The sequence below is a fragment of the Monodon monoceros genome, unplaced genomic scaffold (assembly GCF_005190385.1).
Source record: "Monodon monoceros isolate NGI ecotype Baffin Bay Population unplaced genomic scaffold, NGI_Narwhal_1 Super_Scaffold_1, whole genome shotgun sequence".
In the NCBI taxonomy this organism is placed as follows: domain Eukaryota; kingdom Metazoa; phylum Chordata; class Mammalia; order Artiodactyla; family Monodontidae; genus Monodon; species Monodon monoceros.
In genome coordinates this window covers 15,281,907-15,352,925 of record NW_021703765.1, presented here as the reverse complement: position 1 = coordinate 15,352,925, position 71,019 = coordinate 15,281,907, and the positions used below count along the sequence as shown (strand labels likewise).

Sequence of the window (71,019 nt, the reverse complement as noted above, 5' to 3'; positions counted from 1 at the left end):
GCCAAGTGGAGACTATGGATGTCCCAGTTCTCAGGCTTGTGTTCCTTCCTGGGTGTGTAATTTCTTCTTTTTTGGGGTGTGTGTGTAATTTCATGTTGACCGTCCCTACTTACATATGTCTAACATCACTTATAATAACGCCTTTTGTGTACTTAATAATCAAAGGATTTATTAACAACCATGGGGTTACCAGGAGCTTATTGGCACAGAATGCTCCCCATCTGTATAAGCTCTCTCTCTCTTTTTTTTTTGGCCTCTCACTGCTGTGGCCTCTCCCGTTGCGGAGCACAGGCTCCGGACGCGCAGGCCCAGCGGCCATGGCTCATGGGCCCAGCTGCTCCGCGGCATGTGGGATCTTCCCGAACCGGGGAACGAACCTGCGTCCCCTGCATCGGCAGGCGGACTCTCAACCACTGCGCCACCAGGGAAGCCCTGTATAGGCTCTCTTTGCCTTCAAGTGGATTTGCAAGGAAGACCACTGGGGTGAGGAGGGCTGCAAACCCCACATCCTTTGACAGGGCAGTTGACAGCTAATCTTATCCTTTTCCAGGCGGCCTTGGGGAACGAGCCACATCTCCCCGAGGTCTGATCTGCTCTCCTGGCAGAATCTGACCTGAGTGAGAAGCCAAGTCCCACCCGGGTGTGTTCAGTCTGTAGTAAAACGCGCACCAAGTTGGCTTTTTGGGCGACTGTGAAGTTCATTGGGTTCCTCGGGAGCCCCCTGGTGGCCGATTCGGCACCTGCACCCTCTGACTTAATTAATTAGGCCTCAGGAGAAGCTGAGGGTGGGTGACATTTACAGAAGGAACACTGCGATCCCGATGGACCCCAGTGGGAAATGACTCGCCTGCCAACATTGCTCGGCAGTCCAATTGCCAAGTGCTTCTAGTTATGAGGCAGGAAACCCGGGGCCCTTGGAAACAGCTTTCCAACAATTACCAACAAAGCCTTTGAACGTTTTTTTAATAAGAAAACAATACTCTCCCCACGATTGCAATTTCACAAAACATAAAGTAGGGATAAAGAAGTCCAGTTTTGTTCTGGCTCTTGTTTCAACCCAGAATTCCCTAGAAGTTTAAGATTTATAGAATGTGTGGACCTTATTTGGATTCTATAACAAACTGTAAAAAAGCGTATGACATTTATGGGACCACTGGAAATTTAAGCCCTGCCTGGGTATTTAATGATATTAAGGACTTATTAATCTTTTAATGTGATAGTAGTATTGTGGTTACGTGTTTTTAGAGTGCTTATCTGTTATATGCCTACTGAAATATTTATGGACAAAATGATATAAAATGTAGTATTTATCTCAAAATAATATTGGGAAGAAGTGGGATAGATGAAACAAGATTGGCCATTTAGTGATAGTTTTTGAAGCTGGTGATGGGTACATGGGACCTCATTACACTATTTTCTTTATTTTTCTGTATGTTTGAAGTGTGTATAATAACAAAGTCAAACAAGTTTATAGAGGCAGCAGGATGGGAGTATAGTGTCAATTGATGGGTGTCTCCTCTAATTCCTCCTAAATTCTGAAATCCGTGTTTCATCCCCACATACCTACCTGTGGATAAAAATAGGTCACATCAACAGTATAGGATCACCCCCAGCAGATCTAAAGGAACTCAGCCCTCCTTAAATTCCTCCTGACTGGTTTCGGGAGAGTCCAGGGACATCTTGCTTGTTTTGAGAACACCTGGGCTCTGCTATTTCCTTTTTTAATGAGCAGACTCTCCTCAGCTGCACCACCCCTCCCCTCCCTGCCATCAGAGCTGCTGCTGAGAGCTGCTGACGGTGGCCAGAGCCTCCTACACCTGCTGATGTCCCCACGCCACTCTCCAAAGCATGCCGCCTCCTCCTGCGACTTGTCTGTGCAGGATGTGGGCTGAGTTGCCTCGGTGCTCAGGGCCACCGTGTCCATTCCGAGCACAAACGATCTCCACAAATGCCACACGCAGATAAATCCCTGTGCCCCGACTTGAGCTTTCTCATTCAGGCTTTGACGCAGGGCTGCTGGGCGCTCATCATGTTTTTATAGAAACCGCTCTTGCAATTTCCCTCTTTCTAATATACGTCTGTCTCCCTTGGATGCCCTAAGTCTATGGCCACTGGTATGGAGGCGACCTGTGTGGCAATCACTTCCTCTTTACATTTGTCCTGTTCACCAGTACATCTCTACCTCACCACCATGACTGGCACACAGTTGGTGTTAAAGAAGTGTCAGTTGACACAGTGATGGAATCAACCCTTTCTTCCTTTAGGTGAGTTTTTTTGTGTTTTTTTTTGCAGGAGGCTTCTTTTACAGATAGGCAGGCTCTCTCAATGAGGTTTCAGGTATGTTCAATTTTATAGGAATCTTCCCCCCAAATGACCCGACCAGACCCCTTCCAGGGAAGCTCAAAGTTGAGAAGCCCCAGGGCATTTGAAGGGGTGAGAAGCCTTTATAACTTTAGTCCCTTGACCCCGAGTGGAATTTAAATCAACGCTGTGCTGATATAGGCTGAGAGGCAGCCACTTTTGGTAACCTACCCACATTCGTGTCCCCTCCTCTCTTGCAAAACAAACTCTGAAGTTGTTCTAGTATCAATGTGCCCAGACAGAGGGAAAGTTTCATATTTAGTATAAGACAATTTCATCTTCCCGTGTGCCTTTGCCGATGGTTGGGCCAAGTGTGGTCCTGTGACTCAGCTCTGACCAATGAGGTGTAAGGAGAAGTGTGCTGGAGATTTCTAGGAAAGATTGTCTTCCCTGAGTATGGAGGAGGGTGGAGCTTCAAGGAGACAGTCCTTTCTGTCCTCACCTCTATTAAACTTGTGAGAGTACAGTGTTATTTAGAGTTGTTCCTGTCACTATTAGGTACTATTTTTTCATTTTTCTTTTTTTTAAAATTAAGATATAATTTGCATAGAGTAAAATTCAAGCATAAAAGTATATGTTTCTGTGAGTTCTGACAAATGCATACAGTTATGTAATCACCAGCAAAAGCAAGATATAGAAGAATTCCATCACCCCTCAAAATTTCTGGAGTTCTTTTATAGTCAACCTCTGTTCCCATCCCCAACCTTTAGCAACTATCCACTTCTCATTTCTGTAGTTTTGTTTTTTCCAGATGTATTTATTTTTAAATGTTTATTTTTTTAAAATATAAAATATTCAAACAAGCTAAAAAATGAAACAATGGGTACCCCACATAGCCATCACGCCTAATAAACGTAGGTTAACATTTTGCCACTTTTCCTTTGGATGTGTTTCTTTTTGTTTAAAAAATAAAACATTGTGAGCACAATGATAGATCTCCCTGCATCCCATTTGCTTCTCCCTTCTCATCCAAGTTTCATCCACATTTTTTTTTTAGATTTTTTTTTTTGATATGGAACATTTTTAAAGTCTTTTTTGAATTTTGTTACAATACTGTGTCTGTTTTAAGTTTTGGTTCTTTGGTCATGAGGCATGTGGGATCTTAGCTCCCCGGCCAGGGATCGAACACACACCCCCTGCATTGGAAGGCAAAGTCTTAACCACTGGACCACCAGGGAAGTCCCCACATTTTTATATTTTTACTAATAACATGCATGTGTCTATCAATGGTATATAGTACTTTGTTTTTAAACACTATATAATTTGATCCATACCATAATATCCTTTTGAAATATGATTTTCCCCTTTAAACACCTAGCTAGCCCATTCACTTTGAATGCGAATGGTGTTTTATTGTGTGCATGTGTGCCTTAAATGTTTATCAGTTCATCAGTTGGTAGGTAGATATTGGTTTGTTTTCAGTTTTTTGTTATTGCAAACATGTTTGTAACCAACTCCTTGTATGTGTTTCCTCATGGAGATACATTCGTTTTCCAGGGTATATAGTCAGGAGGGTCATTGCAGAGTTATAGGGTGTATGTATACTCAACCTTACCTGATAATGATACACAGTTTCCTAAAGTGATTTTCCAAATTTACACCTTCACTAGTGGTGATTGGGGATAGATACTGTGACTCAGAGATCCTCCCCAACACTTGGTACTATTGACCTGTTAAGTTACTGTTAAATCCCAGATGAGTCTAAAGTAGCATCTCATCACTTCATTTTGCATGACCCTGTCTACCAATGGGCTTGAGCATTTTCCATGTGTGTTTTGGCCATTTAGAGTTTCCCCTTCTCAGGCTGCCTGACTATCCTTTTCCTATTCTGCTATTGGGTGTTTGTCTTTTTTTTTTTTTTTTTTTCGGTACGCGGGCCTCTCACTGCTGTGGCCTCTCCCGTTGCGGAGCACAGGCTCCGGACGTGCAGTCTCAACGGCCATGGCTCACGGGCCCAGCCGCTCCGCGGCATGTGGTATTTTCCCGGACCGGGGCAGGAACCCGTGTCCCGTGCATCGGCAGGCGGACTCTCAACCACTGCGCCACCAGGGAAGCCCGGGTGTTTGTCTTTTTATTATTGATTCTGAGATGTCCTTTAAGTATTCTGAAGACTAATCCTTTATCGATTGTGCTGCAAATACGTTCTCCCAGGCTGTGGAAACTTCCTATAGGATATGAATGCTTTACCTTTTAATGCACGCAAAATTATCAATCCTTTCTTTTTGGCTTGCACTTTTCGGATCTTGTTCATGAAATCCATAGAAATGTTCTTTTGTATTTTTTCCATGGGGGGAGAAAAGCTTCCGTGTAAGTTCCTGATCTCATGCTGCTGCGAGTTCTTTGAGCTCTTTGTAAGGTGGATTTGTAAGGTTAGAGCAGTTCTCGATAGGGGAGGGTGGTCGTTTTGTCTCTCCAGGGAAGATTTGGCAATGTCTGCAGACATCTGTGTTGTCTTTTAGTGGGTAGAAGCCATGGATGCTGTTAAACATCTTACAATGCACAGGATAGCCACCTCCCAACCCCAATCGCAGAAATATCCAATAAAAAAATGTCCGTAGTGCCCAGGTTGAGAAACTCTGAGTTAGAGAACAACAGTGATGATTGCTGGGTTCACACAAACCAGGACCCTCACATTCAAAGCTCCTGTGTGGGGAGGACTGAGGTCGTGTCTGGGGCTGTCAGCACTTAGACAAGTAACACTGGGTCATTCTGTGTTGAACTTGGTAAATATGCCCAAGCCAAGTGCGTTAAATCTACACAGGAGGGAACTTGACCGAATCTGCCAAACAACCTAATATTTGCTCTAATCACAGTAGGAGGGGAGGCGGTGCTGCCAGAGCTCTTTAATCAGGCCTTACTGCCATGCTAATGAGCCCTAAAATGTATTATGTGCTGTTTCTGGAAAGGCACAGCATGTATCATATTTTCTGGTCCCAAACAAGTTATCGGTTCACTTCGTTGTTCATTAAAAAAATCGTGCTCTCCATCCTGATGTAGTGTCAGCATGCCTCTGTTTCTTTCTCTGAAAAATGATGGAATTTGACAAGATTCATGGTTCTCAGATGCTGGTCTGTGTAGGCCACTTGCAGCAGAGTCACCTGAGGTGCTTTTAAAAAATACAGGATAGGGCTTCCCTGGTGGCGCAGTGGTTGAGAGTCCGCCTGCCGATGCAGGGGACACGGGTTCGTGCCCCGGTCCGGGAAGATCCCACATGCCGCAGAGCAGCTGGGCCCTTGAGCCATGGCCGCTGAGCCTGCGCGTCCGGAGCCTGTGCTCCGCAACGGGAGAGGCCACAACAGTGAGAGGCTCGCGTACCGCAAAAAAAAACAGGATAAATTCCTGGAGATTGACAGCCTGGGTGGGACTCAGTAATCTGGACTTTCCTCAAAACTTCCTGAAGCTTTCTAATGAGTAATGGTGTTTTGTTTTGTTTTGCTTTGCTTTTTTGCCTCGCCGTGCGGCATGCGGGATCTTAGCTCCCCGGCCAGGGATCGAACCTGCACCCCCTGCAGTGGAAGCGCGGAGTCTTAACCACTAGACCACCAGGGAAATCCTACTAATGGTGGTTTTGAACCACTGGACTCAATAAGTGGTAGGACTGGTTCTACATCATAGAGTCTGGATTTCTGACATTCATGAGTGAATAGCAACTTCTCCAAGACATGAACAGTCTTTGATTCAAAGTGAGCTTTCTTGTGCCTGAAGAGGGTCCTTTAAAGGTTTTCCTCGGGAACCATCCTCAGCCTTTCAACCCCTGGACATCCTTTGGCCAAAGGTCTCTGCCATTGTGAGTTTATGAAGGGATTTGGGGACGCCGGCTCCGTGCAGCAGCCTCCATTTGTTCACGGACACAGGTGGGCATTCATTCACCCACTCCTCTGTACATTCATCAAGTGTTTATTAGCCCCTGCTCTGTGCCAGGCACTGAGTGAAGTACCAGGGATACACCGTTGACAAGCACGGGTGCAATTTCTGCTCTCCTTGCTCTTACAGTGTCCTGCGGTGAGGGTGATAATAAACCACGCCCCAGGTACCTAATGACAATGACCTGAGAACTCTGAAAGCCTGATCCTAAGTGGGAGGCTGGAGATAGAATTTCTGGGAAACTAGCCTTAAACTGGGATTTGAAAAACAATAATAAGCAATATTTGTTGAGGGCTCATGACATGCCGAGTACTGTTCTAAGCACTTGACAGAAACCAAGGCTGATTTAATACCAACACAGACTCTGAAATAAGTACCACTCTCATCCTCATTTGCACATGGAGACACTGAGCCATGGAGATACGTCGCATACCCGAGGCCACAGCCAGGTGGGGGAACCGGATATAAGTCCGGGCAGTTTGAGTCCGGAGCCCACCCTTGTGGCCACGGTGTTCTGGTGGCTTTCAGATGGGTAGAGTTAACCTCTCGGGGGGTTTATGAAAAATTCTCTCCAGAAGTTTGCCTGCGGCAGTGTGAGATGGGCTTTGAAGGTGGGAATGATTTAGCACGTTTGTAGTCCTTGAGGATTTTGAGAGGAATTTTGTGTTTTCTCAACACTTGAAGGAGAAAGAGGACCAAGGAAGCTTAAGGGAAGGTCTTAACCATGAGACCTGGGAAGGCAGGGCTCCTCTGAATGTGCTGCCTCCTCCATAGCTTTGCTCAGTCTCCCCTCATCCCCCCAGGAGGCCCCTCGCTCCCTCCCGGTTCTGCAGACATGCTCAGGGTCTTCACGGCTCTGGGCCAGAAAACGCAGAGGACCTTTGAAGAGGTTAGCACCCTGTGGTTTCCAGATCTGTGCTGGGAATGGGATGCACCTGTGACTAGACAGCTGGTAATTCTTCCTCTGGCATCAAATGAGGCTCATGGCCTCAGAAAGCCTTCTCAGATATGGAGGAGCCCCATCCTAGGAAATGTCTTATTTTACAGAGACTGGACCTGAGGCAGATGTGCTTCAGGACGCACAGCAAATCGGTGTCCGACATGAGCAATCAACCAAGTTCAGTGAAGGAGTGTCTTTTATTCTAACTAGATCTGCACTGGAAGGGCGATCATACCCCATGATCTCACTTTATAAAATCCTAGGAGGGGGCTTCCCTGGTGGTGCAGTGGTTAAGAATCCTCCTGCCAATGCAGGGGACACAGGTTCGAGCCCTGGAACAGGAAGACCCCACATGCCGCGGAGCAACTCAGCCCGAGCGTCACAACTGCTGAGCCTGCGCTCTAGAGCCTGCGAGCCACAGCTACTGAGGCCACGTGCCACAACTACTGAAGCCCGTGCACCTAGAGCCCGTGCTCTGCAACAAGAGAAGCCACCGCAATGAGAAGCCCGCGCACCGCAACGAAGAGTAGCCTCCGCTTGCCGCAACTAGAGAAAGCCCGCGTGCAGCAACGAAGACCCAACGCAGCCAAAAATAAATAAATAAAATGAATGAATGAATGAATAAATAAATAAACAAATAAATAAAAGTCCTAGGAGGGATTTTATAAGGGTCTGTCTTATAAGGGTCAGGAGCCTGTTAACTGTCTAGATCTACCCTTCAGTGCCTGTTGGGAGTGTTAGAAAAACACTATTTAGCCAATCATCAAATGTTAAGGATCCAAAATATTGTGTTCCAGCGTGGTCTGACCTGTAGACATTTGGTTGGGGAAGTAATCATTCCCAGCTCCAGACATTTGATTTGTCAGTTACTATTCGGTACAGAGAAATGAGGCAGGTTGCAATGACCCTGCCGAAGAGGATAACAAGGTTGAGGGTGTCTAGGTTTAAGCAAGTATCATCAGGACTTCATCAAGGAGTAGGTGGGGAGCTGGTGGCAGAGGGACACAATGGGAATGCGAGTAGCAGTGTCTGCCTGAGTGGCTGCAGAAAACTATACACTGGAGGGAACAGGAGAACGCTTTCTGTACTTTGCAATGGATTTGCAGGGAGAGCTCCTCTCTCCCCAGACTGTGCCGTCCCAGCTGGGAATCTAGGGGTTGTGTCTCCTTTGAGCATGGCCTGAATCTCAACCCTGTCTCAGAGAGGAGTGGCTGGTTAGCAGAGATCTCCAGCATTTTTTCCCCAGCTGCCTGACTTCCGTGTCATGATGCTGGTTCCTGCGATGGCAAAGAGGGTGCTTTAGGGCTCAACCCACTCTGTTCCTGGATGGGAATATTTCTCACGGGAACATCGAGGCTACGCCAACCTGGCAGATGGTTCTCCTGAAGTGTAAGGCTCCACCTTGGTGCTGGGGGGCTCCTGCCCCTAAGAAGAGATTATTCCTGGGGCCAGTTACTAGGGAAGAGGAAGTCCTAAGACTGGAAAACAGAACTAAGAAGGCAGAATATAGTTAAGAGAGAGAGAGAGAGACCTCAAATGCTTTCCTTTGTTCAAGGCTACATTGTCACAAAGTTTAGTGAAGGTAAGAATTACCTGGGGATTTTGATAAAAATCAGGTTCCTGATTCCTGCTTGTTTGCAAGCATAAAGCACGTGATTCTGATGACCACACTTTAGGAAACACTGATATTGACACTAAGGGGCGGGATGTTCCAAAACGTGGTCCTAGGGGTATAGGATGTTAAATCAGCACCCACCACGTTGACAGGGATGAGAAGAAGGAAAGCGCTAGCATCAGGAGGCTTCCGCCGCCGGGCACCTCCCCCGACGATGCTGTTACCAGAGCAACAGGAGCTGCAAAATCTCGATGCCTCGCTTGCTTCCACCTCTTTCTCCAGAAACTCAGTGTTTGCTCCTGAAAAAGCTCATCAACAAGGTGACCTGTTGGCTGCACAGGGAGAGACTGGCTGACATCCAATGTGCCAGACATCTTTGCTCTCCTGATTATTAAGGACCTCATATGCAGTGGTGCTCTTTGGTGACAGTCACATGGGATATAATTATTGTCACACGTGGGGCTCATTCTGTGAGGATTTTACATGTAACTTTCCCACACATGGTGTCGATACTTCCTCTAGTCTTGCTGCTTCCAATCTTCCAATCATCCAGCCAGATGGTCAGTTGCTGCCCAGGAATTAGTGAAGAACCCTATCTCTGACCATCTCTCCTTTAAGGAAGTTGAAGTTCTGCTCATTGCAAGGATTTTTTTGTCCTGCAGGGCTACCCCTGACTGGGGCTATAATACCACATCAGTCTTCCGCCTTGTTTCAGAATCAACCTCTTCTTCTTAGTTATCTGGTCCTGAGGAACCACCTATGAAAAGCCATGGCCAGGAAGCTGCCACAGAGAACCAAGCAGGTCCAAGAGGTTTTCCAGCAGATACTACAGAAGCAGCAGAGTTTTTGTGTTTATCTCACTTCTGCCTTCCAAATCTCTCCTCGAATATTAAATCAGTGCCCAGGACACGTGTGCAAACTGAGATTCGGGAATAACCCCACAGTCCCACGGCTCCTCTATGCCAGTGGTTCTTAAACTTTTGATCTCATGACCTCCTAACACCTTCAGAATTATCTGGCGTCCCATAGAGCCTTTGTTTATTATGAGGGTTATAGCTATTGCTATTACTGTATTAGAAACTAAAACTGAAAATATTTAATATTAATTTATTTAAAGACAACAATAAATTTATTACATGCTAACGTAACATATTTTTATGAAAAAGTACCTATATTTTCAAAACCAAGAATTAGTGAGAAGAATGCCATTGTGTCATAGTTTTGCAAATCTCTGTAATGTCCAGTTTAATGGAAGATATACCTGCTTCTTCTATCGTCTACTACTTTCAGTCTATTGCAATATCACACATCGTGTAGATTCTGGAAAGCTCCAGCGTATACTCACGAGTGAATGGGAGGATAAAAAAGGACGTAATGTCTTAGTATTATTATGCAAATAGTTTTGACCTTGTGGATCCCCTGGAAGGCTCTCGGGGACTCTGGGTTGTGGGGTGATGGGAGGGTACCAAGATCACATTTTGAGAATCACTGCTCTAAATAATATGCAAATTAAAGCAATAAATGACTCTGGTCATAAATATATCCTGCCTAACAGAGGGTCTCTGTGATAAAGCCCAACACAACAGCTACTGAGCAGGAATTTATAATTTGCAAAAATGAAGGACATGGTAAGTTACATGCAGATACTCATATACATACAACATAGATATATGATATAACAGACATATATATTCATATACGTAAACATGTTTTCTTTCTTACCTTCCAAATTTTCTCTTAACATAGCCTAGAAAAATCACTATTACCTGCCTCGATGATTTCTCTTACCTCCTCTGCTCGCAAAACATTATGAAACGAGCACAACAACAGTTTCAGACCTGTGGATCTGTGTCATGGCAGACTTTCATCATCTTTCCTCCCTTTGGTGGGAGAAGTCAATTCCTGGGCTCTGCTTGCTTTGATTTGAAGAAATAGACGTGCAGAATCCAAGAGAAAGCCTTAGTTGCAGGTGTTCAGGTGGCCACGAGAGGGCAGCACCTGAGGGAGCAGGGCAGGGCTCCATTGCCTTTTGAAACTCACCAGAAGCTTCCTAGAAAGACTGCAGACTTGAACTGTGAATTAGAAGCATCAGAGGATTCATGGTTTCCAGCCTACTGGGAAATTTTGATTGTCGTGAGGACCAAAATAAGGTTTCTACTTAATCCTTTTGGAAATATATCTATGATTTCTAACCTAATATATCCGATATTTTCCAACTGAAAACAGCTTATGTCTTTTCAGTGATTTCCACTGCCTTCTTCCTGAGGAAGTTGAAATGAAACTAATGTTTCATTTTTTGTTTTCAATCGTTAATATGAGGACTGCCTGTCTGACTTGACCTCAAAGTTCCTGCATCTTTTAATACCCATTGCATCAGACAAATGCCCGGATGTGCCCTCCCCACCTCCACCCCCACCCGAGCTGAGGGATGATGCTGGCTGGACCTCCATTCTTGGTGACGGAGACGAGACGTCGTGGAGGGCACTGGTGCTCCTGGTGAGAGGACGGCTTGGGGAACTGCTCAGCTCCAGGCTGCTCTGGGTGTTCCAGGACCTCTGATCAAAGCCGACCATGGGGGTCAGCTCAGAGATATCACATACCCAAGGAAACATGGAACCCACACCCACTTGAGGAGTGAGGAAAGGTTCAAGTGCCTCTGGGACCACTCGGGACCAGATGCTCAAGACTTGGTGCCCTCTGGTGTTGCCCAGCCCTCAGCCTGATTTCCACAGTCCCCCTTAAAATCTTCGTTGGTACACCTTTGGGTCTTGAATGGAGTCCTGCAACATTGACGATGAAGCTGTCCTTGGTATCACAATGACACAAAAGTGCAGAGTGACACTGGCTAAGGCAGAGCTTCGTCTAAGCAAGCACTTCTTTCTAGCCTGGTCCCTGTAGCAGCAGCATCACCTGGGAACATGCTCGAAATGCAAATTCTCAGTTTCCACCCCAGACCACCTGCATCAGGAACTCTGGGGATGGAGCCCAGCAATCAGTGCTTCCACAGCCCCTCGGGATAATTCTGATGCACACTCAAGTCTAAGAACTAGCAAAGCAATATTTAAGTGGTTTGTTCATGGTTGCAAAGCCAGATGAAGCTGGAAGTAAATGACAGAGAAAACGAAAGTGAGAATATAAAAAAAGAGTAAAAACAGAGAAGAGAAACATTTTCAAGCAAGTGTAGAGGAAGAGAGCTCCCTGCCTGGGTGTGTGAGAAACGATAAGTTGCACCTGCTCTAGAACATTGTCAGCAGTTGAATATCTATCCAGAGCTTTCCACCCTGCTATGGCAAATTTATCTGGCTAAAAACAACTCTTGGGTTAGTGACCTTTTATTCAGCTAATATTAGTCCTCTCATGGCCTCCAAAGCACACAGAGAAATTGGAGAACTGATGAAAATCTTTAAAGTCTACTAAATACCAAAGCCTTCCCAAACACTGTGTGCTTTTCAGGGTGAGTTGCTTTTTATTGGGATTTCAGATTATTGAAAGGTTATCTGCCTCCTGTTCCTATAGGGATTTAAATAAAACAAAAGAGAGGAGACCATGCTGTGATATGTGATGTGTGCTTTCTTCCCTCCACTGGCCGGGCCTGGCCTGGCTGACTGCCGCTGTGGACAGTCAGGGGGAAGATTCCGAAGCGCTTCCCGATCAGCAGCTCACCGCACCTGGAATGAGAACATTCACCGGCGTGAAGTGATACCTTCCAGGTCTTTGCAGCTCTCGCTGCCAGAGGGGCGTGTGGCTGCCTTGTGCCTCAGTTTCTTTTTCTGGAAAGTGACCACTTTGGGGTGTTCCTACCCCAGACAGCCACTGTGCCCCTTCTGTTCATCTTTATTCCTTTTCTCTCCTCTCATTACTATCTGGCTCTTTTCTGTTTGACAGCTATCCCTACTCCTTGAATTTCTCTCTTGGATCCAGCAAATGGAGTTTTTTCTTCCACTTGTAATTTCCTCTTTTTCTCCATTCTCATTTCTATCTCACTCTAATTCCTGCCTCATTCTTCTCACTGATCTTGTCACCTTTTCCATCTTTGTGAGAGAGACTGTGCTGTTTTGTTTTGTTTTTTGTTTTGTTTTTTGCGGTACGCGGGCCTCTCACTGTTGTGGCCTCTCCCGTTGCGGAGCACAGGCTCCAGACGCGCAGGCTCAGCGGCCATGGCTCACGGGCCCAGCCGCTCCATGGCATGTGGGATCTTCCTGGACCGGGGCACGAACCCGTGTCCCCTGCATCGGCAGGCGGACTCTCAACCACTGCGCCACCAGGGAAGCCCTATGTCCTACTTTTTAAATCTGTTCCTTTGTTCCCCAAGGTCTGTCCTTGTCCCATTATAGACAGCCAAAGATGAGTTACCCACTTTGGGGGATAAGAGACTGAGGTGAGTTAGTTTCAAAATCTGAGACTAAGGTCGTGAATTCTTGACTTCTAAGATCAAAGTTACCATTCCAATGTAAAACCAAAAAGTTATGAAGGGGGATGCTATCTAGCGTAATCAATTTTTCTTTGAATCCCCTTCAGAATTCTAAGTGAGAGAATGGAGAGGAAAGTTTAGAGGAGAATCAGTAGAGATTACAAAGGGCTGTCATTGCATCTACCCCCTTCCATCTGAGTCCTGAAGGTGGAGCAACGTTAGATATATGCTTTTTCTAAGATGGAGAATTCCAGAGCAGCAGTGCATCACCTGGATACCCACTTGGGCGTCAGAAGCACTCAGGAAGTTAGCCAAGAAAGACCAAAAGAGAGAGAACTGTGGACGCAAAGAAGCCTGGGGCTTGAGGTGACGCACGTGTATATGAAGCCCGGAGGCCGTGACGGGCACTTCAGTGGGAGCAGTGAGGACAGAAGCCAATGACTCAGCAGTGGAAGAGGTCACATCTAAGGGCTGGATGAGACAGACTACATTTCCAAAGATGCTAGAACAGGTGTGAGACAGATCAAGAGGGAGAAGCAGATGCAAACAACGGCTCCTGAAACTCAGGGTATGCGTCCCTTACCTCAGTTGCCATCTGGGGAAGCAGTGAAGGGGGTGGGAGAGAATGTTTCAAAAATCTCAAAGTGACCTAGTTTTAAAACTCAAAGTGCCTACATTAAGTTTCTGCAAACCAGGAAGAAAGGGGCTTTAATATAACTTTTCTAAGTTATAGGAATATAGATTTTTATTCCCCGGCAGCCATGACTGTGAGACTTAACACTTGCCATAGAACATTGGAGGTCACGACTTTGTTTCTATAGATGAGGAAACTGTGTCCCAAGGAGAAAGATGGGTGACTCATAGTGACACTGCTATGTGTGGGCACAGCCAGGATGACAGCCCAGAACTCCTGAGTCTTATTCCAGGGTACCCAGCATCACAGAGGGTTGCTTCCTGTGTCTATCAAACTCTTGCAGAACGTATCAGCCTCACAGATGTAGCAAATGTAAGAAAACATCTCTCTAGCTTTTTAAAAAAAAAAAAATAGAACATACAGTTAAGCTTAGAAGCCAAATTTCACTGTCTCATGATGGTCAAGTAACAGGGGACATAAATCAAAATGAGCATTTTTGGCTAATGAATGTCATCTTCCTCCCTCCCTCCCTCCCTCTTTCTCTCCCTCTTGCTCTCTCTCTCTCTCCCTCCCCCTCCCCACCCTCTCTCCTTCCTACTCCTGACACATTTCTTAGCATACAATTCCTCAAGGCTGGCTGTAACAACCTTAAATCACAGGGAGGCGTTCAGAAGACTCAGCTGGGATACAAGAGGGTGGCAGTTTGAGAAGTGGTGTATTTTGACAGGAGCGCTTAAGCATCCGAGGGGGAGAGAGGTTGAGGAGGGGGGATAGGCAGCCCAAATTTCCACCTCCTGATGATGACATCCCTGGGCAGCAGTGCAGCCCTTCTGAGCCATATCCTTCCACAGATGCAGAAGACAATGAAGGCAGAGTGCAGCTCAGAAAGCTGGTGTCTGGTACCATGAACCAGGTGCAGCTGACTCAGATCTGAGATGATGAGACTCATTCCTACCCAGCCAGGCTCCAGTGTTCCTGCCGGGGTTGACCAGATTCCAAGTCATCTGTCAGATGTCTTCCTGTTTGTCTTCCACTTGAGTCCTATTTCTCTCCGTGAAGCACAAGTAGAGCCGAGATTCCTCAGTGTTCGTGATGCAGGGCTGACACTGGTTTCCAACACCATTGGTCTGTAGGTGGCAACTTGAACTTACGAACTGAAAGTTGAAACTCCCACCTGGAACTATGTCTGCTCATGCAGTCCTGGGGGGTTTCAAAGGGCAGAAAAGAGCAGAGGACAGGCTGCACCACCCGGAGTACCTGTTTGGATTTGTCAGACCTAGAGAATTTAGGAGCTGTTCAATAATGTTTCAATAGAGGCTTGATGGTTGTCCAGTCTTTCGGAGGGGATGCCCCCTGTGGGTTGAAATTTGACCCAGATGGATTCTGAATCCCTTTGAAGTATTAGAGGTTGTGATTCTAAATGGAGCAGCTGGTCAATAGCTGGGTGATTCAGGCTTCAAAATAATGCATGGCTGAAGCACACAGAGTATTTTGTTTGAAACGTAGGCCTGTTCTGTGACTGTAGAGTGTCACACCAAGAATTGCCTCAGGGCTCCACTTTACTTTGGGTTGACAAGATTTCAATAACTGACCATTATGTTAAATATAATTCCTTAAAGCCCAGTACAACAATTTAAGTGTTTTGCCCCCTCCAAGTTTAGCTAATAGTGTGACACTGAAAAGTCATCTCTCTCTCTGAGCCTTATGCTCACCATCGAAAAGGCAAAAGGCTTTCAAGCGTGTGATTTCTATGGTCTCTTCCAAACTTGACAGCCCACGACTGTCTAAAATCTCTATTGTATGGAATTAGAAATCAGCCTTTCTGGAACGAATTCAAAATTTTAAATGTTCATACTTTTTGGCTCAGTAATTCAGTTTCTAGGCGTTTTATCTTATAGAACTAGCAAGACACACACATATACATATACACTCACTGCAGCATAAATTAAAAACAAATGAACAAGGGAGAAGAGACTGGGGTTGGAAGACTACACTTCAAGCTCAGGGCAGGAAACTTCTCCCATCTTGTTAGTTTCCATTCCCACTTGAGAATCTATTGCTGCTGCACCTATCTATCCTTGTAGTTTGGGTGGGTCATAAAATACCTAGGACATGATGGAAAATTCGGGCTGCATGGTCGACTGATGTACCCCAGTTGGGCTTTCAGGATCTTCGGAGGACCAATACAGAAGTTGTTTCTCAAGAGGAGAGTAGGTATCTATGGGAGTTCCCTGACTGTCCAGTGGTTAGGACTTGGCGCTTTCACTGACGTGGCTGGGCTTCAGTCCCTGGTTGAGGAACACACAAGCCGAGGGGCATTGCCAAAATAATAATAAGAAGAAGAATAGGTGTCTACAGAGGAGGGCATACATTAACTCCAAAATCCTAAAAGTCTGCTCTGTGATGCTCTTTTGGTGCGTTCTGGAGTCTTCAAAGAGCATTCTTATTTGCCACAACACTTTGATGTTGTGTTATAACCCTTTATTATTGTATCTGTTGGCTCATACAATCTAAGTGGTAGAGCAGCTTACACTGGAGCTGAATTTGCTGCAGAATCTTCTTTTGTCATGGTTCCCTCTTAAAACTGACAGCCTTATCGTCACTTTGTAGGTGGGTCAATATAACACACTCAAAGTGGTCTGCGTTGACTCCAAATTCTAAAAATACCCCCCAGTGTTGTTCTCTTTATTCATGGTAGTTGTTTAGAGGTGCAGCAACTGGTCTTTCACCTTGAAAGGGATATCTCAACACGATCCAGACTACTGAACTTCCAGAAACTTCACTAAGATGGCAAAAGTGAAAAATTTTTTTCTCACTCCCTCTAGTTTGCATGTTTCTGAGGCAACATGCAAGGCACCAAAAGTACTTACTGCTTCCTCGGAGTTCCCTGGTGGTCCCGTGGTTAGGATTCTGGGCTTTCGCTACCATGGCCCAGGGCCTGGGTTCAATCCCTGGTCGGGGAACTGAGATCCCACAACCTGCATGGTGCAGCCAAAAAAAAAAAGGAACTTACTACTACATGTTCATCAGCTCCAGCCAGTATAATTTTATCAATGTAATGGAACAATGTGATGTTTTTCAGAGTGTCATGGTGTGTCAAGAGTGTCAAGATCTCTGGAAACAACATTATGGCAGAGAGCAGGAAAGTTGACATAATTCCAAGGCAAGACTATGAAGGTATACTGATGGCCTTGCCAGGTAAAAGCAAACTGCGTATGGTGGTCCTTACAAATTTGCACGGAAAAAAGACTTACTTAGGACAATAGCTGCATACCAAGTGCCAGGGGCTGTGTTGATTTGCTCATGGAAAAAGTGTGGGATATCGGCTACAATTGGAGTCACCACCTGGTTAAGTTTACAGTAGTCCATAGCCGTTCTCCAAGATCCATGCAACTTCTTTTTTTTTTTTCTTTTCTTTTCTTTTTTCTTAAAAAAAATTTTTTTTTCTTGTTCTGCATGTAACTTCTGCACAGGCTGAACATGTGAGTTAATGGAGATGTGATGGATATCACCATCCCTGCATCTCTTAATCCTTTAATGGTGGCCTGGATCACTGTAACTCCCCCAGGGATGAGATTTTGCTTCTGGTTTAGTATTTTGGTAGGGAAGGGACATTCTTTTGGCTTTTACTTAGCTCTTCCTACGATAATGGCTCTTACTGGATCAGAGAGAGAACGTGGGGATTCTGAGAGTGGGCAAGTATATCTATTCCAAATACACATCCAAGAACTGAGGAAATGGACCACAGGTGAGTCCATACACCAACAAGTTCCACTGTGAGTCAAATTTGAGCTAAGACTTAGTCTATCACCTGATCACTATAAGCTCCTACTTTGACTTGTGGGCACAGTCACATTTTAGGTCTCTAGGAATATAAAGTCAATTCAGAGACAATGTAGAGTGATCTCCCAAAGACCTGGGTATTTCCTCTTCCTCAGTGTGCAGTCACTCCTGTATATAGCCATAGGTCCTAGGCAAAGAGTTAAGATATATGCCACCTGATTGTGGAGAAGTTCTCTGAGGTGTGACAGACTGGGGCTGGGAAGGAGGAAGCTAGTATTGAGGAGACTCCCTGGGAAGCTACACCCTGGAGTGCTACTTACACGTGCTAGGGAACCATCCTTTGTGGTGCTGAGGAGACTTGTTGGAGGCTGAGGATCACTGGGTGTCTCACATGCCACTGGAACAAATGTATAATGGCATGTGTCCACCAGTATAGCATCAGACAAAGTAGTTTCACTGCCCTCTGTGCTCTGCCTATTCATTGTCCCCACTAACCCCTGGCAACCATCGATCTTTTTCCTCTCTCCATAGTTTTGACTTTTCCAGAATGTCATATAGTGGGAATCATATCATATGTAGCCTTTTCAAATTGGCTTCTTTCACTTAGTAGAATGCATTTAAGTTTCCTTCATATCTTTTCATGTCTTGATAGCTCATCTCTTTTTAGCATTGAATAATATTCCACTGCCTGGAGGTATCACAGTTTGTTTATCCATTTGACCACTGAAGGATATCTTGGTTGCTTCTTAGTTTTGACAATTATGAGTAAAGCTGCTATAAACATTCATGGGCAGGTTTTGTGTGGACATAGGTTTTCAACTCTTTTGGGTAAATACCAAGGAGCATGATTGCTGGATCTTATAGTTAAGACTATGTAAGAAATTAACAAACTGTCTTCCAAAGTGACTGTAACCAATGTAGTTTTTAGTTTATGGATAAGGAAAAGGGTTCATGGAAGTTAATCAACTAGTCCAAGGTTGGAAGGTACCTGGGGATTTCCACTCAATGTCGTTCTGCTTTGCTCCTTACCCAGTGCTCAACATATGCAGGAGCATGGAGGTAAAGTCTGAAGGATGTGCCCTAAGGATATTGGATGGGTAAAACCTGGGCGCCACGTTTGTTGGTCACAGAGATGTGAATTCTCACCCTTCTCCCGCAAACCTGCTCTGCCTATAGCTTTCCTTGCCTCAGTTGAGGGCAACTCTATCCTTCCAGTTCCTCAGGCTAAAAACCTTGGAGTCAGCATTAACTTCTTTTCTTCTCTCATACTCTGTATCTATTCTTTCAAAAAATCCTGAGGACTCTACCTTCAAAATATATCCAGAATCTGAACACATCTAAATACTTTCATTTCTACCATCTTGGTTCCAGCAACTGTTAGTGCTGGTTTTAATGATCACCCTATCTTCCTGATTGACTGATGACAATTGTATATTATACATCTGATGTTTGGAAAATTTTTGTGCAGATTAGCTTCTGGCTCCATACCTCTCAAACCTTGTTTCTTTTCTATTATCCACATACTTCCAAGGCCAGGTGCTGTAGGAGACCCTCATATCAGGATACCACCTCTAATGCAACTTCCTGCCACGATGTCAGGTGAATTGGTACAGTGGGTGGTAGTATTCCTAGAAGCCATTCCTACAAAAGGATGACAGGAAATAGCCATGAACCACAGAAATATATCTACTAAACCCAAACTAAATGCATCTCCAACTCAACCTCTCCTTAGCTGGATCCTCAAAATGTTCCTTGTCCCTCCAGCATGAAGGGAAGTATGATGGAGGGGAAGTTGGAATGCAAAGAAATGGGAATCAACCAATAGCAATTCAAATATCTTGCTTTTTTAATATTTAAAAAAATATTTATTTATTTATTTGGCTGCACCAGGTCTTGGTTGTGGCACATGGGATCTTCGTTGCCATGTGCAGGACCTTTAGTTGCAGCATGTGGGACCTAGTTCCCAGATCAGGGATCAAACCCGGGCCCCCTGCACTAGGAGCGTGGAGCCTTAACCACTGGACCACCAGGGAAGTCCCAAATATATTGCTTTTTAAACTCTTACAAAACCATATGACCATTTTTCTTCAAGGCTTCGGAAGGGGCCTCTGCAAGTGAAGTGTCCCGAAGTGTACGTTTCAGTAGCTTCCTGGTAAGTCAACTTGTGGGTTATTTTAAATTGCCACCTGCTCCCTTCCCGCAGAGCTTCTCCTCTCTCTTATCTGCTTTTCCTACTTCCATAGCACCACCGCTCCTTAGGTACTGTATAATTTACTTATTTATTATGTTTCCCGCTGCTAGATGTTCATTGTTTCTTGTGTCTAGAATAGGGCCAGGTGCATAGTAGATGCTCCAAAATTTTTGCGAATAAATGAATGAAATAAATAATGCATAAATGAGTGAGTGAATAAACTAAATATAATCTAGGATCAGGATTACCATAATCCAGTATTTGGAAATTTAAAAATTTGAGTTCTATTCCAGACTCTGCCACTTTACCTTGACCATGTCATTTAACCTTTCTGGGCTTCTGTTTCCTCGTGCATAAAATTAATTGGCTCTTTTTTCATTCAATTAACATCCGTTGCGACACAGCTATGATCAGAGGATACATCATTGTATTCTCTTGTTTCCTTGCTTTCAAATCCTGTTACTCTTGCAGAGCCCGGAACTCGGAGGCTTCAAAATTCCCGCCTCTTCCAGGCCCCGCCCACCCGCCAAGCCCATGTTTAGACTCCTCCCCTAGTTCCGCACAGCCTGCCCCAGTGCAGAAGCCCCGCCTTCCCTAGTCGCAGTCATCCAATGGCCTAGATACACGGCTAGGTGAATACCTAGGGCTTTAGGTGTCCTCTTGGCGCCTGACCAGAGTCTTGGGGAATTCGATTGCTCTTGAGTAGTCACTTCCCCGAGCTGGGCGAGCCATATGCAGCATCACCAGCTCCCCGAGGTTCCCTCGCAAGGGTCAGACGAGGCTCCCGAGCCCGGTCGCCCCAGTCTCTGGGAGTCCTGGGTCTTCACTGGACGAGGCTCTCGGCCCGCGGAATTCTGGGAGTGGTAGTTTTCTTCCTCCTGGTTCCTTCCAGGTACACTGTGGCTAAGACTCGTAGGACTACGATTCCCAGACGCCCGAGCGAGTCTCAGGTCACGTGGCCGGCAAGGCCGTTGGGCGGGGGCCTGGCCGGTGCTCCGCAGCTGTCTGTGACGCCCGGAGCCCGCGGGCCGCTTCGGCCCCCAGAGAGCCCGGCATGGTACGCGCGGGCGCCGTGGGGTCGCATCTCCCTGCGTCCGGCTTGGACATCTTTGGGGATCTGAGGAAGATGAACAAGCGCCAGGTAACGGAGTCCCGCGTGGGGGGCGCGTCCGGAAGCCGCGACCGGCTGAGACAGCGGGGAGTCGGAGCTCCCGGATGGGGCTCCCGCAAGGACAGCGCCCCGCGACTGGGGCCGGTGGCGACCCGAGGCTCCCGCCCTGGGCTCTCGGAGGCCCTGGGTTCAAATCCGCACAGACCCACGTGTGGGCACTTTCTTGCACAGACAAAAGCGTAGTTAGGGGAGCGTGGCCCGGAAGGGGAAGAGAATAGGAACCCCGTCCTTTGGAGGTCGTGTGGTTGAGAAAGCGGGGAGAGATGACTCTACCGCGAGTGACAGCCTTCTGCAGGTATTTGAAGGGCCGTCCCGTGGAAAAGGGAACAGATTTCTCGGGGCGGTTTCTGAGGCCTGAGGTCCTGAAGGAGGCTGCCCGCGGATGGAAGTGGCAGAAAAGCAGGCAAAAGGGGAGAACTTCCTAGCGATGGGAGCTGTCCAGTAATGCTTCCCGACGCAGTTTCTTCCCATCCCTGGGAGTGTTTTCCCGGCCAGGCGTTGGGACTAAATAAAACTTCTCGTGCGGGAGAGCTCACTGGTGGTGCTCCATCATTGTGGACTGAATCAGTGTTCCAAAAGGGATTCCAGATGTCTTCTCTAACTTCATTCTTGGATTCCGTGGTCTGGCAGCACCTTGAATATCGGAGGCAGCTGGCGTGGGGTCTTTGGGCGACTGGAGTTGATTTCTCACCCCTCTGGGAGAGGGCCTCGGAAGAAGACTTCCTTTATGCCTCTCCTTAGCCCGACCCCGTCCCCCTCTCTCTTTTTTTTCCGAGTAGAATTTCAGACTAGTGCAGTAGCGTGGGGGAATTTGGCGACTTGAATCTCATGAACTGTGTTGAGAACCTGGTTGCTTCTAGGTGTGCATGTCAGTTGAGCTCCTGGGAATTTCTGTGATTAAGATGAGTTGTGGCAGAGATTATCACTAGCTGGAAAAACCAACAGCTAATGCCCTGAACATTGATGTGGTTTACAAGAAAATCCTCCAGGAAGTAGAGCTTTACTTAAAAAATCTAGACTTAATTGGGTAGGTTTTAAAAATGTCTCTAAAATTGGTACCGATTACCGACTGCAGACTATCAGTGAACGCCTTCTGGTGAATCTGTCAATCGCTAAGCCAGTTTGCCTTTTGAAAGCTCTGTATATTCCCACTCTCAGCGATAAGGCCCGTTAGTAGCTGGTTGCATTGTCTGTATTTTGCTAGTCTTCTAATTAAAATTCAGAAGCTCAAATCTGCTGCCTCCTTGTCCTTTTTTTTTTTTTTAAAGCTTTGTCCTTTTGCTTTTTTCTTTTTCCCTCCACAATAGCATCCTGTGACACCTTGTCAGGCATGCTCGCTCCACCAGTCTTGGAAGAGGGGCCTCCTTTTTCTGCTGCCCTTGCTTACAGTTAATTAAGGAAAGAGCCACATGCAAAAACAAGGACTCTTTGTTTCTGCAGTGAGAAAGAGAGGAAGAAAAACAGCCACTGGCATTTCTGCTGCTCTGTCAGCCACAATATCTGGTCTGAAACGTTTGTTTAAAACCCGTAGACATTGGCTATTTTATCTTTGCTTGACAAAGACTGTGAGCTTGCTTCTAAACTCTGCAGGGATGATTAAGTGCCAAGCATACAGAGTTGGTAGGCAAAGATGAACAATAAGAAAAGGCACCAGTGAAATGTGGGGTGTATGTTTCCAATCAGCTTGTCAGTAGTTCCATCAAAATTACATTTTCTAGATTCCAGGATTTCAGTCCTAGACTTAGATACTAGGTCCCTTAAAGATAGGGTGCTGGAAGGGTGATGTGTGGTTTTGCAGTTAGCTTGATTGTTAGGTTTCTATATAATTGGCTATCTCTTGAGCAAATGTCTTGCTCAGAGAAGCTTTTTTTTTAGGAATTGATTTTATTTCCTCTCAATGAATTTTTCAAGCATAGAAAATCATACTGGAAAATATATTCTCAGTACGTGGTCTTTATTAGATAAGTGGCAATATTGTATAATTTTCTTTTCTCAGGGTGGAGCCCGATGGTTTGAAAACGTGTATAAAGATGGCAGTCTCTACAGAAAACCATGCCTTGGGGCTTTCCTAATCAGAGCTGCAGTTCATAATGGAACAACAGTTCTTTACTCAATCCTTTAGGTCAAGCAGAGCAGGTGGTGAAGTTTTTGAACGTGAACACCAGTGAACAACTTCTGCTTCAGGCTGATGTGGCTAGCAAGGCTGATTTTACCTTAAGCAACCGTTTAACATATTATAGCCCAACACTTGAACAATGTCTGTTTAGCACTCCAGTTTCCTTTTTTGCTCTCCTGGGAATTTAATTTAATTTGATAATTTGCTATTGACACTTAAGCCAAGGAGTTAAAAAAATGGTATGTAACTTTAATTTTGAATTACATTTATTATCCTATTTTCATTTATTACATCGAAATAAGTTATTTTAATGCACCTTTTGTCCCCACTTTTGTAACCTTCACGATTACCTCAAATTACATACTTGCACACAGTTGTAATTTTAGCAAGAGACAGTTTTGAGCTTTGCTTTTCTTTCCTTCCTATCATATCAGAATGTTTTCATGTTTTGTCACACTCTTCAAAATGATTATTTTAACGGCCTCTATCTTGTCAAATTGCTCTTCCTTTAAATACTTCCCTACCCCCTCCCAGATTTTGAAATTAATCTATGCTCATCATAGGAATTTTAAAGAATAGAGAGTACTTTAAAGTAGTTTAAATAAGACAGTCCCATCATTCATAATTCCACCATGCTAAGATAGACTCTTAGCATCTTGGGGGATCTCCTTGTGTTTGCTTTATAAACTGTTAAACAGTTTGTGGAGATCCTACTGCAGCCTACATTTTTCACTCAATATGTCTTGAGTGTTTGGTCCTGCCATTAAAGTTCTTTATTCATTGTTTCCAATAGTGCAGTAATTTGCCGTTATTTACTCAGTCATTTCTCTGTTGTTGCTCATTTATTTCCCTTTCCCTTTAAAAATAAGACTGTGATAAGTATCTTTGGGCCATAATTCCCTATCTGCCTTTAGGTTTAAACTGAATTCCTAGAAGTAGGGTTACTGGGCCAAGAGCAACCTCTTGATACTAATGCTTGACACTAAATTGCTTTCAGAATGGTTATATCAACTAGCATCCCCACCACTTGAATATATGCTTGCCACGCTCTGAGTATTAGCATTAAAACACACACACACACACACACACACACACACACACACACACACACCCCTTTACATTTACTAGGCCGAAAAGGGGCAAGGGGGAGGCAGGATTTGGTTTAAACACTTTGTGTTTATTCGCCACTTGTGTTTCTTCTTTGGAATATTAATAGTTTTAAGCTTGTACTTCTTTTTTGTTGTTGCGATTTTAGTGTTTTTCTTACTACTAGTTTATATGTGCCCACCGTGTATTTCTCACTATTTATTTAACAAACTGAATACTTACTTTTTCCCAGGCCTGTGTTGAACACTGGGGACACAGCTGTGAACAAGGCTGAAATGATCCTTGCCTTTGTGGAACTTACAGTTTAGTGTGAAAGATGCATTAAATAATTATATGCATAATTATCAAGGTGATGGATGGTATAAAGAAATACAGGATGCAGTGAGAATATATAGCAGGAGGACACAGGCTGGTCTATAGCAGAGGTTGGCAAACTCCAGCCCACTGCCCGTTTTTATAAATAAAGTTTTATTGGAATTCGGCCATGTTCATTCTTTTACGTATTGTCTGTAGCTGCCTTCCCACTACAATGGTAGAGTTGAGTCATTTCAACAGAGATGATAAGGCCCATAAACCTAAAATATGTATTACCTGGCCCTTTACAGAAAAAGTTTGCTAACTCCTGGTCTAATAGGTCAGGGAGGGCTTCCCTTGGGAACTGATGTTTAAAGTAGGACTTAAAGGTGAGTGAGTGTTAGGTGTGCTAAGGAGAGCCTCCTGGGCCGCGACAGTAGCCGGTGAAGGTCCTGGAGTGGAAAGGAGCGTGTGCTTTCTGAATCACTGACAGAGCCCGCCAGTGGAGCTGGAGTGCAGTGAGCTTTACTAGCTGACACTGGAGAGGAGAAGCCATATATCAGACAGGGACTTAGAGATCATATTCACACATGGAGTGTGGGATGCAATCAAAGAGCCTTATGCAGGGCATAGAGATGACCCGATGACCAGAGGTGCATTTGAAAACCAGTGCTGAGTGTAGCGTGGAGCACGCGTCGGAAGATGCACGCGTGGACATCGGGAGCCTGGTTAGGAGGCTCTCGCAGTGTCCGACGGGCTGTGCTGGTGACTTAGATGAGCGTGGTGGCAATGGGAATAGAAGGAACTGAACAAATGCCAGACATATTTAGAAGATAGAGAGGACAGAACGAATGGGTGGGGGGTGACTGCAGACGGCTGGGTGGATGGGAATGCCATGTATTGAGATGAGATCACGAGCACTGAAGCGTTTTTGCAGAAGATAAGTTCAGTTTTGACCGTGTTGGTTGGAGCTGCCTTTACAGACATCCGAGTGAGACTGTCAGGGAGGCAGTTGGAAATCTCAGTATTGGGAGCAGTTAGCATGATGGTGCCAGTGCCGGCATTTGAAGGTCCAGTTAGAGGAGGAGGAACTGGCAGGAAGATTAGAAAGAAAGTGGTCGGAGGGTGGACAGTGTGCCATCCAGGAAGCCAGGGGCGGAGAGCTTGTAGAAGTGATCATCTGTGTTGACAGCTGCCAAAAGGTCAGCAAGGTGAGGACTGACAGTTGTCCGTTGGGTTTAGTGAGCATGTGACTGGGTGTGTAGGCTGAGGGGTGACTGTAGATGGAGAGGAAGGGGAGAAGCCTGGGGTAGAAGTTCCTGAGGTTTGGCTGTGAAGAGAGAGTGTAGAAGCCTTACGGAGGATGTGAGGTGGAAAGAGGACTGGAGGTGGGAGAGACTGAAGCCCAGGGGAGGGAGAAGGTATAGAACAGTGGTCCTGCCTCTGTGCATCAGGACCACCTGCGAGCCGTTTGAGAAACAGGGATGCCAGCACCCCTCCCCTCCCATTGGTTCCATCGGTCTTGGATGGAGACCAGATATACCGTGTTCCAAAGGCTCCGCAGGTGATTCTAATGTGCAGCCAAGGTTGAGAACCAATGGTAGAGAACAGCGGTTCTCAAACTGTGGTCCCTGGACCAGCAGCTTCAGGACCACCTGGGAACTTGTTTGAAATGCAAATTCTCAGGCCCCACGTGGGGATGCTAGTGCACACTGAAGTTTGAGAACAGCTGCTGTAAAGGCTGGTCTACACTTTCAGAAGTCAGAACCGTGTAAATCCACCTGCCACATGACTCCTGGGCCTGAGTGTCTTCAGCCCCCATTTCTCCAGGCCTTGTGCATTTTTAAGACTATTTAAAACTATATTTAAACTGTGCTTAACACTGTATTTTAAACTGTATTCGATCCTCAAGAAGAGTCCATAACCCTGCATTCTGTCTCAGTTAAAATGGATATTTGAGGAAAACAGTACTGTCCAGAGCCATGTGATCTGAGTCCTAGCTCCTAACTCACTTCCAGAGGATATTCTGGAAAGCTGGCAGGTAGTTAAGATGGGATCTAACCTACCTAAACTCACTTGCTCTGAAACACCACTAAAACTATATGTAGTAAAGGGATTTTAAAAAGTCATCAGTTACTCCAAGATAGGAAGCCCAGAAAGGGAAACAAGAGCAATCAAATACTAGAAGCTGGAAAACAGAAGAGTGGCAGCTGACAGCTGGAAGCAGCAGTGGGGGGACGCGGGGGGACGTGGAGGGATACGTCTCCACTGCTTACACTGCAGGCGCCTCCAGGACTCAAGGGCTGGCAGTTCCAGGTGTCTCCAGAATGCGCGGGAGGGGTGAAGGGGAGGTGGGGCTAAAATGAATGAGATGGGCGGAAATGCTGAGAAGCAGTTAGAGCCCAAGCTGTCCTCTCCGACTCTACTCAGAGGTTTCCCCTCGCGGGTGGAGGTCTGGAAGCTTCTTCTCTGGAGGGGTAGACAGAAGGTCTTGGAGTAAGGCGGCTGCCAGGCCTCATGGGGGCTGCACGCTGCATGCCGAGGGTGGAGAGACGGAAGTGGGTGGTGGAGGCCCCTGGAAGGCCAGAGTCCGGCCGTGTAGGTGAACACACAGGCCAGAAGAGCAGGCTCACGTGCCTGGGTGGAGGGGCTACTTGAGCTAGAGACGTGGTGGGGGATTGAGTAGTTTCAGGGCCAGGTATGCTGCTGAGAGCGGACGGTTCAGGTGGAGGGAGAGGGTCATTGGAGGCGAGGAGGCCCAGGAATTGAGACACCAGAGTGTTGGGTGGGCCATCCACGCTCTTCAGATCACCCAGAGCAAGTGCAGGAGGCAGGCCGAGGCAGGTGCCACAGTCGGAGCTGTCCTGGGGCACAGTGAGGGCGGGCAGCCCTGTGGGCCCTCCGTGGTCTCCAGTGGAGCGAGGGCGGCTTAGAACTAGATGCGGACTCGGGTGGCCTTCCTGCCGTGTTCTTAACCAAATGTTTGATGCTCATTTAAAACATTTATGAAAACCCTAAACATCTAGGTGTTTACAGTTTCTGTTCACTTTTGAATTGTAATTTCCGATGCAGAATAACCTTGTGTAGGACAGAGCGCTGTAAGACTAGGATTCTGCACCCTCATTTGGGACCCTTCTGGCCGTGGGGCTGAGGAGTTCTGGGTGAGCTGTGGGCATGTCGGGGCTCTCAGGTTAGACCTCTGCCCTCTGCACTAGAGCGGGAGGCCAAGCCATAGAACCTGAGTGGTGGGTCCCCTCAGGGTTGAAGGTTCTGGGGGATTCTGGAGAGGTAAGAAGAGTCATACAGAGGCCTTAACAAAGCAGGTCCCACAGATTACTGTGGTTTTTAATTTTTTTCCTTTTCTCTCATGGAAGGAGAGAAGATACATGGGCATTCCATGGTCAGAAGTTGAAATTCTACCTAATTTTGTAGCTTGTGTGAACTAGTTTCATGTCCTAAAATAACAGCTTTTTTTTTTTTTTTAAACAAGCTTTGGGTTAGTGAATATTCTGTCACCGGTTCTTACTTTTGGTTTGGCCTTTTTCATTCCAGCTCTATTACCAGGTCTTAAACTTCGCCATGATTGTGTCTTCTGCGCTCATGATCTGGAAAGGCCTGATCGTCCTCACTGGCAGCGAGAGTCCCATCGTGGTGGTGCTGAGGTGGGTCCTGCCAGCCGTCCTACTGCTGCCCAGGACCCAGGAGCAGCATGGACAACCCAAACTCGGTGTTTTAATTGGATAAAGTTTTAGAGTTTTCTTTCTTGATATCTGTTTTGAGAAGGTTCCTTTTTTTTTTTGGCTTTTGTTGAAAAATCTTTTTCAATAGACAGTTGAGGCCTTTCGTCATGTTGATGCTTGTGGTCCAGTGCAGTGTGATTCACTTTCATGTTTTAATGTTTTAATCCATGTTAAATGACATTTTAATAAGATAGTAATAATGCATTATTTGTGTACACATTGATTTTTAAACATAACTAATTTAAAGCTCTTACTTGGTTCTCTTTGTCCCGCGTGGGCAGGGAGTCTGTGCCCAGCATGGTGTCTGGTGTTTGCTTAGGTTTCTTCAGCAGCGCTGTGGTAGCTGACGCCTCTCTTCTCAAGACTCTCAAGACTTTTACTCTTAGAAAGCACAGCGTATTCATCTTAGAACAGTTTATACTTTAACTTCCCAGAGCCATGAAGTCATCCAAGGGGAAAAACTTAACAATCAACTTGAAATTAAATAGCGTGTTTGTGAGCCCTTAGGTGCTTGGAGATGCTCTGCTCACGGTGCCTTAGATCGCTGAGTCTCCCTGCAGGGGGAGTGGAGCCCTGTTGTTCCACAGGGGGAGCAGCGGGCTGGAGCAGTGACGCGGGCAGGGTCACCGCTGGCCAGAGCAGGAGAACCAGCACGCAGGCTTCTTGGCCCCCAAGCCAGTGCCCTTTCCCTCCTCTGGGCCCCGCTGTCACGTGATGGGGCAACAGCTCTGGCCTGGGCTTCACCAGGCCACCCTTCTGTGGCTGGCCAAGGGGCCTGCTTCTAGAGATGCAGCATTTTCATAAACTTAGGAGCCTGAGGATGGCATGGTTCACACACAGAGCTGAGGGGGCCTCTAGTTCACTGGTGTTTACACTGTGCTCCAGGGGTGCCCTAGGGTCCAGGTGGATGGGTTAGGAGGGAAAAGGTGACCAAGCTCACGGACTATAGACACCTTAGCCTTGCTTCGGTTGTGACAGCTCCACTTTTATGTACTTTATGTGACTATATTTTACCTGGTAAGATTTCATTTGAAGGAAGGATTTTAAGACTTTTGAAAAAAAGAAAAAGTTAAGCCCCTCAAATTGAGATGGGCCCAACAAATATGGAAGCTGAGGTCCAACAAGGCCAAGTCGCCCGCATCTCACAGTTACTTTCGGCAGAGCCAGAACTCGGTCCGAGGTGTTCCAGCCCTTCTTCAATCACACAGACACACTTGCGTGCAGAGATTATTGTGAAATTGCAGTACATGGGGACTTTTTTTTTTTTTTAAAGCATCCTTTACAATTCTAAAGCAATTTGGTTTGTCAGCATAAACTGTTGACATCACGAGGGATGTGTGACCTTGGGGAACACTGACCTTGGGGGAATCCCTGGCCCTTGAGGAAAGCAAGTGTAAGTTGTTATTAGTGAAACATTTCAAAGGACTGCCTTCCTAATGGGGCACGATAGTGACTCTTGCTGCCAAACTTCAGTGTACTCATCCTGCCTCTGAGACTTGTTCAGGGAGTTTTTTTTTAAACTGCTGTCCTTGTTATCACAGCCTGAGATGGTTTTCTAGAAACTTCTTCCCACTGCGTGTCTTCAGGAATTTTGTCAAAGGAGTAAAAATGAAGCAGTAGATGAAGAAATTATCCTAAGCATTTTAGCCATCATTGGCTTTTACTTCAAAGAGTCCACATTTTTCTTAGTTCTTTTTCTACCTAATACAAACTGCAGAGCGACCCGCTAGTGCCCTTTTCATACTCAAATCCAAGAAGAAATCGTTCCCTTTCTCACCATTATCACCTTGAGCCGTCAGAAGGAAATTGCTGTGGTTTGTTTTATATCAGAGACCTGCTTGACTGTTGATGAAAACGGATATTCTAAGTGGTATGTTTGTTGTATTCTTTATGGGTTGAAATATTCACCTGGTGTGAACATAATTCTGATGTGACTTTGTGTTTCTTTCCAGTGGCAGCATGGAGCCAGCCTTTCACAGGGGCGACCTTCTGTTCCTAACAAATTTCCGAGAAGACCCGATTAGAGCTGGTGAAATCGTTGTTTTTAAAGTCGAAGGCCGAGACATTCCAATAGTTCACAGAGTAATCAAAGTTCATGAAAAGTAAAGAGGCTTTACTTCTCTTTGGTTTTGTTTTGTAGACACAACTGTGGACAGTTTGAATGGTTGATTAGAAAGTAGCAGAAACACTGGATTATGTTCCTAGTTTTGCCATTTAGTAATTGGGTGACTTTGAACCTGCTACTTAACTGAGTCTGTAAGATGGGAATAATACTTTACCCACAGTAACTCACAGGGTGATTATGTGAATGAAATGAACTGATGTTTACTAAAGCACTTGAAAAACTTGAATTGCTGCACAATGTACGCGGGAATGTATTCTCGCAGAATATTAGTTATTTGAAGGAGTCTCAAAGAAAATCAAATCTCATGGTAATTGAGGATAATTTTCGTAAGAGAATTATCTTCTGAAATGCAGAAAGCTACCTGTTTCTCAGTGTCACTTTGGACAAACTGGCATTCTCAGCAGTAATATTAGCCCTGGATGAATAAAAATTCCTTTCCCCATCTCTTCCCATGATTTGATCATTGCATATCCTGCGTTAATTCTCCCCACCACAAATGGCTTTGCCTTTTCCTTAAATGACAGTGACGACTTATTAAAACACTTCTTGGGAACCAGAAACAATGACTTCTAGCTCAAACGTATTAAGTTTCCATGAGAGAGTACAGTCATGTGATTAGTGAAAACGTTACGTATGTGGTTATTCATTTACCTTTATGCAGCTTAGTATAGCATTTTACCTGCATGAGTTATGGGATTAAAGTTAGGTATATATATTTGTATTTTTTAAATAATGGAGCATTGCTCATCCTCTGTGTGTGTGTGTGTTTGTGTCTGTGTGTCTAACTATTTGTACATTTCTGGTATGAGATTCTCATTCCATTCACTGCTTCCAGGTATTCCCCAAAGATGTTTGATACTAAAAATATTCACTTCATTTTACTCTAAACATTAGAATGATGTTTCAGTTTGTGTTGCACTGGTATTGCACTAACATTACCTTGTTAGTAGTACTTGTTAACTTACTGATGAAGAAATATGCTCAGTCATGATGCGACAGAACTCTCACCTGATTTTATAACAATGTCCAAAGATGGGAAATTGTGCATTTCCTGTAGAGCTGCACTAGCCAATGAGTTTGCCACCAGCAATATATGGTTACTGAGCACTTTAAATGTAACTAGTGTGAAATATACACAAGGTTTCAAAGACTTAGTACCAAAAAATGACAGAGAATATCTCAATAATAATTTTAGATTGATTATATGTTGAAGGAATACTTTTGATATATTGAGTTAAATAAAATATATTATTAAAATAAAAAAACAAAGATGAGAAATTGTTCAAAGTTAAGGAAATAATGATGCTTTGCTGTAATTTTCGTGAATTGTGAGAGATGGCCCGTGTTTTTCTACTCTTAATTTATTTTATAACCATGGCTGCAAATCTGCTCGCTCTTTTGGGCGTGGTTTCAAATCTTTGTGGGCTTTTAATATTTTATCAAATTATTTAGTGCATTTTCTCATTTGTCTTATTGAAAAAAGACCCTCTTTATAGCTCTATAAGGCTATAATATTGTGTTTCTAGTATCAAGGCTGTGTAAGCACGACTTTACAATGTTTAAAATGAATCCCCCCTGTCTCTTTAACACAGTGGTTTTATGCCGTTTGTAATTCCTGTTTGTTTGCAAACTGGATTGTAATCCACTTTGCTCAGTGGTGAAGGAAATAAGGCACTATTTCCTTATAACACATCCCACATTTGGTAAGGAAAAATAAGCTTGAGGAGAGCTAAGAGCACATTTGTGTTTGAATTACCTTGTGCTCAAATCTGTGTAATCTGAGACCAAGTTCATGTGTCGAGTGAAGAGGAATATAATCTGTGTTAACCAGTTGGTCCGTGGGGATGAAGAATGGATGGAAACAGATGCTGGAGCTAAGCATTGCCTTCCTGGTGCCCTTGTGCTTCGCCATACTTTTTGGTTATCAGGGTAACTTAAGTGTTTTAGAATTTAAGTCTACAAAATTGTCATTAGATTTGTGCTTTAGTTGAATGGTTGTCTGCCAGCAAGCATCTTAGACCAAGAAAGATCAAGTTATCTTTGACTGCTTTTCTCAATGCCCATATCTGCCTGTGAAGTGTTGGCCAAGCTGATACTTTTCTAACGATGCTGTGCTGAAAATAATTTTTGAAAGGATATTGTTTTGCTTTCCAGAGATAATGGAGACATCAAATTTCTGACTAAAGGAGATAATAATGAAGTTGACGATAGAGGCTTGTACAAAGAAGGCCAGAACTGGCTCGAAAAGAAGGATGTGGTGGGGAGAGCCAGAGGGTGAGTGAGGATTAACTTTTAAGTTATACAGAAGATTCAGAAACCAGAAAAATATTTAGAAACAAAGAAACCAAGGTTAATAGAATTATACATTACAAAGATTATACGTCAGGAGAGTTGTAAGCAGTTATACTTTGTACTGTAAAGACTAAACAAAATTCAGAACTTCCTAAGGACCTGAAATCAAAAGCTGAATGCAAGTATGCTATCTATATCATGGGTTTAATTCTATGTTTGAAATAAATCCTCACCTAGAGATTATTTATAGATTTTAAATAACAATTATAAGAAATCCTTTCAGAAATAACTACTGTGTAACACTGTGATGAATATTCTAGGTATTCCTTGTACCTATATAGATGTGTGTATGCATATATAATTTTACATAGAAGAGTTTTATTTTTTCACCCAACAGAAAGTTGCAAATAGCTTTCTGTGTCAAATCTACACCTATATCTTTTTTTTTTTTTTTTTGGAGGTACGCGGGCCTCTCACCGTTGTGGCCTCTCCTGTTGTGGAGCACAGGCTCCGGACGCACAGGCTCAGCGGCCATGGCTCACGGGTCCAGCCGCTCCGCGGCACGTGGGATCTTCCCGGACCGGGGCACGAACCCGTGTCCCCTGCCTCGGCAGGCAGACTCTCAACCACTGTGCCACCAGGGAAGCCCTACACCTATATCTTTTTAAACGACTGCGTAGTATTCCTCTGAGAATCATAACTGATTTCACTAGTCCTCTTTTGGTCAACATTTAGATTATCTCCTGGTTTTTACTACTAAGAAAAGTTCTGTGATAAAATTTTTAATACCCACCTTTGCATAATTGTTCCAGCCATGAGTTCTGCTTCTGATTGACACAGCAGAGAGTCTGTCCTGTTATTAAATACCAAAACAGGAGATTCTCCCCATCCCTTGGTGACCCTTTTTATATTTAACCCTTTCTAGAAATGTCTCCTTTTATTGAAATCCTACCAGCTGTGTAAGGCTGGAGAACACTGGTGACCATTTTCTAAGATGCAGCTTTGTTCATCAGCTCGTAGTTTAAGGCCTCTTTCGACCCCTTTCCTCCCTCTGCTCACCTTTTAACCATTTCTCCTCTATTGCAATAATCCCACCTGGATAGCTGCAGGGAGATGACAGAGACCTGCAGCTGGTCAGTCCTGTATTTCTAGACACTCTGGTGAGAGGCTGTGTATAAGTGAGAGGTTGATGCTACTGATTTTAAAGCAGACTGGAGGGTACTAAGGGGGTGTTACCTTGTTTCCTATCAGTGACATGATTGACACTTGGGTCAAACTGATTCCATATTGACATTAATTTTGTCAGCATGATCATTGGCTGGTTTATCCTGGCTTATCCTCTCTGGGATCATAATCGTGTTTGGGTATAAATTACGGGATTCACATTTGTGTCCACTGCCCAACCGACTTCCTTGTTACATCTGAAAAGTGCTGTGCAACGAAAACGATGAGGATTCCTTCAGTTACAAACCATTGGGTTGCCAAAAAGTTTGTTCGGGTTTTCCCGTAAGATCTAAACCCGAACGAACTTTTTGGCCAATCCAGTAATTATTCAAGTGCTTTCAAAGCTCTCTCGCACAGCAGTTTATATATAGGCTATCTGAATCTTACATCTCTACTAAGAAAAATTAAGAACTCGATTTGCCCCTTCTGTTGTACAAGTGGCTCAACTAATTATTTTCATTCTGTTAGGGTGAAATGCAGCAAGTGAAGACAAGTAGCATCTCTAGATCCTAATTTGCCTTCTTAAAAAGTTGTCCTGGCTGTTAGCGCTAATGCTTTTTACTAATAAAACCTTCTGAGACAGGAGTGAATATTGTTTTATGGCCCCAATCAGTGTTGTTCCCAAGGAAGACTTTTTCCTATGCTGATTTATAGTGTTTTCAAGTATTGCTATCATTATATTACAAACACTTTTTACACTTCTGGCTTTTTATCCCACAATTTAGGTTTTTACCATATGTTGGTATGGTCACCATAATAATGAACGACTATCCAAAATTCAAGGTAGGAATTTATGTGTACGTCTTTACTTTTTAAGAAAATATTGGCGCTTTTACACATGCAACTGTAAAGATGCAGTCTGTTAAGAATGTTTTGCTAGCTAATTCTTCTGCAGAGTATTTGTAGTTAATGACAAATTAATATACTCATTTAAATTATCAGTTTTAAATTATTGAAATTAATTATTGAAAGTAAGTACTTCCACCTTTTATGTTTATATAGTGTGTTCTAAAATGGCACCTATATATTTTTTGCTTTTTATTATGGAAATCTTTAAACATACGAAAAAAGTCATACAATAAGCCCAGTAATGCTTATCTCCCAACTTCAACAAAAATAGTATCCATAAGTATATATATATATATATTTTTTTTGCGGTACGCGGGCCTCTCACTGTTGTGGCCTCTCCCGTTGCGGAGCACAGGCTCTGGATGCACAGGCTCAGCGGCCGTGGCTCACAGGCCCAGCTGCTCCACGGCATGTGGGATCTTCCTGGACCGGGGCACGAACCCGTGTCCCCTGCATCGGCAGGCGGACTCTCAACCGCTGCGCCACCAGGGAAGCCCCCATATTTTTTTTTAAACACTTGAAACACAGTAGGAAACCTACACATGAATGAGTAGTACATTAGCAGTGTTTGTTGGGTGTGTGATCCTTGGTCCATCAATATATTTGGGGGTTTTAACTGTTATGTGTTATTGAACAGCTCATTTTGAGAACAAAGCATGTGGAAGAGGTCATCTTTTGATCCTGTCCTCAGTCCAGTATTGGCCAGACTTTATCTGAATACATTTATAGACCAAATTTATTTGTAGTCCTCACAGTAATTTTCCACTGTGTTTTCTTTGCAGTACGCTCTTTTGGCTGTAATGGGTGCATATGTGTTACTAAAACGTGAATCCTAAAATGAAAGGCAATTCCTGGGACCAGACAGAAATAAATTCTGTTGAAAAAGAGAAAAGCTAATATATTTGCAATGTTCCACTTTCTGTATAAAAGGAAACAATGTGGAGACGTTTTTGTCTTGTTTGAATAAACGATTCATCAGTGAAGATTGTTTTCTTTTGTGGACTCTGATTTGAATGTGCTCAATCTCTCTGCTTCTCGTGGTAATCATTCTAAACCAAGCTTGAGGGTCTGCAGCACTTCAAGAATCAGGCAGGCCGTCTGTGGACCTGGCCTGCTAGTGGGATAATGTATAGTCCAAACGTGATATAGTTGTGACACCTGAGTTTCAAAAATAAAATTCTTCTCATAGCATTTCCACGGGAAACAGACAGGCCCTTAAAAGAAAATGATTTCTTATTTATTGAAGTGTAGTCTGATAAACGAATAAAACCTAAAACCTTTTTAGAAAGAAAGGTGTAATCTGCTTTGTTCTTGTGGCCTGGTGTATCTTGAGATGGTTGGATAAATTATTTGAAAAGTGTCTGATAAATTATGACAACAGTGCGTACTCCTTTGACAAACTGCACGAAGCACAGAAGGGTAGAAGGGCTGTGTCCTTTGTCCCCTCAGTCTCCCTCTCCATTTCCCAGGGATCTCCACTGTTACAGTTTAGTTTCGCTATCTTTGCACTGTACGCAGTCCTGAATATAAACTAGTCCCTCGTTAAACCATCTTTCAGGCCCTTGTGTCCCAGCTGCTGCCTTAGGTGCTAGGGATACTGAGTCCCAGCCTGGATGGGGGTTCCAGTGTAGTAGAAGGAACAGGTGATCAACTGACGTGTGATTTCAGGAGGGACAGTTGCTGTGGGAAAGAAGCAGATAGAGGGTGCTTTTCACATGGGTCAGGGAAGACCTCTGAGGAGGGGACGTAGAGCAGAGTTAAAAGAAACGAGAGGAGGGGGCTTTCCTGGTGGTCCAGTGGTTAAGACTGTGCTTCCACTACAGGGGGCAAGGGTGGGACAAGGGTTTGGCAAGGGTTCAATCCCTGGTTGGGGAACTAAGGGCCAAAGAAAAAAGAAAAAAATAGAAACACTCCCAGGGAACACTGGTGCTGCTGGTGCCCGGACCACACTGCAAAGTGTTAAGGGAATAAAAAGGAGGCCAGTGGTATTTTCAGATACTCTCTTCAGTTTTGCCAAAACATTCTTCACCGAACAATATGATGTTGACGTCCTTTTCAGTCAGAACTTAGAAATCTACCTCATTCTTTCAGGTTTGTTCAATTCTGATCTAACAATTTAGAATCCTGCCTGGTCGCTTAACCACCCATGGGCCTTGAGCATAACTTCCCTCAACCTCAACTGGAAGATGAGAACTGCTCTCACCTCCCTGTGTGTCCCCAGGAATTAGTAGATGATTCCTTAGCCCAATGCTGCCCATGTACGCAGTTTGCACTCAGTACATGTCACCCGTGGTTACGTGTGTTTTCCTCTTCGGCATAACCTGTGCCTTCACACACCTGTACAGTCACTTTGTGACTGAGCTGTGATTTGGGGAAGACCAGCAGGTGTGATCCGTGGCAGGCAGCCTGCCCTTTAATCCTTAGTCTCTGCTAAAATAGGCTATTGCAACAACAATGAACCTCACCCTGTTGACATCAGTGAAGTGAAAGAAAAATGTACAGGATGCTTTCTAAAAACATTATTCTCTGGTGCCCTTTAATAAACTCTTTAAGAAAAGTAGGTTTTTCGTCCCTGAACTAAAGGTGGAATTTCAAAATGTTGGGTCAAAACTTTATTATTTTATCATCTTTCTGGGGTTCTGTAGTTGGTTAATCTAAACGTTAAAAAGCTCCGTAATGTGGCTAAGCTTTTCGGTAATCCTTTGAACATGCCTGACATTCTGAAATAAACTTTACAAAGACAGGTAAGAACCCAGACACAGTTCAGCCAGTGCCATTTGATTGTGGCTTGTTAGAAAAAGTATGATCTCTTTTGGCCTTTTAGAGGCTACTGGTCTTTATCAAATGGAAATGATGGAAGTTAATGCTGGATCGATGTTCTTTTATCTGGAGTCTCAGTTGCAGCCTCGATGTCTGGAACGAGAACCAGGCCTGTATCTGGGCAGACAAAACTAGCACTGCGGTGTGGCAGTGGATTCACTGAGTAGAACCTCTTGCTGGGAGCTTCTGTATGCTTCTGGGACATACATTTCTCACGTGGTTGAGCAACTGCTTTTCCATTTCACGACAGCTTAGAAACCTCAAGGTGAAGGTGTCTGGTGGACACTGGCCAAGCAAGGATACCCACCGAGAAGGGAGAAGACCAAGTATAAAAAACAGTGGAAGGGGCTTCCCTGGTGGCGCAGTGGTTGAGAGTCTGCCTGCCGATGCAGGGGACACGGGTTCGTGCCCCGGTCCGGGAGGATCCCATATGCCGCGGAGCGGCTGGGCCCGTGAGCCATGGCCGCTGGGCCTGCGCGTCCGGAGCCTGTGCTCCGCAACGGGAGAGGCCACAGCAGTGAGAGGCCCGCGTACCGCAAAAGCAAACAAAAAACAGTGGAAGGATTTCAAGACACCACCTAGTGGAGGGACAGACAGCCCATGTCTCAGCTCACAAAGGACTCAGAGATACACAAAGACACTTACACAGAAGCTAAATGGTGTTTGCTATTCTGTATTTTAGGATCGATTTAGGTTTCTATCAGAAACTGGAAATTTTCTACTGTGGAATTAAGCTTCAGTTTTTTAAAAAGGTTAGTGGTGGAACCTCTGATTTCCCAACCCACAGGTCTCAGTCCTGCCTTTTTCCCTTTGACAATGAATGTGTCAGTCCTATGCAGATGCTAGACACACACACACCCTGAAACGACCAGATAGTGGGCTCTAAACTCCTCTATAAAATTTTTGCCACTGTCCCCAGCAAGCAAGCCTGGGCAGATGAAAGATTCTTGCGAAGTGGAAGAGGTCTGACTTTTAAGTAAGCCAGGTAGAAGAATCTTTAAATAAAGAAGCAAGCCTGGCGTCTGCTCTATTGAAAACTGCCCAGGTGACTCATGCGGCCAGGGTTGAAGACCACTGAGAAACGTCCGCACAGATTAGTCAGGAGCAAATGTGATGAGGGTGCTTGATTGTTCACATCTTCCATTTCGTCTTCATGAAGTCATTTGCAGATTGCATGGTAGGAAAAAGCCAGACACGCACCGTTTCTATGTGCTACCCTCTCCCCTCCATTTCCCACACCCAACTGATGCTAGCCATCTTGATTAACGGTCTCCTGGTTTCTGCTTCAGTACCTCGTCTTACTAAGTAGTCTTTGGCCCAGCGCACGGGTCGGTCTTCTTAGTCTCATCCTGAAAATCCAGGCGGAGATCCATCCATCCCCACTCTGTGGGCTCGGCAGTTCCCTTAGTTTCCAATGAGAGGCGGCGGGGGGGGGTGTGTGTGTGCAGTGGAAAGAGGCTCTGGAGTCACCGTGGTTTAAGCCTTGCCTCCACCTACTAGATACGTAGCTTGTAACTGATGAGACTCAGTTTCCTTATGTCCAGAATGAGTGTCCAGGTGGGTGAAGGATTTGTTAGATGCTTGGTTTTCATCAAACAGGACTTTACGCTTTCTTCCTCAAGATCACTGGAGTTTGACCACTTAGAATTGTTTATTTTTTAAGCTCCCAAATCCTCGTGAACATTCTTCCCTATCATTTTTGGCCGCGAATTCTACCTACGTTTTCTCTGGATTTTAAATCTGCTTCCCTGCATTGTTGCAGATATATCAATGACAGGGACATTTGCCCCCAGAGCCTTTGCTTTTAGCCACATGAAGCTTCAGGAAGATGTAGGAGAGGGGAAGGCCCTTTGCCACGTGATCTTGGTGGCGAAGGCTTCTGTTGTAGAGTTTTCTCTGGGCTTCTTCCCCTTCAGTCCTCACCCAAACACTATCCACTACATGCCTCTTGTCAGGTGTAATCGTCTCCCTACAGGTGTTTAGCTTTTGCCATATGGCAGGAATTTTTTGGAACAATTTAGAGCAGTTTTAGGTCCACAGCAAAATTGAATAGAAAGTACTAGATGTTCCTCCCTGCCCCACAAACGCACAACCTCCCCTACTATCAAAGCCCCTACTATCAAAGCCAGCATGGTAGTATATTTGTTACATTTATGAACCTACATTACACGAAGCTATCACCCAAATTCCATAGTTTACATCAGGGCTCACTGTTTTGGGGGTTTTTTGAATTTTATTTATTTTTTTATACAGCAGGTTCTTATTAGTTATCCATTTTATACATATTAGTGTATACATGTCAATCCCAATCTCCCAATTCATCCCACCACCACCTCCCGCCCTCCACTTTCCCCCTTTGGTGTCCATACGTTTGTTCTCCACATCTGTGTCTCTAAAGGGCTCACTCTTGGAGTTGTACATCTTATGAGTGTTGACAAATGTGTCATGACATGTATTCACCATTTTGGTGTCATACAGAATAGTTTTACTGCCCTAAAAACCTTCCGCCTATTCATCCATCCCTCCCTCCCCGCACCTCTAGCAACAACTGATCTTGGTCCTGTCTCCATAGTTTTGCCTTTTACAGAATGTAAAACAAGCAACACCGCAAAACAGAAAAGAAAATCCTCTGGACACCCTGTCTACTCCACTCAACGTTCTTTGGTTCTCTCAGGTGTTCTGGGGCCCCAGGTGGCCTCTCTGGGATCTCATGCCTTGAGGACATAGCTCCTAAACGAATATGCAAACAGTAGTAACTAATAGGGGCTTATTGTCTACCTCTCAGGAGTATTTACATTTTAGTCATGAATTTGTGAAAAAGCTCAAGGCCTTACATGTGGGGTCATTATGGATGCCCAAGTAGCTGAGATAGAAAAATCAGAGGTTTGGAGGAGTGGGAGTTCCCCAAGTCTCTGGAATCACGCTTTTGCTTTGGTTACATGGCAGGGATTATGTCTGAGCTGATGCAGCCCTTGCACAGCTGCTCATAACCACGACCTGCTGAAAACGGATTTATGCAAAACGCCTGCCACCAACCCACCCTGCTGCCACACACACGCCCACATGTGTGCAGGTAAGTGGCTCTTGATGGATTAGCTAGTTTAAAATTTCGGTCTGAAATTGGTTAAATAAAAAAAATCAAAATAACGAGTTTGTATCACTCAGGCAAGTGATACGAACTTACAAAATGGGAATCCCAGTGGGACTGTGACAGCTAAAATGTAAAAGGGAGGTTAAGGGCTTTAAGAGGAAACTTAAAAAACAAATAGCCGAAGATAGAAAGATCCAGGAGAATCGGTGTGGGAGTGGAGTGCCACACAGCTGCTATAGTTCTTCCCTGCTCTAAGCTGGGCGCCCTGGGTCCGCAGGAGCCGCGCCAGGTCCCCTCCAGGGCCCTGCTTGGTTTTCCCATCAGAAAGGCCTCTCACTTGAACCCAGGCCCTGTGGCCACAACAGATGTGACAGGATGTCTGCCACCAGGACCTAAGCGCTTGGAGCCTCCGCTGCACTTCGGAGCCACATTCTCCTTCCTTCCGTCACTATTTCCAGTTTTTGCCAAGTGGGGAGTTAGGAAGAGGAGGAAGGAGAGGCCAGCAGTGCAAATGAAGCAGCTAGAGTAGGCCCAGGCTTTTGCATTTCTAACTTGAGTTTCTATATTAATTTTTCCGAGTTTGCCTTCCTCAGTGGTTTTCGGTCCTGGCCACCCATTAGAACCACATGGGCACTTTGAAGAATCAGGGTTTCCAGGTCCTGTCCCACACCGTTTGAAAGAGAGTCCTTGCAGGTGGGACCCGATGCTGCAGTTTTAAAGCTCCCAGGTGACTCCAGTGGGCAGCCGGGGCCTCGCTGGCTTGAGAGCAGCTTCCTTACCCTGCATGGGACAGGGTGTCCACGAAGCCGGTCAAGAGTTCCTCTTGCGGAGGAGATTTCTAGGGCAGGAGATCCCCGCATCCCAGCCCTCTCAGCTGCCAGAACGTCTGGAACCTGATTTACCCACCTGGCCTTTACCATGGGGCAAATGCTTTTCCTGGAGAGCAGCCTCCTTCACCCACCTCCCCCTTGGAGCAATCTCACCAAATTCCTCCCTGCCTACAGCAGTCAACATCTGGGAGGGGTACTTGGGGCAGTGAATGGAGAAACTGGGGGCCGGGGTGGGGGGCGGGAGGTGGGCACTTTGTTCCCTACCTGTGTAGGTGTCCCTAAGTCAGTGCTTCCCAAACCTTGACTCTGCATAGGAATCGCCTGGGCGTCTTGTTGGAATGCAGATTCTGATTCAGGAGGCGGGGGCAGGGCCTGAAACTCTGCATTTCTAACAAGCTCCTGGGCGGTGCTGATGCTGCCAGCTGGAACAGCAAGGCTCTAGGATGCTACTTCCCTCCACCCCTTTCTTGGAAGTTTTTGGAGTTTGGACCAACTGGGTTAGGTGGCTTCAATAGTTAGGGGACCAGGAATGAGGGGGCCTGGCATCCTTACTCAGGGTAGGAAGAGACTATATCGATTCGGCTCAGACGCGGCTGCAGGCGTGATGCTGCTCTCGACTAGAGCCCAGGTGAGGTGTGTCCTCTCCGGGCCTGGTGACAGAGCTGTGACCTCATCCACAGAAAATCAACCTTGACCTCCAGGCAACATGCAAAGATAATACAAAGTTCCCTTGGTGGTTTTAGTGGCACCTTGGGAATTAATAAAGGATCAGCACTCAATAGGATTCAATGCTGGTCCCTGCAGTATGTGAAAGTGAGACCTCTTTGTGGAATTTAAATATATTTTCACTTGCTGAGGGGTTTATTAAATGACTTGTAGTAAACACCAAAGCTCTTGCTTTCTTGAGAAAAAAATGAATATCCTTGTCAAAATGTCTAAATAGGGGCTTCCCTGGTGGCTCAGTGGTTAAGAGCCCACCTGCCAATGCAGGGGACACGGGTTTGAGCCCTGGTCTGGGAAGATCTCACATGCCGTGAGATCTAAGCCTGTGAGCCACAACTACTGAGCCTGCGCTCTAGAGCCTGCGAGCCACAACTATTGAAGCCCGTGCGCCTAGAGCCTGTACTCTGCAACAAGAGAAGCCACCGCAATGAGAAGCCCGCGCACCGCAGTAAAGAGTAGCCCCTGCTCTGCAACTAGAGAAAGCCGGCGTGCAGCAACGAAGATCCAATGCAGCCAAAACGAAAAACAATAAACAAAAAGTCTAAATAGGACATTAATAAATGTACTCCTTTAATTTCATAGTGTTGGACAAAGGCTAATGTTGTTAGCTATGACAAGTTTCAGTAGCTAAAATCAAATATAGACATAAAATTAAAAAATAAATACAACAAAATAGCAACTCAGATATCTGTGGAGTATTACAATGAAGACATCAGAGATTCTGTCTCACTGACCTTGGATTTGGTCCTTAAGAACGGTTTCCACCATCTTGGAACCAGAGACAGCTACAAATATGAAATCACACTTGTGACTCCTCCTTCCCTTACGTATAATTTTTCACAGCTGCCGTGTGAGTGGAATTAGGGAAGTCTAGTTAACTTTTGCATAGAGAAGATCAGGGTTCCAGCAGAGTGATATTGAAGAAGGGCATATTTTGTTGGCGGGAAGGGAAGACCCGTAATGAAGTGCCATTTGGAACTGCTGATGCGATCTGAGAGCCTGGGGAGAATCTGCCAAAATGGGAAGAGGGTTGGACTTTGGTGGCACTGATTGTTCAGGATTTGAAGACTTTCCTCTCATTACCAGCACCTCTGCACCAAACACAAGTCGTGCTGGCCTGCTGGGCTCTTGGCCATAAGTAGACAGTGCTGGTCTGGGGTACAGTTCCCCAGGGACCACAGGGATAGAGAGTGCTATATGTTAGGGAAATGGAAACAAGGTCTCTGCCTAAAAGCAGAGTTTCTCCCATGTGAAAAACAAAAGGCTGGAAAAAGCTGCCACAACAGGTGACAAGGTTTCTGTTTTCTCATAGCTGATGTCCGGGGAGGAAGGTGGGAAGACATAGACACATCCTTTTAAGAGGACCTGAGCTGAGCTGTTGCCTGATTCTGAAATATCCCTGAGGTCTTTGTAGGACCCGGTTCTGAATTGTTTGCTATGGAGATGTGGGGAGCCAGGAAAGACAGTAGCAGAACTAGGAGAGGCAGAGAGAAATTTCCCACAAAACAGGAGCCTAGAAAACGAAATTGGAAACTTGAACTCTAGGCAGAAAAATAAAATTCTGTGCAAATTTTATCAGGAAGATCAATTTCATCGTTCATTCAATTTGAAATTAAAATAATATAACTAAATAAAAGAATTTTTAAACTCATTATGTTGAGGATCTTTAAAGGCCCAGGAAGAAAAATCATTCATAGACATTAACAATAACCAACCATAAATGAATGAAGAACCAGAGTATATGAAAAATAAGCAATTGGAAATCTGAAAAATAAAAAATACATGGTGATTATAATTGAAAAACTCAACGGATAGGGTAAAATCTAGACTAGAAACAGGCAGAGTAAATGAAGATAATACTGTACAACAGAATGAAGGCCAGAGAAACAGAGACTGAGAAAGAAACAGATAGACAGAAGCTAGATGGAGAGGCTCTAACATGCACCAATAGAAATCCAAGAAAGCATGAAAGAGGAAATTCCAGAGCAGCATTATTTGAAGAACTTATAGGTAAGAAGAATAAAAGAAGAGTATTCTAGAACTGAATAAAGCTGTGGACTTCATATTAAAGGTATTCTCTATGTACTGCGAAAAATAAATAAGATTCAATCCACACATACACACGTCTTGGTGAAACTGAAGATCATCAATGATAAACAGAAAATCTTTGGCCTTATCAGAGAGAAATGACCTATTACCTATAAAGGAACACTTAGGTCGAAAGCCTGCTTCTCCTGAGCAGCAGTTGATTTTAGCAGTTAATGGGCAACGTGCTGGGGAAATATCTCTTAGCCTGGAATTCTACTCAGCTTTAGTGTTGTACAAGTGTGGAGACAGATGCCTGACCTTTGTAGACAAAGACTAAGCTCACTACCCGTCGAGCCTCACAGAAGAGCCACTTAGCAAGAAGAAATCCAGACAGAAAAACAAATGGAATCAAGAAACAGCAGCAAACACAGAAATAAACAAGCAACTGGTAGAAATCGGCTAACTCAATTAACTACTGATGACTAGAAGAAGAAAAATAAGCAAACTTTTGTGCATTTTATTCTTTTAAAGATGAAGTTCTGGATAATAATAAGAGGAAATAGGCATGAGTATATATCAGTTTCCCACTAGAATATCAGCACCCAAGAGACAGGATTTTGCTTTGCCTTCTGCTGTACCTCCAAACGTTAGCACAGTGCCTGTCACACAGGAGGTGTTCAGTAAGTGTTTGTTGACTGACTGACTGACTGAATGAATGAGGTAGGGTAGAAGCAGACATTCAATGGGCAAGTATACTCAGGTTTTTGCCTTGTTCTCGAGGGGACAAGAGATACTGATAAAAATAAGGTGAATGCTTAAAGGATAGAGATGCCATCAAGAGTATCAGAAAAAAGAGAAGAAAACAAGGAGAATATAGAAAATTGTATTAGCCCAACAGAAGGTAGAGGAGAAGAAGAAAGAGAAGAAAAGTAAAAGCTGATAAAGAGAAACCAGAAAGTAGAAATAAGTTCAAATGTATTAGCACTAATCACAATAACTATAAATTGAATCAACCTACCTGTTAAAGGACAGAGACCATCAAAATGGATTAAACCAAATGAACAACAAACCAAAGCCAGAAATTTTCTAGAACAGTGAAAGGTTAAGAAGAAAAGTCTGGGAAATGATATTCAAGGCATATATTAATTGGATGGAGCTTTTACAGTATTAATGACAAATAAAATAGAATTTAATTTTTTAAAAAGTTACTCAGGATAAAGAAAGACATTGCATCATGCTAAAAAACAATCCACAAGGTACAGTAAGCATAATCTTGTATGCACGTAACATAAAACCCTGGCATATATAAAGTAAAAATTAAAAGAATCAGAAATTAACTAAAGCACAGTCAGCCTGGAAGATTTTTTTTTTTTTTTTGCGGTATGCGGGCCTCTCACTGTTGTGGCCCCTCCCGTTGCGGAGCACAGGCTCCGGACGCGCAGGCTCAGCGGCCATGGCCCATGGGCCCAGCCGCTCTGCGGCATGTGGGATCTTCCTGGACCGGGGCACGAACCCGTGTCCCCTGCATCGGCAGGCGGATTCTCAATCACTGTGCCACCAGGGAAGCCCAGCATGGAAGATTTTTAACACATCTTTATTAGAAAGTGCCAGATCAAGTAAACAATGATTAGATAGTGTATGGAAGATTTGTTCAACATGATGAAAAAAATTTTGACATAAGAAATACAGATATAGAGGTCTGCTTCCAGTAAAAACAGATAATATGTATCCTTTAAAGAACACATGAAAAATTAAGAAAAGAATCACACATAAGGACCCAGTTTTCAAACAGATTTCAATTTTTAAAAGCAATTAAATGAAAAATCAACTGAAAAATTTAACATACTTGGAAACTAAAGCAGGCACTCTTAAAGAACTCATGGTTTAAAGATAATTCCATGATGGAAGTGGTAAGATAGTTAGAATTGGATCTCAATAATAGAATCATACACTGATGATATAAAAATTAATGAATTTTCAAATTTAAGATTCTTAAAAGACAGCAGAGAAAACCCAAAGAACAGAGAAGAAAATCATAAAATCAAGGGAAAATTAATAAAATAGAAAACGAAGAAATAGTAGTTTTGTTTAAAGGTCTAAAGCAAATATGACACAAGTGAAGATTTGTTAAATCTGTCTGGTATATACATGAAGTATATATTATATTATTCTGTACTTTTCTATGTGATTGAAAGAGTAAAGTAAAATACTGGGCACGAGGGGGCTGGAACGCTTTTGCCTAGATCACAATTTTGCCAACGTTAAGTTTACTCCAGATTCTCAGGGGCAGAGTCTGATTTTGGCCATTGGCTCTTCACTTGACCTGCCTGGGCTTTAGCTTTTTGGCGAAGACATCAGGTTGCTGTTTTTATTACAGAGAATGTGGCAGAAGAATGTCCCTAAATTACTGCACCCATCCTCCTGTAAGTAGAGCTGAGGGAGTTTCTTTGCTAAAGCCATATGTACACTGAAGTAGCTGTCATAAGCCTCTACGGGATTGCCTTCACGGGTTTTATCTCTGTGCGTGAAAACATACGAGGGAATTAAAGGAAAATGATGTTAGGATTTTAAGGTGGAAAGGGACCTCCTGTCTGTCCTCTCTCCCATGGCAGGGAGGCCTTTCACAGTGTCATGGAGCAGTGTGTTCTGTGGAACAACGGAGAAAGCTCAACGCTTATTGAACAGAAGTCCCTGGGACTCTCACCCACTGCTTTTAGCTTCTAAAGCAACACATCAAAAGTTTACTCACTTCCAAATGACAACCCTTCAAGTGTTGGAAAACAACAATCTGGTCCCTCTTCAGACTTCCCTCCTCCTGGCAACACGTCCTCAGTTCCTTCAGAATGGAAAGAATTGAGCAATTCTTGACTACCTGTTATACATGCCAAGTGCCTTAGATAGAGGGTGTGATCATCTTCAAATTCCCTGTGAGTATCTGCATTGCAGATAGGGAAACTGTGGCTCAGGGAATTGAAGTAACTTAGCCTAAGACCCTAAGGTTAATAAAGCAAGTTTGACTAAGCCCCTGGGCTTTCTGCTCCTCCATGCTGTTCGCGAGGTGTGTGGTCTTCGGGGGACCCTGCAGCCCACCCTGCCTTATGCTCCCTGCGTGCTCAAACATGCACCCGGGATGTGCTACTGAGAACTGGATGTGACATCATGACTTCCAATAGCCCGTTAGAATATTTTACCTTACTCGATCCTCTCTCCAAACCACCGAATATGTAAGAAAGGCATGAGCGCTCCCATATTACAGATCAGGAAACTGAGGCTCAGTACATGGATGCCCCCCCCTCCAGATCAACCATCTTTAAGTGGAAGAATTGGGATGCAAACCCGAATCTTCACATTCAGCATGTCTTAACCGTTGCTCAAGATGCCCACCCATGATCCAGAATCTCACCAGCATTAAGAACTGATCCACCCTAGTTAATCTGGACTTAAGTACCATAATTGTTAATACATGGCCCCAAATGGCCTTAGCTCCTTTGGCAGCCTATAGGACACTACTGCCTTATGCAGATTCTGTTAGGAAGTAGTCCCCCAAATCTCTTGTTTTACAAAAACTGCTGTGACATCACAGCTTCTCTTTGTGCCACTGAGTTTACATTGATCTTTGCGAAACTGCTTCCTTCCTCCATTCCAGTGGACTCTATTCCAAGCTCCTGCCCAGAAGAGTATTTTAGATTATCCCTGTGTCTTCCAATGCGGTAGATCCAATGTAGTTAGAACTGGGTAACCGGCACCCTTGACACGCCTCTGTTTGCTCTCACGGTGGATCTGTTGATGACACTGGGGAAAGCACACCACTGAGGACTGAGCCTGAGGGTGTGAGTTCCAAAAGCTCAGGGTCCTGAGGAAACACAGTTGCAGAGAAGGGAAATCAGTGTGTATTCAGGTGCCACCACTGCACCATGACTGGGATAACTGTGGGTGTGTGCTGGGGGGAGCAGCCCCCTGGAGATATATTCTCTCTCTACAGTGGGGGCAAGTTGATGGATGTGGGGGGAATGAGACACACGTGAAGACATTCCCCCATATCCTCTTGACATAAAATCTTTCCCCTAGATAATTACAGACTGTGCTTAAGGTCACAGTGAAGGTCATTCAGTACCAGTGTTTTTCTCTGCCTTTGCCTCATTGGGGGAATTCAAGTTGCTTGGAAATATCCCATCGCAGCTGCCTGCCTTTGGAGCTTGCTCTTAACTGAAGGAGACCCCCTTTTCCAGCTCCACCCCACACTCAGCTTGCCTCTCTCTAATTGCTTAGCACTCTTTCCTTTTCCTGTCACCACGCTCTCCCAAACAGATGGTGTTTATAGACAGGAAAGAAGCGGAAGTTATTCAGCTGCAAGGCTGGTAATCGATACCCAGAAACCGACCCTCTGAAGATGACAGTCAGAGGAGGGTCCTCATGGACGCAGCCACTAAAACAGCTCAGAGCAGAGACCGCTGAGCCTGGCCTGGGCTGTGTCCCGGGGATAGGATGACAGCCTCTTGTGCTTGTAGCCAGTTAAGTGGGATAAACATATGTGTTTCCTGCTGGCTTTTCCCTACTTCTCCCTGGACTTTATGGCTGTGTGTGTGAAAGTTTTATGTTCGTGAAGCCAGAGGCAGAGACCCGCCTCTTCCTGAGCTGGTGGGCAATCACCCCACTAGGGGGTGTTTGTTGAACTCCTGCGTGATTGTACTCTGCTTCCCACGTGTTGTTGTGGAGACTCGAGAAAAATCTTCAGCTGCTCTTCAGTTGCTGAGAGGAGGCTGTGCTGTCAGGACAGCGGCCCTCTGAGAACTGGCCCAGGCGAAGGTAGAAGTAAGACGAGAGGCAGAGAGGGAGTGAGGCGGGTAGTATATTAGTGTCGATATATGGGAACTACGGAATATCGTTACATGTGGAATCTCACACACACACACACACACACACACACACACGTATATTTGATGCCAGGAATCTTGGGTTCAGATGAAAGGGGGGTTTGGGTTTAAGATGAAAGAGGGCACTGATTTTGAACCAGCTGCCAGGAGGGTTAGAATGGAGGGAACCAGCAGTGCTTAGGGAGTGTGGGGTGGCATGGGGGCCCCAGGTGCTGAGGGAGATCATGGAAAAGGATATAGGTTCCCCTATAACCCCAGGATGGTGGGTTACTAGGACAGACAGGTTTCCTAGTGGGTCAGGGCCCTGTGTGTAAAAAGGGTCTGGCAAAGCATGGGATTCGGGGGCAGCCTCCAAATCTTAGCCAATTACAATTTCAGGGATCTCTCTGTGTCCCCCTCTGCTTCCCCATAAAAAGGTAATTTCTCTTTTGGTCAATGCCTAAAATGTCTGTAGCAGAGAAATGCTTTTATACGGCAATTTGAGATAAGGCTTAAAACGCAGCAGGGCCCACAAAGGGAGATGACACCACACAGAGGTTGAAGTACAGGCTTTGGATTCTATGAGGCCTGGGATCCAACCCAGCTCTGACATTTGCTTCTAAGGTGATTTCTATCACTTTTTGAGCCTCATCTTCTTAATCTTTAAATTGAGGACTACAGTTTACACCTTCCTTGTAGGGATCAAAGGAGCCAATGCATTTTTTGTGCAGTCACGTTTGTAAACCATCAACAAATAGCAACTAGTATGAGTCCATCCATGCAAATGAGTGTAAAAGATTCACTCAACACATAAATGGCAGAATTTATATAAGAGAACAAGAAAAGAGAACTCAGAGGAGATTGAGGGGCTTAGAGGCAGAGAAGGAGAAAGAGGAGAAAAGGAAAGGAACAAAGCAGCCAAGGCTGGCAAATGAACACACAGGGATGCGCAGACTCAGGGCCCTGCCCAGAGGCACTTCTGGGTCCCATGAGCGGGTCCAGGGCGGTGACCAACCTCAGTGAAGGATGATCCTGCTGCCAGTTACGGAAGCAGGTGGCTCAGCTTCCAATCATATCTGTGGATTTTTGTCTTGAGTAAAGGAACCTCATTTCCAGGCCAAATAATAATTAAATAGATTCCAGGTTGAGACTGGTCTCTGCCCTCAAGCCATATACTGTCAGGGTGGGGAGATTAAGTACCAGCAAACAATGAGAAGATGGTGGCAGGTTGAACTGGCAGGTCCTGTGGACTAACGGTGCTTTGGTAGCAGGGACCCCAGGGCTGGGGCAGCCAGAGCAAGTGGAGAGGGCATTCCTGACAGCAGAACAGCAGGAATAAAACAGGGAGCCTGGATCACTCAGTGGGGGAGACCTGTTCCCCTGAATTAGGTGCTTGTGTGTGGCGAGGGATGGGTCAGTCCCAGCCGAGGCCATACCTTGGGAAGGTTCTCACAGGGTGAAATTCAGAGTTGGGCTCCCAGGAGTGGTGAAAGACATGTTGATTTCTCAGGGGGTGGGGAAGGAATGAAGGGCATGGAAGGGCAGGAATGTCAAGGCAGCTTGTCCAGGAGGAGGGCGACACCTCAGAAAGGATAAGCAGGACATGCTTGGGTGGGGTCTTGTCAGGTCAAAGCCCACACCTGAGTTAGGAAAACTGGGGTCTCACCAAGTGGATAGGAGTTTTCCTGCTTGGTCATTCCTTGTTTAAAGGGCTAAAGAATTCTACTGCTAATAAAAATATAACTTAACCTAGCTCTCCATAAAGATTACAAACTTTTGGGCTTCCCTGGTGGCGCAGTGGTTAAGAATCCTCCTGCCAATGCAACGGACATGGGTTCGAGCCGGGGGCTGGGAAGATCCCACATGCCACGGAGCAATGAAGCCCGTGCACCACAGCTACGGAGCCTCCTGCGTTCTAGAGCCCGTGAGCCACAACTACTGAAGCCTGTGTGCCTAGAGCCCGTGCTCTGCAACGAGAAGCCACCGCAATGAGAAGCCCGCACACCACAACAAAGAGTAGCCCCAGCTCGCCACAAGTAGAGAAAGCCCAGGCGCAGCAACAGAGACCCAACTCAGCCAAAAATAAATAAATTAAAAAAAAAAAAAGGTTACAAACTTTTGAGAAATCAGGTAATAAATCCACATATTAAAAAAAAAAGACTTTGAGCTGGCGTGCTTTCTGACTCCATTTTCTATCTATTTCCCTTCATTGCATCAAGCATGCGTGGACAGTCATGTCCTTTGGTGTCGGATCCTAGTATATTCAGATCTTATCAGCCCTGTCCTTTGGAAGTCACGGTAGCCACCATGTTGAGAGCTGAATGATGACAAATATGTGACAGTTTTCATCTTTCATTTTTTGTCATTTCCATACCTACTACTTTAATGGCAAAGCAATGAGATTACTGGCATTAAGCCACAAACGTCTTCCTATCCCCAAGCTCATTCCTGGATAATTTTGCCTGAGGTTGAAAAAAAACCCCAAACAGTAAAGCATCTGCTTTAAATTAGGAGGATATTCCTTGGTATTCATATTCTTAAAGTAAATTAAAATTGGTTTATCTGTCTTCTTTAGAATACACAGGAAACTCAAACGGTCATGGATTTGGGGCTTGAATTAAAGAATTTCCTCATGGTCAACTCTGCTGTTAATTCAACCTGTTTTCTTAGGATATTTAAGCCTCAGATCAAAAGTAAAACTCAACACCAAGGGAGAAAGAGAGTCTGAGTTGCAATTAAATTTATGCCACTATTCAGGAATTATGGAAGGTGATTGGGATCCCCTCTAGGCAAGCTGAAGCCAGGTTTGTAATCCCCACTCCATTCAGAAGGATTAACAGTTCATTTTAATTCAAAATCAATATAAACAGGCACTCTAGAGAGTCTCCCCGGGTACACTGGGCCTGGCACACCAATTTACTGACAGCAAACCAGCTGTTTTACCTGTGAAGTCCATGGTGAAAGGCCAAATATTTCAGACAAAAGTGAAACGAGGCATCATCAGGTCCCAGTGACACAGCACTATTTTAAAGGTGTCCTCTGGGCAATTTGGAAATGATCAGGAAATTCTAAATGTGCGTGTATTTAGACACAGAAATTCCATTCCTAGGACTCTACCTTAGAGATACAAATTCGTACAAAGATCATGCACAAGGATGTTTATCACCATGTCACTTGCAATAACAAGAAGCGGGCAGTGACTTAAGTAACAATCAATGATAGTACCTTCACACAAAGGGATAATATTTCTTCAGGAGAAGGTAGATTTCTATGTAGTGACAGGAAAACATCCTTGGCATATTTTTTGGTGAATAAAGCAAGCTTCGGACTAGAATGTGATCCCAGTGGAAAATCAGGAAAAAGAAAAGCATCAACGCATGCTGTTGTGTGGAAGAGTATACACCCTGTGGTCAGATTGCCTGCGCTCTAACTCCTGCTCTACTGCGCACCAGCTGGTCAGCATGAGCACGTGGAGGAGGCCTCGGTTTTCTCATCTGTAAAATGGAAACGGTAAGACTACCTGCCTCATAGACACATGATAGGCTTTCAGATAAAGTATCAGACAAACTATTAATATTGATCAACTCTAGGGAGCTAGACTTGGGGGAGAGGAGAACTTTCTTTTTTTTTTTTTAACCGTATTCACTTCCAAATTTTTTTTCTTTGCATGAATGTTTAAACTGATTTTTTTTAAAAAATGTTCTCTCTGAACTAGAAGCCGTCTATCAACAGATGGTGACTCGGTTGCACCCCTGGTTGACTGAGGATTAGTGAAAGGTGAAGATATTTATCAGCTCAATCGGGACCCCAAGACACCCTGAGACTCTCCTCCTAGGAGAGAAAGTTCTTGGTCCACAGCACCCAAAAGGTCCACTGAGAACCACAAAAATCTTACCACAAATGACTCTGTCCAGCTCCCCACACTAAGTGAGCTGACCAAACTCAAGCATGGTCTTCTATCAGCTCAAGACCACGGGGCTTGGATGACCCCAGCCCCTTAAAATGCCTAAGAAACCACACTGTCAAAGGGATTTATTGTTTTTTCAAGCTAAAACCTGACTATAGGTTCCTGACAGCTTTTTTCTCAGAGCGGTCACTTTAGAAAACTTGCAATTATAAATCCTTTCTCTGCTCCTTTGAGATGTAAACCTTCTACCACCCAGAAATGTCTCCTCAAGGATCTGGGAGCCATCTCTTTGAAATGCAAACATCCAGGGAGATAAGTCCCCATGTCTCCTGGTCTTGTGGGAGGGGAGGGGCCTCACTTGGTGGATGCCTTGCTCCAATTTGCAAACTACCTCCTGTCATAAAGATGTGAGAAGTCTGTTTCTCCTCTGGATAAGTGCCAATAAGCAAACACAGATGGCCTAATCACATTGACCACCTCCCCCCTTATATATCCTCTAGTACTTTTCTTTTAGCACAATCCAGTGTTTAGAAAGTCTCCCACCTCTTATTTTAGTGGTGTTGGGCTCAGTGTTTTACTGAAGTCTCTCCCCTACTGCAGTAGTCTCAATAAAATGTGTCTTGTCACCTTTAATTGCTATACACCTCTGTTTCTCTTTGACACCACTGTTGAGGGAGGACTTCATCAAAGGGAAAGCCATGACCATGGGGAAGGGAGGCCTTGGCATTTACCCTCGTGGTAATTACTTAACCTCTGCCTCCCAGTAAATACCAGAGGGAAAACTGGGTAGTTGTGGCTCACTACGCCAAAGACAGCTGAAATGTGAGTGAGGATTTCCCACCCATATGAACATAAGCCCTTAAGTGAGTGCTTTACAAAGTACTGAGAAATGTGCTAAACTCTCAATATACAGCAACTCATTAAATCCTTACAGTAACTGTATGAGATAGGTGTTGTTATTTTCTTAAACTCTAAGCATCAGAAAGGTTAAGAAATTTGCTCAAGGTCACATAGCTCATAAGTAGCAAAGCCAGGTGTCAAATCCTAGTGTCTGTCTCCATAAGCTTTTGCATGGCCTAGATAAAAATCATGGTACAGACGTAGAGAATGGACTTGAGGACACGGGGAGGGGGAAGGGTAAGCTGCGACAAAGTAAGAGAGTGGCATGGACATATATACCATGCCAAATGTAAAACCGATAGCTAGTGGGAAGCAGCCGCATAGCACAGGGAGATCAGCTCGGTGCTTTGTGACCACCTAGAGGGCTGGGTTAGGGAGGGTGGGAGGGAGATGCAAGAGGGAGGAGATATGAGGATATAGGTATATGTATATAGCTGATTCACTTTGTTATAAAGCAGAAACTAACACACCATTGCAAAGCAATTATACTCCAATAAAGATGTTAAAAAAAATCATGGTAGGTCTGCAGATGAAGTATAGCTTAAATTCATGTTTAAGCTGGAAAGTTTCTTCTCCATGGAAAATAACTATGTCTTAGTGCATGTAATCAAAAAATAGCTGTACTCTAGCAATAACAACAACAGACACCTCTGTAATAAAACACTTAGCCTTTTTCCTCAAAACTGGATAAAATAAAAAGAAGAATGTATATATATGTATAATGGAGTCACTTTGCTGTACAGCAGAAATTAACACAATATTGTAAATCAACTATACTTGAATATAAAAAAAAAAACTGGCTTTCAGGCCAGTGAAATAGGGTGGTCATGGTACAGATCTCAGAAGCCTGCCCTTTTTTCTTCATTCTCTTTCTTAATGGTCTTTGAAATGCCTTCTCTTGAGTATTGTCTCACTCCCCAACTAGAACATCAGCTCCCACTGGGTAGGGATTTCAACTGTTTTGTTAACATCTGTATCCACAGTGTCTGTGGAAGTGCATGGCCCATGGTTGGTATCCAATAAGCACTTGTTCAAGGAAGGAAGAAAGGAGGATGGGAAGAAGGGAGGGAGGGAGGGAGAGAACTGAAGTGAGATTTAGAAGTATGCTATCTCTAATTCAATCCCCCTCCCAACCAAACTTAACGCGGCCGTCCAGAGAGGTAAGTGACCAGCCAGGGGGAACAGGTCTTTTCACTCTTCAACTAGGTTAACTACTCCATCCTTCTTGGGTGGTGGTGAGGGGGGAGGAGAGGGGCAGATTTGAGAATAGCTTAGATTTTATGAGGTTTCTCAGTCTCAGCACTATTGACATTTTGGGCCAGAAAACACTTAGAGCACACTCTAAGATGATTAGCCACATTCCTGGCTTCTACCCCCTCAATGTCAGTAGCCTCCACCACCCACCTCTGAGTTGTGACAACTGAAAATGTCTCTAGGCATTGCCAGTGTCTGGGGACAGAGGGATGGCGGTGGGCAACAGGGCAAAACTGGCCAAGGTCAAGAACCACTGGATTAGAAGATAATGTAACGACGAGTCACTAACTAGATAAGGAGTCCTTAAACTCCAGTGCTTAAACAGAACTGGGGGACATTTCAGGCTTTCGGGGGTACCCAAAACCATCGCATATACTGTGGAGAGAACCAGAATCTTGGGATCTGGGAAGGTTCCAAACTCCAGAAGCAGAGGAATATTCATCAACATGATGACTCAGGAAATGAGTATTCTCATGGTCTGCCTGCCATTCCAGGTAAGAATTCAAGAAATTTAATAAGAAAATTGATCTGTCTGTGCATGGTGGAAGAGAATCTAATGAACAACAACCCAGGCAAATTCAAAAGCCTCAAATTATTCTCCCTAATACCGGCACAGCCATTTTTGAACACAATTATGGACTTGAAACCCCACAGGGGAATTCAGTGGAAATAATTTAAACATTTATTTGATGTGAAATATCTGACCCAAGCAATTCATAGAGCAATTAAAGAAGTAGGGTCTGGGAGATTTGACGGTAACATAGTTTTGGGTTTTGTTGACAAATGGTCAGTAGAGGTAAAAATTAGTGGCATCTTGAATTAGATCTGAATGTGAATAAGAATGAAGGATCCCAGAGGGCTCAGTACAGGAAACTGTATTATCCAATAGACAGTGCTCATTAACAACCTAGAGGGGAAAGTAAATTTGACCTAGATTAAATTTGCAGATAATACAAAATGAGTGACAAATAGCAAATGCAGAAGATAAAGTTAAAATTACCAAAGACCTGGACGTTAGAGAATCTTGATCAGAACTGAATAAGATGGAATTTAATGAGAAAAGGGAGGCTATTACATGGTCAGGTTTGATCACACTTGACGGTCTGTGTAATCGGATAACACACAGGAGGGAGAGGTCGGGATGGTGGTGGATAAACTAAAGGGAAACTTGGTATTCCTCTAACACACCTTGGAAGATTGGCTTAATAACTTAGCATATTGTGTCTGAAGGAGATTTTGCAGCATAGGAAGTGGGATGTAGCAGATATGAACCTGCTGCCCCTGCAGTCTTAGTTCAGGGGTATAGAGTTTTGCTATAGGAAAATGGAAACCTGGTGACGTTGATACTCTAGTAATGGTTGCAAGGTGATTCAGTGCATTGCAGACTATCATCATCGTCATCGTCATCGCCTACTGAGTTCCTACAGATATAGCCCAGATTCTGTCATAAGGACTTTATTTTGTTAAAAAAAATTTAAAACAAAGGCTGGTGAACATTACTTTGTTACTTAATCATATACATGTATATCGAAGAACAGAACACTCCTAACAAAATATATAAGAGGAAGATAAAGAGCAGCGTAATGGGGCTTTCCTGGTGGCGCAGTGGTTGAGAGTCCGCCTGCCGATGCAGGGGACACGGGTTCGTGCCCCGGTCCGGGAAGATCCCACATGCCGCGGAGCGGCTGGTCCCGCTGAGCCATGGCCGCTGAGCCATGGCCGCTGAGCCTGCGCGTCTGGAGCCTGTGCTCCACAACGGGAGGGGCCACAGCAGTGAGAGGCCCGCGTACCGCAAAACAAAACAAAACAAAGACCAGTGTAATGCAGAAGACTTCTTTCCCTGATAACACAGAATAATATAAAAGCAGTTTAAAATACTTCAGTTTTTTTCTAGCTTTTACAAAATATCCTGGGCTTCCCTGGTGGCGCAGTGGTTGAGAATCTGCCCACCAATGCAGGACACATGGGTTCAAGCCCTGCTCCGGGAAGATCCCACATGCCGCGGAGCAACTAAGCCCGTGTGCCACAACTACTGAGCCCGTGTGTCACAACTACTGAAGTCTGCGTACCTAGAGCCTGTGCTCCGCAACAAAGAGAAGTCACCACAATGAGAAGCCTGCGCACCACAAGGAAGAGTAGCCCCCGCTCACCACAACTAGAGAAAGCCCACACGCAGCAACGAAGACCCAATGAAACCAAAAATAAATAAAATTATTTTAAAAAAATTAAATTAAAAATATCCTTACGATTTCCATGTTTTACAAGTGAGGAAACTGAGGCACAGAGAGGCTAAGTGTTTTGCCCAGAGCCAGGCAGGAATTGGCAGAGAGGGGATTATCAACCCATATTCCTTGAGGAACAACCTGTAACGGGGAATCTGTGAGAAAACCTAGAAGATTCCTGGCAGATCTGAGAGAAGTGGTAAATTCTATGTGAAGGCAAATTCTGTTTGTTGGCTCTAGTGAAAGAAACATGACATTTCCCTTCAATATGCTCCTGTCTCCTTTTTCAGAACCTCCCTAATTGGTTAGGCATTTATTTGGCTGTAAGAAAAACCTTATTCACAGTGGCTTAAACAAATAGGGGTTGACCTGTCACAAGTAACAAGAAGACAGAAGTAGATACTGGTGATGATTTCCCATTTCAGCAATGCCTGGGCTGACGTCTCTGTGTGTTTCTTGGTCTTTCTCTCATGGTTGCAAGATGGTGCCAGAGCTGGGTGGAGTGTCTACGTTCAAGGCAGGAAGGAGGTGGGAGGTTCCTTCACCATGAAGGCAGAAGCTTTCCCAGAAGCCACCACAAGCTGACTTCCACTAAGGTCCCCTTGGCCAAAATGGGTCACATGAGCACACCTGCCTGGGAAGCGATTTGGAAAGCAGGAAACAGGATTGTTATGACTGAGTTGAAGCAGCCATTGGGTAGGCAACTATATGTATCTACAATGACCTCCTTCTCTCTTCTTTTCCCCTCAGCCAAGCAACCTGATTCCAGCAGTGCCTTGGTCTGAGCAGCTGACATGTTCTGGCTAAAGTGTAAGCCAGCAAAGAGCTAAGATGTGCCTATTTCTAGCGTTCATTTTCAGTAGAGTGTTTCCCAAGGATCTTAAATCACAAATCTGTAGGAATGGGTTCTAGAAAGCCATCCCTTTGCAGGGGCCAGCATTCATGGAGGGATTTGAATGTTCACCAGGGTAAATATCTACCAGGCATTTCTGGCCAGTAAACAAAGTCAGAATTAGAGACACCCCAAACATACAGTAATAACTGGATCATTCAAACAGGGAGAACTGGCTTCTGTATCAGGAGCGGATGCTGGGCAGCTTTTCAGAAAGTGAAACATATAATTACTATACCACCAAGGAATTCACTCCCTGGTATTTACTCAAGAGAAATGATGTTACATTTGTCTACACAAAGACGTGAATGTTCATAGTAGCTTTATTCATAATAGCCAAAACACAAACAGACAAAAAACAAAAGAGAGCCAACCCCCCCCCGCCCCGCCGCATATTGGGAACAACCCAAGTACCCATCAACTGGATACTGGTGAATGAGGAAACAAATCGAGAAATAGCCACACAGTGGAATACTATTTATTAGTAGAAAGGAACCAACACTGAATACATGCAATGATGTGCCTGAACCTCAAAAGCTTTATGGTAAATGAAAGACACCAGATGCAAAAGACAACATATTGTACAATGCCATTTATACAAAATTCTAGAAACGACAAAACTGATATGTACTAACAGAAAGTTTATCAGTGATTTACTGGAATTTTGGGGGGTGATGGAAATGTTCAGATCTTGATTGTGGTGGTTGCATTATTTGTCAAAACTCAAAAAAGTATACTCTTAAAATGGGGGCACTTTAATATGTAAATGGTACCTCAGTAAAGTTGATTTTTGTTTTTAAAATCCTATCTATGTCTGCATTTTCATCTTTTCCTCTTTTCCTCTTCCTTCTACCCCTCCTCTTCTTCCTCCTCCTTCTTCTTTTTCTTCTTCCTTTTGTTTCCTTTGTTCCTAGCCAAGTTCCTTTGGGAAAATTCCAACTTTATTTGGCAGAACTTCAAGAAAAGTGGTATTTGCCCAATACTTACAAGAAATGCAGAATGCCTTAGAGATTAGAGGGCGTTCACAGCAGTTACCCACATTTGACAACAGGGAGAGACAGGATGATGGTTAATTTTATGTGTCAACTTGGCTAGGTCCCAGTACCCAGATATTTGGTAAAACATTATTCTAGGTGTTTCTGTGAAGGTATTTTTTAGATGAGATTAACATTGAAATCAGTATACTTTGAGTAAAGCAGATTGCCTTCCATTATGTGGGTGGGCCTCATCCAATCAGTTGAAGGCTTTACGAGAAAAAGACTGAACTCCCCCAAGCAAAAAGGAATACTGCCCGCAGTCTGCCTTTGGACTCTGCAGCTCTTCCCTGGGTCTTCAGCCTGCTGGCCTACCCCATCAGATTTTGGTCTTGCCAAGCCTTCACCATTAATTCTTTAAAACCTCTATCTATTGATCAACTGATCAATCGATCAATTGATAGATATAGTTATAGATACAGGTATCTGTGTGTTTGTATCTGCATATATAAAAACACATAAACACATCTTGTTGGTTCTGTCTCTCTGGAGAACCCTGACTAAAGCAGACAGGTAAGGCAGACAGAGCTGTGAAATTAGGTAAAGCTCTAGGCTCTCAAAGTACAAGTTGCTGCACAAGGGCTAGCAATGAAGAGTTGTGTGCACCACATTCCCAGGGTTCTAATGCCAGCTCCTTGACCATGGACAAGCGCTTACATTCTCTAAGACTCTTCCTCCCCGCAAAAGAGAAAAATAAAATCATCTATTCATTAGTAAGCATTAAATGAGATATTGATACAAAGCAATTCTCACTTTAGCATAGACAATATTGACTGCAAGAGGGTTGCACAGTTAAGCTTCTCGACTTCTGGAGCACTGCTCTTTGCCTGTACTTGGATACCTATATAGTATCCCCTCCTTTGTCTTAAATGACAACCAAACTGTCCACACTACTTTGAACTTTAAGAGGACCAACACTAAACTTGGATTCAAATTCCAATTTTGGTAGAAAGGAGTATTTAACTTATTGAATTAAAACTTCTTTGTATTGTATGAAAATAGTTCACTCGAGTGTGTATCTGTTATTTACTTGTTATCAAAAGAGCACTTTGCCTAAAAGAAAGGACTGACAAGTGTGCAAAGTGTTTACAATCATTTGTGAAATTGTAGTTTATCATTAGTTTGTATCTGTAATTTACTGTTATAAATATTTCCTGTAGTTTTTACTGTTATAATATTGGTGCTATGAGAAGTAGTCTTAAGCAACTTCCAGATAGTTCATCTGAGCTGATCTATTACCGTCATCACTGTTGGCAGCGGGCACTCATGCCCCATGACACTGCTCTACTATCAGGACCCACCTCTTCCCCCGTGTTCCCAGGGGGCTGTGCTGGGAGGCTCCATGTGAGTACATGACTCACCAGACACCCTCATTTCTGCGGTAATGTAATATGCTGGTCTGAATACCTGGGTGCCACGGTGCTAGGTGCCATCAAGAGGAGTACGAGAGATAGACAAATGTATGTTGATTCGATAAGTCAAATCAGATTAAACTAATGGAATTTCAGAGATTTTCCTGAATAATATTTTCCTTATGAACTTGCTACTAAACTCGGTTGCAGCTTGGCCTGCCTGGAGTTGGGAGACTCTGGTCCGGAGAAGTTGACAGGCTGGGGGGACGGTGATTTGGAGATAACCACATGTCACATGTGTGCAGTTGGCTCTTCACATAGAGTTTATAAAATGGTTCACATTCATGGTCTTTTTTATTCTTGTCCTTACAAATGTCCCAGGGGAGTGGCAGGATGAGGAACACAGCCTCTGTGGATAGGTCCTTAGAAGAAAGAACCAGAGTCGCTCAAGCCCAGAACTGCCCTGCCCTTTGTACCATCACCAGCTCTGCCCTCGGCCTCCTGCTGCCTTGGTGCTCAACTCTCTGCTACCTGAGGGGTAGGGGCAACATCTGAAGCCTTCCAGCCTTCCAGGCACATTTGACCTGGCACAGGCGGCTGCTTGTACAGTAGCTTTCATTTCCCCAGGAAGCCAAGTGACATAGGCATATACCTGTGGAAAGTTCTGGAAAATAGTGCCCCTTGCTCACTGGATCCTCTGATCAATGCTCAGCACCCGTGTCTCTCACTTTCTCAACTTTAAAGGGAACACAAAAAGATACATGCACCCTTATGTTCATAGTAGCACTATTTACAATGGCCAAGACATGGAAGCAACTTCAAAGTCCATCAAAAGATGAATGGGTAAAGAAGATGTAGTACGGGGCTTCCCTGGTGGCGCAGTGGTTGAGAGTCCGCCTGCCGATGCAGGGGACATGGGTTCGTGCCCCGGTCCGGGAAGATCCCACGTGCCGCGGAGCGGCTAGGCCCGTGAGCCATGGCCACTGAGCCTGTGCTCCACAACGGGAGAGGCCACAACTGTGAGAGGCCCGCGTACCGCAAAAAAAAAAAGAAATAAATAAAGGGAACAGTGGAGGATGTTCAGATCAGTCAGGATGGGAGAGGAGGCGCAGTCCTTGCATCTGAGTGAGCGTTGACAATACAGAGAATATCTAGCAAAAAGAAGAATGCGGCAGGCACGATGGGGTCTGTAAACATGAGGGGGTGTTAGGAGGACCAGGCAGGGCAGAAGAGGACCACGTGATCCACACGATGAGGGGAAGCTAGAGAGACACTATGAGGAAGTAAGTTCACTCTAAGGAAGAGTTTTCCAACATCAGTAGTCTCCAAAGATGAGAAGAAGTGAGTTCTCCAGCACTGGAGACGTTCAAGTGAGAGCACAGGAGCACCTGGCAAGGAAGGAGTTAAGGATGAGAAGTTGGGCTAGGTCAGCTCCCCAGCAGGGGGTGATTTTCCCCCACCAAGGAAATACTGCAACGTCTGCAGACTTTTAGGTTGTCACACTGAGACATGCTACTAACATCTACTGAGTAGAGGCCAGGGGTGCTGCTAAATACCTTACAATGTCCAGGACAGACCCCACAACAAAGAGCTATCTGGCCCCAAATCTGAACAGCGCTGAGAAACCCTGGAGTAGATAAACTGGAAGTCTGGAGCCTAATTTAATATTTTAAAAATAAATTTATTTACTTATTTTATTTTTGGCTGGGTTGGGTCTTTGCCACACGCGGGCTTTCTCTAGTTGCGGCAAGCGGGGGCTACTCTTCGTTGAGGTGCGCAGGCTTCTCATTGCAGTGGCTTCTCTTGTTGCGGAGCACGGGCTCTAGGTGCACGGGCTTCAGTAGTTGTGGCTCGCGGGCTCTCGAGTGCAGGCTCAGTAGTTGTGGCGCTCGGGCTTAGTTGCTCTGTGTCATGTGGGATCTTCCCGGACCAGGGCTCGAACCTGTGTCCCCTGTATTGGCAGGCAGATTCTTAACCACTGCACCACCAGGGAAGCCCCCAAGGCTGGAGTCTAGGGTAATTGCCCCTGCAATCTGTCCAGGAGCTCAGAAGACCATGGAAGGTAATAGTGAAATGCCAGAAATAACTGGATTTCAAGGAAGATTGCAAAGTAGGATGTTCACGTTGACATCAGAAATATATTTGCAGTTTCAGACACTGAGGGCTACATTTTGGGACTCTGGCCATCCCTGCTGTAGCCCAAACTATGAGCATGTTATTCTCCAAAAAGCAAATTTATATGTTCCCACCACTTCCACCCACTTCCACGTACAAGTTGCAAAACGATGTCCACAGATCTAGAGGTGGGTGGGCGTGGGGTGGGGAATAGCTGAAAACAAGCAAAGGGAGGTATCTGCAATGAGCTTTCACCCAAATACCTCTAAAAATTATTCCCAATATCTCCTCTAAAATTATTTTAATATACTTTTTATCCTTCTGGGTGATGAAATTTATCGACCCCCAGAAAAGTCCTGTAAGTACAAAGAAACTCATTTTTGCCAGGCTTATCACACTCAGAGCTTGAAAATCAGATGGCTCTGAGGTTGACTCTTGACTCTGTCAGTTACCATTGGGTCATTGGGCAAGTTATTTAACCCTCCTGTGCCTCAGTTTCCTCATCTATAAAACAGGACAAATAACATCTATGTCATAGGACAGCTGTGAGGGTTACACGAGTAAGTGCACAATGCCTGGTACATGCCAGATGCTCACTGATTGACAGCTATTATTCGTATGATTATCTCTTCGGGAGATCTAAATAGCACGTGACATTGGGGTTAGGCACTGAGCAAGAAAATTATGCCCTCTTGACGCTCACATCTAAGATAAAAATTAGCTTGCCCTAATTATAGTTCTCCATAATTATTAATTAAAACAAATAAGTAGCTGTCAGTCAACAGATACACACCCTAGGGAGGGAGATATTACCAATTTATAGATGAAGAAACTGAGATGTAGATGCTAAGTCACTGGCCTGGTAACATAGTAGCTCCTAAGTGGCAGAGGCAGAATTAGAGCCCATGTGCTTGCAGGACACCAATGTCTCCTTGTTCCTTTCCATTTGCCTTCACAGCCTGCTTCCTTGGCTTTGGACTGGATCTGGGGATCTTGGAGCATCTCACTGCAGCAAGACCTGTCCTCAAAGCCTTCATAGGCACCAACGTATAAATGACCAGTGACAGCAAGAACAGCCCCCTAGACCTTAAGACTCCTAACCTAGACTCCACTTAGGGCAAAGATAGAGACGCATGTGCTATTTTCAATATTTCAAAAAGCCATACATTTGGGGAATTTCCTGGCAGTCCAGTGGTTAGGACTTGGTGCTGTCACTGCTGGGGCCCTGGGTTCCATCCCTGGTCGGGGAACTAAGATCCCATAAGTCACGTGGTGTGGCCAAAAAAAAAAAAAAAAAAGCCATACATTTACCCCTGATGAAGCTGAAAAGATGAATTAAGATGCAATGTTTCACTGATTTAAGCTGGAATGACATCTACTCTCTAGGTAATACTGGTGACTTCAACCTGATTAGAAATTCTGATGGACAGACAGTTCCTATGTCTTTGATGAGTAAAAATGAGAAATCTAAGCAATATGGCTTGTTTCACACTAAAAAGTCCATCAAAACCTAAACTCTGTGGAAGAGAATAATTTAAAAAATGCCCTTACTTGGACGTATATACACTACCAAATATAAAATAGATAGCTGGTGGGAAGCAGCCGCATAGCACGGGGAGATCAGCTCGGTGCTTTGTGACCACCTAGAGGAGTGGGATAGGGAGGGTGGGAGGGAGACGCAAGAGGGAGGAGATATGGGGATATATGTATATGTATAGTTGATTCACTTTGTTATAAAGCAGAAACAAACATATTATTGTAAAGCAATTATACTCCAATAAAGATGTTAAAAAAAAATGCCCTTTCCAATGTCTGGGAGTCACCGTGCTAAAAAGAAACAACAGACGTCATGAAATATCAGGCACAAGACAGCATGTGCCTGAGGATCTGGGGAGCAGGGCCGCTGGGTATGATACCCACACCTTCTTTTCAGGGAACACTGTCCCGCCCAGAGCCCTGTGGAGTGGACGCTGCCATATCTACCACCATGTGTCCTCGCCTCTATAAGAGTGGGTTGGACATTGTGGACTCACTCATCTTTAAGCTGTTGGGCAATCTAGAACACGTATAGCTGGGTCACAATAATGAGCTGGGTCTATCGTGTTTCTCTCTTGGAAACCAGGAGTTGGGAAACTGAGAGATGGAGGCAGTTTCCAGCAGAGGTGCAAGACAGGAGGCCAGGACCCCAGCCCACCCCACACAGGTGCAAAAAATGTCAGTGAAATATCATGGCTGCTGGCTACATAGATCTTTTGTGGAAATAGCTAAAGGGCTAAGATCCATTTATTATAGAAAGACTAGACTAAACATTCCCAAATGGGGAATCCAACGGAGGGGTACCCTAATTTGTGCCACAGTGATAAGAGGCTGCAATGCCCCCCTGAGCCTAAGGGGTGCTGGTATGGTAGTTAGCAAGAGATTCTCTAAGGGACGTAGAACTCTGGGGCAGAGGAGACAGGCCGGAGACCCAGTCTTTCCTCCCCATGAGGGGAGGTTTTACTTTATTAAATAAAATTTGTAAGACCTCCACGTGCCTGAGGCACACTAGGCTGGTTCTGGCTGTTTATCAGCCGTCCATCAAACTCCACTTATTCCTTCTTCCGCAGCGGTGCAGTCAGAGCCAGGTGCCTGACTGATTGTCAGGGCTACAGCTCCCAGCCTCTCTTGCAGCTCCCTGTGGCTGAGTTTTTACCGATTAAAGTATGAGCAGAAAAGATGAGTGGTACGTGTGAGCTGGTATATTAAGAGAGTGGCGCGCCTCCCCATTTGCCCTGTCGTGCCAGCTGCTATCTAGGCCATGCAGGCAGGGACAGTACACTTAGTGCTAATTAAGTGTGGTCCATGCATCCGCTGCTCAGCCTCGAACTGTTTGTAACCCATCCACAGCAAGACAAAGAGCTTATGTCAGAATGCAAATCAACAGCACTAAATGCAAATCATTAAACACAGTGTTCAGCTGACAAAGCAAGATATTCTCGATGAAGGAAGCAATGCACTGATTTACATCCTGACACAAGCTCCTTATCTCCTTACAGAACATCCCTTTGAGGAGCAGAGCACTAGGGAGGGGTAGAGGCACAAGATGGAATGAACCTGGGTTCCTGAATATCTACGTGGAACAGAGCGCTGAGCTATAACAAAGAAGGGGAACAAGTCATCCCTATCTGGCAGGGCTGTGGTTAAGATTTTAAAAGCGATATGAAAAGACACCCAGCCAGGATCTACTGGGGCTCATTCAGTACTGGCTGAATGAAACCTGCAATGGTTTCTTTCTCTAACTTGTAACAATCCATTGTCTTTTCTGGTTAGAGGACTGGACTCAGGCTGCTATACCTGGAGGACAATGCAGCCATTCACACCTCTTGAGTCCCTGTTCTGTACCTTGGACTGGGTCAGACACTGTGGATTCAGCCCTGAGCAAAGACTGACACACTCTCTGCCCTTGTGGGATGCCAAAGAAAATGACAAGTCTAAGCCCGAGACCGGCTGCAGAAAGCCTGTAGACTAGGGTGCTTAGAGCAAGAGCTGAAGTGAATGGAGGAACCTGGGTAGCTCCTGGTCTGCTATAGACCCAAGAGTGTGTTGCCTGAATTTGCAGAAGAGTTGCACTTTCTGTAGAGCTGTTCCCACACTTCATTGTATTTACAGTAGTTTTCCCTTGGTCTCATAGTGGGAAAAACGTCATTAAAAGATTCTAAAATAATCTTGATTGAACTAAGGGGAAAGGACATTTTTCTATAACTTAGTCTGGAGAGATAAAGGTTTTGCAAAGGCTCAAGGTTGCAAAAGCCATTTAGACTCAAGCATTTCTTAGGTTAGTTGTTCATTCATCAAATCTTTGAACACCACTGTGATCCAGGCTCTTTGCAGACACACAGGGGAACAAGACCGAGTCCCTGTGCTCCTGCAAGCTCATGGCCAAGTGGGAAGTGGGAAGCCTACGTATGATCACCTGACTGTGGAACATGTGCTTACTAATGAGCAGAGCCTGGGAACCCAGAAGGATGGAGTCCAAGCCAATTGTAGGCTTTTTTTCCCCTTGATTTTCACTTGGGGTATTCCCTCAGGATAGTATTACTCTATTGCTTGGCTAATAATAGTGATCTTGAAATTAGCATTTAACCTTCTAGCCAGACACATGCATGGAATACTCTTCCAAGCCCAAGAATGCTCAGTCATGCAATATGCACACATCCTCTAAGAACGGCACAGATGTATTGAATCACCAGAGGTATTGAATCACCAGATATCCCGAAAGATGTATGATTTCAACCTAATTGGTATCAACGCCCAGTATTGACATGGAACACCAGTGGGAACCAACCAGCGAGGCAATTCACCAGCACTCGGTGAGGAATTGGCATGCGGGAACACACCAACACACGCCCGGCTCTGACAGCCGAATCGTGGGCAACCGCATCCTACCCTCTTCTATTCACTGTTGCATTGCTATGGTGCCCACCCTCTTTGTATCCATGGCATTGAGAGCCTCGGGAGTTGGGCCGGTGACCATTCCTCGTATCTGAGAACAGAAGGAGAAGGGGAAGGTTGGGCAGCTCTAGAGAAGTGTGTAAATGGCAGCTTAGGGACAGTTTGAGCTTTCTGGTAGAGGCGGCCTAGGGAAATCGCCGCAGAAGCTTCTTCTGTTATGTGGATGCCGTATGCTGGTGCAGGGAACCAGGAGTATAGTAAAACTATTGTTAGTATTGTAGCTCCGATCACGTTACATGTCTTTCCTGCTCCAGCCTCCATCGCACCCTACAAGCGGGCAGGGACGCCTCCGAAACCCCAGGTGGGGTGAGGGTCTTGCGGCGGTGAAGCGGCGGCGCTCTGTGGGAGGGAGCAAAGGTCGCGAGGTTCATGGGCAGGGACCGCGAGGAGGGAGGTGGTCCACAAAGGGGGGAAGTCTGAGAATCAGAGGTCCTTTGCATTCCGGGCTCCGGTCCCCTCCAGCAAAGCCCAGCCTAAAAACATCCATCCTTGGCGCACATCCCTCTCTATCTCCCCCACCCCAGCTGCGCCTCTCGCCCCTGGGGTCAGGCCGCGGGGTCACTGCTCCTCCTCGAAGGATCCGAAGGCAGCTAACGCGGGAGGCGCCCCGGTGAGGCTGGGGAGGGAGGAGTTCCCTAAATTGTGCTGGAGCGAAGGCGTCGAGGATAGGAAGAACTAACCCAGGCTGGGGGAGGCGGACGGGGCTACGAGGGAGAGAGAGAGGGGACAATGTACGCTCAGCCCGTTCATCGCTCGGCAGGAAGATGGATGATTTTCGGAGACCGTTGTCCCAGCGCTCCGGCTCGCTCCAGGGAGACGTCAGAGCGCTGGGGTCGGCGGTGGAGAACCCCCCTGCGCCCCCGCCCGGGCTTGCATATAAAGTCGGGGCGTCGTGGAGGCGGCGGCGGCGGCGGCGGCGGCGGCGGCGGCGGCGGCGGCGGCGGCGCTGCTCTGAGGTCCCGGTCCTCCCGTCTCTCCTCTGCGGTGGAAGCGCACTCTCAGCCCAGCCTCACCGCGGCGCTCCGAGGGCTTCCCGCCGGGACCATGCGCGGCCGCGACTTCCCGCTCGTCCTGCTGGCTCTGGTCCTCTGCCAGGCGCCCCGGGGACCGGCCGCCCCGGTGTCGGCGGGCGGAGGGACCCTGCTGGCCAAGATGTACCCGCGCGGCAACCACTGGGCGGTGGGTGAGTGTCCGGCGCGCTCTAGTCCTGGCGGGACCAGCCAGCCGAGGGGGCCAGTCTCCCCATCTCTCAGCTTTTCTGCGTCTCTGCGTTGGGTGTTGGGTTTTGCTCCGACCTTTCCACTCAGACGCCAACCCCGTTCTCCCAAAACTCCACCCTGCCCTTCAGTATCCCGGGAAGCCGTCGTTCCCTCGGCAGCCTCCGGCTGGTCCCTCGGTCCTTTCCCGCTCTCTTCCCTCCCCCCCCAGGACACCCGAGCCAGCGCGCAGCTCTCCAAAATCCCAGCCGTACGCGGAGATCACCCTCCCTCCGCATCTCCCAGCACCCCCTTTTATCCGTCTAATCACAACCCTGTCTGGCACGGTTCTCTCCCTGAACAATTTTGGGGAGCTGGGTCCCCGAGCGCGTCTCGGAGCCCTGGTCCAGCCTGGCGGCTGCGCCTTTACCCCCGGCAAAGCCACAGGTGTGGGACACGGGGCGCAGCGCCCACCCTGGGTTTCAAATCTGTTCGGCAAGCAGCGCCTGAATCCCACCTCTATTTGGGGCTCGCCTGAATTTCCTCAGTCCTTCTTTGCCTTGCAGCGATTTTCTTTTCCCTGCCCTTTTGCCCAACCCTCCCTCCTTCCATCCGGCAGGCTCGGTGCTCCGGGAATCACACCTGGTCTCCACGCTGATCCCGGGTCTCTGTCCCCGAAGTCCTCGCTTTTCTCCGCCTCTCTTCACGCTCTCCCCTAGCTCCTTCCCTCTTCCCCCTGCCTACAAGTCCTGCTTTCCAGGCACGGGCTTGGAGGTTCTCTCGTCCCGGCCCCCGGAACCGCAGCGGCTTGGACCGGGTCTCGGGCCGCGGAGCGCGCACCCGCTTGCTTCCCCGCAGCTAGGAGGCAGGTAGCGGCACCGCTGCTTCTCGCTGCTCCAGCGTCACCCCGGGGCTCTCGGCCGCGCCGAGCAGAGCCTCTAGCAAATGATGCCAAGAGTTCGACTTCCTCAGACAGCTCCCCACACAGCCATCTACAACAGCTCTAGCATTTCCCGGGAAGCTGGTCGGTCCCTAGAGAGATTTAAGGCGGTGTGTGTGTGTGTGTGTGTGTGTGTGTGTGTACGTGTGCGTTTCACGATTTCCTTAGTCATCTACTTAGAAGTAGGGGAGGGTGTGTTGGAAAGATACTTGCTAATTCAACTCTCAGAGGATTTACAGACTCTCGGGGTGAAGACTAGGATGAATTTAGAAGATGGGGTGAAGCTAGAACTGCGCGTCCTCAGCTCCTGTGCGCTGTGTAGGTTTCCCTCAGAGAAATGGAGCGCTCTGGGTTGCGATAGAGTAGTTTTCATTATTACTGAAAGAATCATTTGCCAAGTCTTGGCAACCCCAGGGATGAAAGTATTTGTCATCTTTGAGGGACACCCGGAACCCAGGAGCCTGGTATAGAGAGGAAGGGTTGGGATGGGTGAAAACCCTTGCACTTCCAGAGAGAAGGGTGCTTAGAAGATGTTAAAGAAGCCAAACCTAGAATCGAATCGATGCCTAAAAAGGGCTCCTGGGAGTTTAGATCAAGTGGTCATTGTCCAGTGCGGCCAGCGGCCAGTGGGCTGGGAAGGTGGAATGAAACTTCCAGATTTCCAGCCTCTTTTGCTCATCCATGTTTTTGTACTAAATATATATGCGGGCCTCTCACTGCTGTGGCCTCTCCCCTTGCGGACGGAGCACAGGCTCCGGACGCGCAGGCTCAGCGGCCATGGCTCACGGGCCCAGCCGCTCCGCGGCACGTGGGATCCTCCGGGACCGGGGCACGAACCCGTGTCCCCTGCATCGGCCGGCGGACTCTCAACCAGGGAAGCCCTAAAAAGACTTATTGTTAATGTAACCCTTGCAGGCTAAACGCAGGACAAGAGAGTTAGCTGGGAAGCTATAATCATGGTATTTCTGACGCAAGCCAACGCTGATTGCTGTGATTCCAGAGCACATCAGTCCCCAGGTCTTTCGGGTGTTGGCCATTTCATCACCCTTCATGGTGGTACTTGGGCATTCCCAGCCCCAAAGTGTACTGACCAGTGACACCCCCAAATTGTCTTATTCTCTTATTTGTTCTCGAACACACTCTTTTTCCTTTTTCTCCCTTGACTAACTGTGCAGAGTTGATGAAGAACAAGGGAAAGAGGGAGGTGATATAGAAAATTGCATTTAGATTTAAAATGACATTGCAGTTGCGCAAAAGTTTGCTTTGGGTGGACATGCCCTCTGTTGGAATGTGAGCATTCACAAGGATGAATGCCATGTTAGATTTTAAATTGAGGTTTCTGCCCTAAGTAAATGCCTGTCCTCCTCAGTCACTGAAGACATGGAGGTTAGTTTTAATTAATGCAAACGAAAGCTACATATTGCTGTCCGGGAAGAAGCTGTTAGCACAAATTTGCAGGTTTGTTAAGTGAATTGCTTCTTCCAGCTGAGAGAAACGTAATGTGGCCATGGAAAAACAAGTTAACAGACTGAAAACGTAACCAATTCTTATCTGTCTCGATGTTCATGGAAATGTTTTGTGTGCCATGAAAATATAGGTCAACACTAACACTGGTAACTATCCCCTGTGCACCCATGAAATGTTTCTGGTCATG

At 45.4% G+C, this 71,019-nt stretch overlaps 2 protein-coding genes across 6 annotated transcripts in view; both read left to right on the top strand.

Moving 5' to 3' along the window:
• The first annotated feature begins 20,504 nt into the window (after positions 1-20,504).
• On the top strand, positions 20,505-35,704 carry SEC11C (SEC11 homolog C, signal peptidase complex subunit). Its single transcript, XM_029223076.1, has 6 exons — positions 20,505-20,940; positions 28,040-28,149; positions 30,180-30,329; positions 32,507-32,626; positions 34,594-34,651; positions 35,500-35,704. The coding sequence occupies exons 1-6, from the start codon at positions 20,854-20,856 to the stop codon at positions 35,551-35,553; spliced, it is 579 nt and encodes a 192-aa protein (XP_029078909.1). The 5' UTR covers positions 20,505-20,853; the 3' UTR covers positions 35,554-35,704.
• A 32,569-nt stretch (positions 35,705-68,273) lies between these two features.
• GRP (gastrin releasing peptide) overlaps positions 68,274-71,019 on the top strand; it is a 12,479-nt gene continuing 9,733 nt past the window's right edge. For all 5 annotated transcript variants that reach the window (XM_029223109.1, XM_029223086.1, XM_029223093.1 and 2 more), the window contains exon 1: positions 68,274-68,412. In XM_029223109.1, coding sequence (XP_029078942.1) covers positions 68,274-68,412 — 139 coding nt within the window. The remainder of the gene's footprint in view (positions 68,413-71,019) is intronic.

Bases quoted from the DNA above. Each gene is read 5' to 3' on its own strand.
- SEC11C (XM_029223076.1), top strand. From the start codon at position 20,854: ATGGTACGCGCGGGCGCCGTGGGGTCGCATCTCCCTGCGTCCGGCTTG. The intron at 28,150-30,179 runs GTGGGTCCTGCC...GTTTCTTTCCAG, and splicing joins CCCATCGTGGTGGTGCTGAG to TGGCAGCATGGAGCCAGCCT. The intron at 32,627-34,593 runs GTGAGTGAGGAT...CCCACAATTTAG, and splicing joins GTGGTGGGGAGAGCCAGAGG to GTTTTTACCATATGTTGGTA.